Source organism: Lepidochelys kempii, chromosome 21 (assembly GCF_965140265.1).
Source record: "Lepidochelys kempii isolate rLepKem1 chromosome 21, rLepKem1.hap2, whole genome shotgun sequence".
Lineage (NCBI taxonomy): Eukaryota > Metazoa > Chordata > Testudines > Cheloniidae > Lepidochelys > Lepidochelys kempii.
Window position 1 is genome coordinate 13614070 of NC_133276.1, and position 71420 is coordinate 13685489.

At 49.7% G+C, this 71420-nt stretch overlaps 1 protein-coding gene across 3 annotated transcripts; it reads right to left on the reverse strand.

The window, feature by feature from the left end:
* Nucleotides 1-2833: 2833 nt before the first annotated feature.
* CSF1 (colony stimulating factor 1) lies at nucleotides 2834-29385 on the reverse strand. Of its 3 annotated transcripts, none has more exons than XM_073319739.1 (9): nucleotides 29157-29384; nucleotides 23157-23285; nucleotides 18649-18711; nucleotides 18039-18218; nucleotides 16703-16880; nucleotides 13065-14242; nucleotides 12289-12344; nucleotides 11932-11987; nucleotides 2834-2869 (listed from the first exon to the last, which is right to left on the reverse strand). In XM_073319739.1, the coding sequence occupies exons 1-8, from the start codon at nucleotides 29229-29231 to the stop codon at nucleotides 11933-11935; spliced, it is 1914 nt and encodes a 637-aa protein (XP_073175840.1). In that variant the 5' UTR covers nucleotides 29232-29384; the 3' UTR covers nucleotides 2834-2869; nucleotide 11932. The 3 variants fall into 3 exon arrangements, with proteins under 3 accessions (XP_073175840.1, XP_073175839.1, XP_073175841.1); XM_073319738.1 differs by lacking the exon at nucleotides 2834-2869 and adding an exon at nucleotides 7438-10714 and having other exon boundaries at nucleotides 29157-29382; XM_073319740.1 differs by lacking the exon at nucleotides 2834-2869 and adding an exon at nucleotides 7439-10714 and having other exon boundaries at nucleotides 13065-13198; nucleotides 29157-29385.
* Nucleotides 29386-71420: the final 42035 nt, after the last annotated feature.

Here is a 71420-nt window from a genome sequence, read left to right on the forward strand (position 1 = left end):
AATATAAGAGTAGTAACATAATGCCCAGTTAAGAGTTTGGGGCCACGTTCCTTTTTGGCCCTGTTTCAAGATATCTTTTCATTGTTCTCCCAAGATTTCCTGGGCTTTTATACACACTTTTCCCCAGGATAATTCTGCATGAATTTTCCTTATTTCTTTAACAATATTCAGAATACTTTTTTCCAACAATTTACTTAATTTCATCACAGACTATCCCATCTTTCGATGTATTATTTTCCCTTGTTCCCCAGTCGTGTGCTGACTGCGTCTGTTGCTTTAAAGTCTTTTTTATATTTTCCCTTAGGGTAGAGGAGCTCCATGTGTTTTTCAGTTTTGTTCCAGTGTTTAGTGTTTTCCATATGGATTTTTTTTCAAAACCGTTTCTCTTTTTTTCACATCCCAGACCCAATATATTTTATATTGTACAATTCATTTAGAACAGTTAGGGTAATGAGCGTTAATTATCCAGTCTTCAGGGAATAAGTTTGCAAAAACTTTAAATCTGGACCCATGATATATGTATCTGCGTTCGTGGTTACGGTCCAGAATTAGCCATTTTATACATTCAGGGAAACTGTTGGTTAAGATGTTCCTGGGTTACTTTGGTTAATATCTTGTATATACATATGGATATGTTGTATATTCCCTGTATATGAGGTCTGGCATTTTAAAGCACACTGATGTTCTTCAGGACATTTTTGTCTAGATACTTCCCATTTTTTAAATTGGGTGTGTAGGAGATCGCTGACTCACCGCCACGGTGCCTCCTGCTGGTCGTGCTGGGAATTAGCTCCTCAACCTCAGAGTGCCCCCTGCAGGCTGGTGTCTCGCCTGCCGCAGGCCCCGTGTCCCTCCCGGACCCTGGTATCCCTTACGTTGGGGTGCTCCCCGCAGCAGCACCCCCATGCTCTGGGTCTCCCCTCCTCAAGGGAACCCCCTCCCTCTATGCCCACCTTGCCTCAGTGGCTACTGCCAATCATCATCTAGCCCCCTTTTCCCAGGGCACACTGCAGTCTGTGATGGCCACTCATCACTGGCAAGGGGGTTGGACCAGCTACCTCTGCAGCCCCAGTACCTCCTTAGGCCTTAACAAGGCCTCACCCTGGGGAGTTGCCTGGCTGGAGTGCCCCAGCTCCCCTCGCCTTTCCCCAGCACTGCTCTGCCCCAGGTACCCTATACTCCCAGGCTGCCAGGTCCTTCCCACTCCCAGGCTGGAGTGAGCCCTTATATCAGGGCCAGCTGTGGCCTGATTGGGTGTGGCCCCAGCTGTGGCCGCTTCCCCAATCAGCCTCCCTTTTCTCCCAGGAGCGGGGTAACTGCCCCGCTACAGGGTGGTATGGTGATGTTCCTTACCATTATCCATTTATTTTTGAATTCCCATTTGAACACAGATTCACCGCCATACCCTAATGAACACGTGGTCTGGGTACACCTATTACATTCCCATTGCCATGTGTCCATATTTTCAGGGTTGTGATACAATTTTACAGTTGCTCCTCTATTTATGGACCCATTTTTAAACCAAGCTCCTTGGCTTGTACATTTTTGGGGTGCTTGGGTTGGAAGGACTTTTTCTTGGGGTACATTTGGTTTTCGGAGTTCCCCAGTTCTAGTATTAATAATTTGGGACTTGAATTCCTGACTTATGTATACGTAACCTTTGGACAATACTACAGAGGACGGCTCTGACCCATTATTCACAGTAAGGTTGGAACTGTGCCTAAATCTGTATTATTCTCAGCAGTTAGGGACCGTTTCTGAATTTGCCCTCCTGCTTTTTTTTAGTTGGCAGAGATGCTGTTATTGGGTCTGTGTCCTATACGAGGTGGAAGTAAGGTGACTGGGTGCTCATAGCGGAAATCCCACTGTATCCTCCGACACAGCTACTTCCCTTGTTCTGCAAATACCCCTTCAAATTTAAACTAGAGAGGGTTCAGAAAAAAGCCACAAGAATGATGATTAGAAAACCTGCCTTCTCGTGAGAAATTCCAGGAGCTCAATCTACTTAGCTTAACAAAGAGAAGGTTTAGGGGTGACTTGGATTCTGGTCAATAGGTATCTACAATTGGAACAAATATTTAATAACGGGCTCTTCAGTCTAGCAGAGAGCGGCAAAACATGATCCAATGGCTGGAAGTTAAAGCGAGACACATTCAGACTGGAAATAAGGTGTAAATTTTTAACAGGGAGGGTAGTTAGCCACTGGAACAATTTACCAACAGTTGTGGTGGATTCTCCACCGCTGGCAAAGTTTAAATCGAGATTGGATGTTATTCCAAAAGATCGGCTCTAGGAATTATTTGAGGACGTTCTCTGGCCGGTGCTATACAGCCGGTCACACTAGGTGATGACCGTGGTCCCGTCTGCCCTCAGAACCTATGACTCGCCACAGGAGTCAGGAGCTGGAAAGCATCTCTTCCCATTCCTGGACAAGACCAGAGCTCCCCAAACCTCCTGTAAACCTACCATGCGTTAGCTCAGAGAGGCAACTATTCCTTCCCCAGCAAATCGCACACAGGTGTCCATGCTGATGACGGGTTCTCTCGATAAAGATCCAAAGCAGAGCGGATCGACGCAGGTTCATTTTCAGCATCTGAGTCAGACGCCACCAACAGAAGGTTGATTTTCTTTTTTGGCGGTTCGGGTTCTGTCGTTTCCGCATCGGCGTGTTGCTCTTTTAAGACTTCTGCAAGCATGCTCCACACCTCGTCCCTCTCAGATTTTGGAAGGCACTTCAGATTCTTAAACCTTGGGTCGAGTGCTGTGGCTATCCTTAGAAATCTCACATTGGTGCCTTCTCTGCATTTTGTCAATTCTGCAGTGAGAGCGTTCTTAACACGGACATGTGCTGGGTCATCATCCGAGACTGCTATCACATGAAATACATGGCAGAATGTGGGTAAAACAGAGCAGGAGACGTACAATTTTCCCCCAAGGAGTTCAGTCACAAATGTAATTAACACATTATTTTTTAACAAGCATCATCAGCATGGAAGCATGTCCTCTGGAATGGTGGCCAAAGCCTGAAGGGGCATATGAATGTTTACGTGCAGGATATGCTAAATACCTTGCAACGCAAGCTACAAAAGTGCCATGCGAACACCTGTTCTCAGGTGACATTGTAAATAAGAAGCAGGCAGCATTATCTCCTGTCAATGTAAACAAACTTGTTTGTCTGAGCAATTGGCTGAACAAGAAGTAGGACTGAGTGAACTTGTAGGCTCTAAAGTTTTACATTGTTTTGTTTTTGAGTGCAGTTATGTAACAAAAAAAAAAATCTACATTTGTAAGTTGCACTTTCACAGTAAAGAGATTGCACCACAGTACTTGGATGAGGTGAATTGAAAACTACTATTTCTTTTCCTTTTCACAGTGCAAATATTTGTCATCAAAAATAATAATAGAAAGTGAGCTGTGTACACTTTGTATTCTGTGTTGTAATTGAAATCAATATATTTGAAAATGTAGAAAAACATCCACAAATATTTAATTAATTTCAGTTGGTAGTCTATTGTTTAACAGGGCGATTAATCACGATTAATTTTAATTTAATCAGTTAATTTTTTTGAGTTAATCACGTGAGTTAACTGCAATTAATCAACAGCCCTAAATTTTTTTTATTGCAAAACTAGCTGTATCATAGGAGTTGTCGCGGGGGAGGGGGCGGAAGCTGTAGGTTTCGGCAGCTGCTCAGGGGACAGTTGAGTCTTTTGCAACCAAGGACTGTGTGGGAGGTGATTTCAGTAGCTAGGAGGCAGTTGAGGTTTCTGGTATTCTGAAGGAGGCATTATCTCCAGTTCCAATACTGAAGATAGGTGTTGGGGGCTGACTATGAATTTGGAGGGGACAAAGGTTTGGATTCCTCACACGCCTAAGCTGCCATGAACAGGAGCTGGCTGGCCCATAGCATGCCACTGCAATATCTGTTACTACCATGACAGCACATTCGTTTGATATTTCTGCTAAAGAGCTCATTAGACATTATCATTAGACTTCAGGGTTAAACACTCCATTGAGGTGAACAGGAACAAGACACACTCCTGTCACAGACAGCTATCTTCTCAGGCTGCCTGCAGACTCAGGCAGTCATCATCATTTTTGTTATACTAAGGTCCCATTTTGAAGAACAGCATCCCCACCGAAAGGGCCAGAGCCCTCGTCGTGGTCAGTTTAGATTCCAGGTTACAATTCTGCTGCAATTTGTTTAAAGAAAGCCCAGCTCATAATGCACAGGAATGTCCTCACTTTTCATTAAGCCTGGGAACAGTGGGTGGAATGACTCAGCAGGAAACAAACATACAACCAGTGTAAGAGGGGGGCCGTCCCAAATCATTACCACTGCTGGCACAGTGTGGTTCTGCAAGAACCCCACCCTCAGCTCCCTCAGGGTTCAGAAATAAGACACTTGCACCCAGAGTCTTTCAACACTGTTCCCCTTCTCAGGGCTGAGGGGATTTCTGGTCAGGCTTCTCCATCCTGGCCACGGGAGGTGCACAGTCCTCCTTGCTGGAGGTGGGTTGTAATTCACAGTCTCAGTCTCTTGAACCAGGGGTCCTCAGCCCTCCTCCCAGAGCTAGGTCATCAGCTAAATCAACTCATGCTCCTCAGCTAAGGAGTCCCCAGCTCTCCTCCAGGAGCTGGATTACTCAGCTTCTCCCCATCTAGATCCATCTACTGAAGGCTTTGACCTGTCCACTTGCAGAGTTTAACAGGCACTGGCAGCAAGGACAACAGCAGCTGCCTTCCCTTAGGGGGGTGCTCCTGTTAAGCGCCTCTATGCAAATTAGCCCTGATGGCTTTGTAACAGGCCCAGGTGCTTCTTAGTCAGTTAGCTGCCTACTTGAGCTTGTTCCCTTTAAATTGGGTCCTCATGGATAGGGTGGGCCCTGACTCCCTTTGAAGGGGCCAGCAACCCCATGGCTGTCAGCAAGGTCTTTTCCTCAAGGGATCCTGTGCAATCAGCAGAACAAATCAACCTAAGCCGGGAAGGAAACGGAAAGCTCCCCAGCTTGGGGGGCAGCGCAGCCCCATGGCTCCAGGGTGTGGAGCCTCGCTGTTAGGCCTAGTGTTTTTCACACACCAGAACAATCTGAGACAAACCCCAGGGGCATGGCTGGATCTCAAATAGCCATGGTCACCAAGGACTTATTTACATAGGGAAACTGACCACAACAGCCATTGCACAAAATCTACTCTAGGAGCTAATCCAGAATAGCTTCCTGTGTGGACAAACCTTAACTATTCACACACAGAGACACCCCCCCAGAGTCTCCTCCACACACAGTCAGCACCACTAAAGGGATCCCAAACTTTAAAGGGATACTGCCCTATTCCTCCACATTACACCACCCTTCCCAAAGCCATTCATTCTGGTCCCCGACCCAGCCAGTTTCTAGCGCTATCCTATAGCCCCTGTGCAAGTGGAGGCGGAGCTCAAGGTCCCTGGGTCCTGCTCCGTCACACCAGGCTCCAAACCCAAACGCCCAGCGCAAAACACCCCGGCATGGGGGGAACGTTCTGATCGATGTGCAAACTCTGTGGAATTCGCAGGATAAAACGTCCCTCTCCCTAACCCGGTCAGCAAGAGCGGAAACTTGATTCTAAGTATGAAAACTGCTGGAGGTTGAATGAATTTTTTTTTTTTTGCTTCGTACCATAGCAACAGAACGAGCACGGAGTTGGTGGAATTCAGTCCTGTCAGACTTAGCACCGGCAAACGGAAACAGCTCTTCGAGCTGTTCATGCGAGGCATAGTGAAACTGACCTCCTTGTCACAGGAAATCATTGAGTCACTTACGGGTGAGTGGCCTTTTCTTCATGTCCCTTCAGAGCACAGCTCCTAAGGCTCCATGCTACGATAACAAAGGGAAATGGAACCTCATGCTCCAGGGCACAAGCTGGTCACCTATACAGGTTGAGGCAAGTTTTCTCCCCATCCCCTCCTGGTGATCATCATGGCCCAGTTGCTCTAAAAGGACGATCCAGCTCCCTTTGAGTTCAGTGGGAGCAGGATTGGGCACTAAATGCAGGACGGGGGCTGGCGAAGTTTACCTTCCAGTGAAGCATCAAGTACAGGCTGTGGTCCGAGCTAGGATATCAGATTTGATAGGCAAGTGGCCCAGTTTGGGAAGGCTAATCCCGGGCTCCTATGTTCAGTTTGTCGAGCTCCTGAGGCATGTAAACAGGAAGAGAGCAAAGTCAGGGGCGAACCTCTGCTCTCTCTCTTAACGGTCCATCAAAGCACTTAATCAAAGACACAACCTTTGAAGCCCCATAAAACTACCAGAGGGAAGCGCTATCAGCCCCAGGATCTGACTGGTTCTCACTCTGCTCCAGCCAGTAGCTCATGTACACTGAATTTATCCTTCCTCTCCTCTCGGGGCTGCGTCGCTAGGAAGACTGCTTTCTGGAGCTCACTCCGGTTGAACAAATTCGTAATGTACGTCCATCCTCTGAAGGCCGATGAGGCACTGCAGGTGCTGGCTGGAGAAAGGTTGCGGATCCTCCCAGAACTATGGTATCGGAGGCCCAGCTGTACCATCATTATTGTATACGGTCTCCCTCTCTCTCTCCAGACACCACATCTACCTATCTGTCAGCTCCTAGTATGATCTATCTATGTACCTATCCATCTAGATATCCTCCTAGATCTTAATATAGTGATTTGTCTGTCTATGTAGGATTCTTTGAAGGCACCCATCATAGGGGTATCTAAGCTCCTATAAGAACACAGGAATTGCCAGAGTGGATCAGACCCAAGATGCAGCTAGCCCAGTATTCTGTCTCCATGAATGTGGGTAGCATCGGCTGCTTCAGGGGAAGGTGTCAGAACCCTCCTGCAGCAGATATGGGGTAATCTGCCCTGACATTGTCTCCCCCACTCTCAAATAGTTACGAGGTTGTCTTAAATCCTGACTCCTGAATATTCTTCAGTCTTGAAGATTTCCATTGTTATTACAATTATTCAGATTGTGTTACTCACACAGGAGCCTCAGGCATGGAGTTACCGCACTGCACTGAGTGGTGCAGAAACACAGAGCGTCCCTTTGGGAGCTGGAGGTAGGTCTTTCCTAAATCTAGTCATCATGGGGATCCAAAGCCTCCCCCATTGCTGAAGACCGCTTAAAGGATGGTTTTCTCCATCAACCCCTCCAGCCCCAGCTCCCTGCCCCAATGAGCTGGCCATAGACACAAACCTAAGTTGCTCGGCTGACCTGGTAACAACATGAGCTGAATGCTTCACTCCTGAGCCAGACATACAGCCTCCCTTCATAGAAGATCAGGGTTGGAAGGGACCTCAGGAGGCCATCTAGTCCAACCCCCTGCTCAAAGCAGGACCAATCCCCAACTAAATCCAAGGCTGAGAGCAGGGTGAGTGCTTCACAATGACCAGCAAGCACAAGTCCACTACCCAAGTGTTACAAAGTGCCACACATCCGTGTTTATTATTATTATTGTTAAATACACAAGCTGGTTTCTATTTGTTTTTTTAAATAGACATTATTTATTAAATGACTTTGTATAAAATAATTCACAATTTCGAAGTATAAAAAAAAAACAGACACACAAACAACACAGTTGGGACCAAAACAATAACCCCCTTTGTTGGGAGCGACTCTCCCATCGGCTAATATATGTGGAATAACATGACATGGCAGGTGCATAGCTCTAGTAGACAGAGTCAGACCGTGGATTGTTAGCCCTAGAGTAAATTGCCAGAGATCCACAGCTTGCCATAGAGATACGCTGGCTGACGCCAACCCAAGGTCTGGCAGGCTGACGAGCAGATGGACTTTACAGGCATGATTCTGATCCTATTTACATCTGACTCCACTGAACTCAGTGGAATTACTCCTGGTTTACACAGGGGTACATGAGATCCGAATCAGACTCTCTGTGCCCTTGACACCTGAGCTGTGTGTATATCTCACCACAATCGCACGCCGTACTGGAAGTGGAATGTGCCTTTGGACTGAATAAATATACTTTAAGAAACATATTAATAATTTAAAAATACAGGGTTTAAATAGGTTTTCTCCTGCCATTTAAAAAAATAAACCATTTATCGCTGAAAGCAGAGACATCCCCGTCTTCAAGTTGGGGGCCAAACAGCAGAGTCCCATAGTTAGACTGATTTACACCTGCTGAGCATCTGGCCCTAGAATCAGATCAGATGCTGAGTATCAGCAAAGTTTGATGTCATGGGCCAGATCCTCAGCTGGTGTAAACTGCTGAAGGCAATGGGAACTCTGCCGAATTACTCCAGCAGGGGATCCGGCCCAATGTGGGCTCTTCTGCCATATGATGCAGAGCAGGCCCATAGCAGGCGCAAGACAATGGCGAGGTTGTGGGGGAGGAGGTCTGATGGAGAGAGGGGAGGGCACAGCTCAGTTGGAAGAGTAACGCCTTCTCCCCAGTGGTGGAGGGTCCTGGAGGGGGGAGCCAAGATCAGAGAGAGGCTGGAGGCAACTGTGAGGCCTGAGTGGTCCAACGGGGTTCATTTCTGAACGGGATGGGCCACCAGTGCAGGTGATGGCAGAGGGGGCTGGCATAGCCCTCCTCCCGGGGAGTGGAGGTGACCGAGGCTGTCTGGAGCCCCCTGCAGACTGGGCTGCCAAGATTTAGGAAGGGGGCATGTCAACAGCGCAATGGGAGCTCCGGTGGCCCCTTGGACCCCGGTTGAGCAGTTGGGAGTTGTGGGACCCGCTCCGGGCCCTGACGCTGACTCGCTGTGTGATCTGTCCTAAGCTCAGAATGGGCCTGAACCTCTGAGCCTCAGTGGTACCATGGGGACAGCACAGAAGGCTGGCAAAGCTCCCCAGCGTTTTAACAGCTGAGCCAGGAGGTGACTAAAGACAGGGATGAGCCGAGCTGTGATCAGCTTGAAGTCTGCCCATGTCCCACTTCCTGACCGGAGCTACGTAGACGGACCGCGCCAGCTAGCACAGGGCTGTCACTTCCAGGGGGCATTAATGATCTCCATGCAACGTAATTCGGTAAAGGAGTTCCACCCCACATGACCCTACTGAGATATACACACAGGATCAAAGGCCCGTTGGTCTGTTGCACCCATGTTACTGGATAAAAAGTCCTTGACAGAACGAGACATATTCAGTCTCTTAAAGCACAGTCATAAACATCCAGTCCGGAACACAAGGCCAGCTTGCGTTAGAAAGCCACCCACCGGCCGTGACCTACCGCCTGCAGTTCCCACCGCCGGGCACGCCCGCTCCCTCCAATAAAATACTTTACAGGAGAAGGAGATTTCTCCAATATATTAATGCATAAAGGCAGTTCTCCCAACCTGAGGCCGGCTCAGGGTCATCAGCTACATCACGACAAGCAGGATGCCTGGACAGGGGATGGGGGGGAGGAGGACGGAATGAAAGGGTAGAAGGCACAAGAAGGATGGACGGCCCGCTGAGTGTACGGGAAAGGAGCGGTAGGCACGAACCCTAACACCAGCCAGCCCCTGTTGCTCAGGGGGAAGCAGGAGAGAGTTAAAATTCACAGTGTAGAGGTTTTCTTTCCCTTTGGGGGCTGGGATCCAGGACCCCAATTTGTACCCCTATTACCCACTCTGCAGCATGTCCTGGGTATGGGAAGGAGCAGGCTCCCCTAAAATGAGGGTGCCCCTTCCTCTCTTTGCAGGGCCTCTACCTCTCACTGGAGTGCAGGGGGATGGGAGAGGGGACAGGGCCACACTTTGCAGGGGTGGGAACCCCAAAGGTCAGAGACCGATCCCAGAGTCCAATATGCTGAGCCAACAGGCTTCTAGCGAAGGGCATGGGGAGAGGAGAGAGGGCAAGCATTGCATAGTACGCTATCAGGGCTCCGGGGCCAGACAGCCAGACACAGCAGCCTCGAGGCATGGAGGGGACCGATGCTGGCTCGTGCAGGTTGTTAAAAACGACTCCTGAAAGGGGCCATCTGATGATCATTCCAAAGGCCACCGTGCTGGGGCAGACAGGGGAGAGAGAGAGGCAGACTCCGCTCGCGGCCAGGTGGCAGCCTCTCCGAAAAGCAGAGGATTCCCTCTGCCATGTCACGAGATGGAGCTGGTCTAAGAAGCGGGAAGAAAGAGACCCCAGACCGCAGTCCCCACCCCTCCTGTCCTCCTGCATCCAACTCCGACCCAGAGCATGCAGGGAGCAATGACAACCTGGCAGGCTCAGCAGAGTCCTCTCATTCCTGCCCAGGCATGCCCCTTCTCGCTGAGCCCTCCACGGCAGGCACAGCCAGCCCCTGAAGGAGCCAGCGTCACGCTATCCTAACTCTCTGTGGAGTCCACCTAACCCTTTCCAGGCTGGAGAGGATCAGACAACGCAAGTCGCAGGACTGTTTATCTCCCTTCATCAGAGCCAAACTTTGTCCATCCCGGTGCCAGGTCTGCTGGGGCGGTCCTGCAGGCTGCTCTGGCTTGCCAGTAGCTAGAGAGCAAGGGGTGGGATTGGCCGGGGCATGGGGCAGCGTGGAACCCAGGCGCCAGTGCCAAAAATAAACAGCATCCATTTCCAGATCTTTCAGTCTCTCCCGACCTTGCAGAGAGGAGCAGAGAGCGAGAGCAAGTGACAATCGTTGGCACTGGGGACGACGGAGGAGGGGTCCAGCTGCTGCAGATTCTCCTCCAGATGGGGCTGAGATCCCACACAAAAGGGAGGGTTCGGAATCCAAGCCTCAAGCCGTTGCTCTTCCTGGCACAGGAAAGGCCCAGCTGGAAAGGAGAGCGAAATCAGGGCGGTGACATCGGCTGCTGCAGGGAGACTTCCAAGGGATGGGGCACGCGTGGCTGATGCGGGGCTGAGATTCTGCTGAACGCAGGAAGCAGGAGCATGCCCAGCCAAGCTTAAATGTTTACCCAGGAGGGAGCGGTTGGGCTCACCGACATTCACTGTTTATGCCAGAGGCTCCCAGCTTCTTCCAGTTGCAGGAGTGGAGCCTTTTGGCAGGTGGGGTTGTTTACCTGGCTCACAGACACTTCATGCTGGGTTGCACTAAACTGAAACTAAAATAGCTAAAAGTATACAGCTGGGTAGGAAGAAACCAGCCTGCAGAACAAGGTGCTCAGGGGGTCAGCATCTATCAGAGGGTTACAGGCTGCTGGGTTTGTCTAAGGGGGGGGGGGATGTCAAGGGCAGTTGGCTCTGCAAAACCGGCATCACGTGGCCCTGTGTTTAGAGTCAGTCACGCCCAAACAAACCTGCCCAGTTGACAAGGAAAGAGGTGATTCCCCTCCCCTGGGATCCAAGAGTCCCGCTGGGCTCTTCTCTCCTTGCACATCACTTGTCAGAAAGGTTCTACAGGCCAAATTAGGTCACCCTTGTGCAGCCCCATTTCCAGCAGCGGGTTTGCAGCGGGGTCATGGAATGGCATTGGCACTTAATAACCAATTCTACCAATGCACAGCAAGGGACAGACTCCAGACCCTTCTCCCCTAGCCGGGCTGGCCCTGTCAGGGCTCCCAGGAGCGACCCGAGCTGGAACTCAGCACTGACTCAGATGCCCCCAGAAGCGCATTTGCGGAGTAGGTAGAGGACAATTTCAGAGCCACTTTTCAGAGCAGAACTGCCCTTTCCAGCTGAACAGATCCCTGGCTGGCAGAAGCCTGATCTACCCCTGCCAGCCCCGATCCAGGTTAATGGCCTTACGCCCAGTTCTGCCCGTACTGAATGTGGGTCCCAGACAGGAACCAGACGGTGACAATTAAATTCCCCGTTGCTAAGGGCCTTGTACAACAGCTAGGAAACCTGGAATCAATTTCCAGGTGCTTAAGCTGCCAAGCAATAAGCTGGCAGCCTTGTGCTCGGTGCCTGGCTGAATATTAACCCCAGGGTCTGCGTGAGCCATTCCGAACCCCCCGCTGTGCCAGGCTGCAGGAGTGGGGCCTGATTTAAAGGGGGGCTGTCGTCCGGATAAAGTGGAGCACCTTACCTCATAGCTCGCCCTGCGCCTGCAGCTCCAGAGGCTCCTCCGCTCCATTCAGCGGACTGCAAAGAGAAGCAATATCCAGGGGTTCAAACCAACGCCAGGGGCTGAATGCGGGAAGAAGGTTCAGCTGGTGATGCCCACCCGTGCCCCACAGGGGGGGATGCCTAGTGCCCCTTGCTGCCAGGCAGCCACTCATTGGCCATGCAGGGGCTGGGTCTGCAGCAGGCTCTTGGGCCAAGCGCTCCAAGTTGGGAGGCCAGAGGGATAGGACACTGCATGCCAGAGAAGAGGCCACAAAGCCCACTGAGACCCAGAAGAGGAGAAGCCCCAGTTTTGCAGCCCTAGGTCACAGCCTCTCACCTTCCCTCCTGCTCTTCTAGGTCATTCCCTCTCCGCTGCAGCCGTCCCTCCTGGGTCTGTGTGAGGGAAGTAGAAGGATCAGTCTTGGACTGCTTGGGAGCCTAGGTAGGGGTCTGTGCTGTCCATGAGGGGGGGAGCTCCTGAGCCCTTTCTATCCCCTTCTCCCTGCAGTGAGCAGTGCCTTGGGGGGGGGGGGGGAGGGGGTGAACAGACAGGCTCTCCTGTGGGAGGTGGCAGCCAGGGTGAATAGCTGGGACTGGAGTCTTTCCCACCCCAGACATCCCCCCCGGGCCCCACCCCCCACTGCAGTCATAGCCCCAAACACACTCCCATGGGGCAGGGGGATGGGACGTTCCTAGTTACGAGAACTGCTCTCCCCACACTCTACCCTTCCACCTGAGCCCCTCAGTGCTTTTCAGTCCCTGATGAGTGTGCCCTGCAAGGTATTTTACAGCGAGGGAAACTAAGGCAGAGAGCGATTTGGGGCGGGCGGGGGAGTGACTTGTCCAAAGCCACCTCACAGAGCTGGGAACAGAACCCAGGCCTCCTGACTCCCAGCCTCCAGCTCTAACCACTCGAGACACTGTCTCAGAGCTTGGGTGGGGTGGGGTTTTCCCCAGGTGCGCACACCTACTTGGTTGACAGGAAGGGGCTGAGAGAGGATGGGTCTTTAACCCACTAGCCGGCACTGCCCACAAGACACCCCTCTGCCTGCCCTGGGAGCAGCTGGGACCAGCCAACGTGTCCCGGTGGGGGTGGCTTGGTGAGGCGCTTACCCTGGATCGATGCTTGTAGAAGAGCAGGCCTCCGACAGCCAGCAGAATCGCCACGGTCGCCAGGACTGCTACCAGCACATAGGACATGACCTCCCGCTGGGTCTCCTTGGGCTGCGCCTCCTTCCTGCGCTGGTCTGTGTTCGGAGGAAGGATGTTAAGGTCAGGGATGGGCCCCGCCAGGCTGTCGTCGAGCTCTCTGAACCTGGGCAGCCCCCCTGTTCTCTCTCCTCGGAGCTCCGTGGTGCGCTGCACGTCTGGGGCTTTGCCTTGCCCTGCTGGGTGCAGAGGACTCCCCCCAGGGGGCGTCTCTGGGGCAGTAGGGCGGTCAGTGGTAGCAGACATCCTGGAGAACCGGTGCTGCACTACAGAGAGGGGCTCCTCGGAGCCCAGAGAGGGGATCGGCCACAGCTCACTGTGCAGGGGGGTCACTAATCGGCCACCGGGGTCTGCTCCCGAGGCCTCCGCTGCTTCGGATGTCAGGGCTGGGCTGGACCCGGCATCGGCACTGCTGGGATCTATCAGGTGGGTGCTCAGCTCTGCTGCTGAGAATGCCCAGCTGGCTTGGGTGATGTCTTCTCCTGCCCATGGCTGGGTCGGCTTGGCGCTGGGGGAGGAGTCCGGTGAACCAGGCTTGCGGAGGAACAATCTGAGCCCAGTCGGCCATGCCTGGACTTGCTCAGCCTCTGTCCTGGTGCGATGGATCTCTTCCCTCTGTAGCGTCTCTCCACCAGAGGCCGGGAGGCTGGAAGGGGAGGTGAAGACATCGTCGGTGCTAGGGGGCTCCCGGCTGGGAGGTTCGGTTAGGTCTAGGAGTGGTTCTGTGCGGACAGACGCGCTGCCAGGTCCCTGTGATGCTGATGCTAGCTCCAGGTCTGCTGGTGGTGAGGACACACTGGCAGAGATGCCAGCCCAGACCCCCTGGATCTCCAGAGCAACCAGGGCTTGGTGCGTGCTCCTGGATACCCTGGGCTTGGCGCTGCTGTCTGACTTGACTGGGCTCTGCATGGCACCAGGCTGGCTGTGGGCCAGGCGGGTGCTGGCAGCCGCCTCCTTGCTGCCCAGGCCGGGTACAGTGGAAGGGAAGGGCTTGGTGGCCAAGGCTGGGTGGGGAGAGGCTTGGGGTCCCTCACGAGGGGAGTTTGGGGATGGACAGTTGCAGTCACGGTCAGTCACCACACCTGAAAGAACCAGAGAGAGAGAGAGAGAAAGGCCATAGGGTAACCAGCCTCCAGGAAGAGCAGGGAACAGCCTTTAGGGTCAGCTCAATCCCTTTCCCCGCCCCAGGACCCAGCTTTAGCTTGGGTGGGCTGGTGTCAGAGCCACTGAAACGAGGCCGAAGTGAAACAGGAGGCAGGGAAGAGAGAGTCCGGAATGAGGGGGGGGGGGGGGGGACAGCGGCGGGCAGAGCAAAAAGAGGGAGCGGTGAGGCGAACTGAGCTGCCCAGAGAGGCTGCGAGATGCAGACCCGCGAGCAGCGCACAGAGAGCAGCCCGTGCCCTGGGGAGTGGAAGCGATTAGCGAGAAAGAAGGGGTCAAGAAGGCGCACAGCCAGCAGGCCAGGGGACAGAGGGAGAGGTGGTGGGGCAGGGCCGGCGGGAGATCGGGGCTGTGATTGTTAGTGTGCCCAAGCAAGGCAGCGTCCACATTGCGGCAGGCCCTTGTCCAGAGGCAGTGGAGGGTCTGAGGCTCGTGTCATCACCAGCAGCAGCAGCCCAAGCAACAGGATCAGTGGGAGGGGAGTGTTAGTTTCACCGAGTCCCCTCGTCTCAGTCACAAGACCCAGGACAGATCCTACTGGTGGGGAGGACGGATGGGAGCTTCTTCTTGGCGTGCATGCAAACATATCACATGTAACATGGACCCGGACACAGGCAGGCCGCAGGGACAGATAAGAGCATTGCATCTTCCACTCTGCCTTGACCAAGTGCCGCCCCCCTGATCAGAGCCAGGTAGCCGGAGGCCAGGAAAATTTTCTCCACTGTACAGATGGGGAAACCAAGGCACAAGGAGGGAACGTGACTTGGCCCGTGTGTCGGTGGCAGAGAGCAGCCAGGAGTCCTGCCTCCCAGAGCTGGGCCCGAGCCACAAGTCCGTCCTTACTCCCAGACGAGCCATTGCAGATAAAAACGACTAGGCCCCAAACCTGCAGCCCTGGCTGAGTCAGGTTTGAGGTTTTCTTGGAGCTTTTCTCACGTTGCTAATTTCTGCTCCTGCCTGCGAACTTCCTGGTTTCGGCAGAAATACCGCAAACGAGGTTGTTGTATTTGCAGTACGACAGCCAAACTCACAGCCCTAGAGAGCCATCCAGCCCGCTTCTCAGAGCGAAGAGTGAGAAAACCACTTCCAAAACAACTTCCCAATTTGGGGGCCTGTCTCTGACCCAGGGGCGCGGGAACAATTTGCACAGTGGGGGGTGCTGAGAACCACTGAACCAAACTGTAAACCCTGGATAGGATGGAAACCACTTCAAGCCAGGGGGTACGACAGCACCCCTAGCTCCAGCACCTATGCTCTGACCCGAAACTTTGGAGCTTTCTCCCTCATCAGCAGTCACACGAATGGACACACGCGCACACACAAATACATGCATGCACAGAGAAATGCAGAACACACACACAGGGAAGCACAGTCATAAAGACAGGCACATGGGTGCAATCCAGTGCGGACGCATGTGAGCATACAATATGTATACACACCCTTGTGATGCCGCAAACAATATGCACACCCATTCACAGGGTGGGACGAAGTGGGCCTGTTCTTAACGTTTCCTCCGAATATTGTGGGGGTGCCTCAGTTTCCCCTAGGCAGTTCTTAAGTATCTAGGTGGTGGGGTAAGGGTGTATGATCATTGCAGGGCCCGAGAGGGCAGGTGTGTGCAGGGGTCTGGACACAGAGAATGGCCAACACCCTGTTTCCTGGCAACTGATGGCCTGGGCCCTTCCCCCCCTGCAAGGTGAAAGCTGAAGGGTTGGAGAACAAAGGAATCAGGTGACCACCTGGCCCAGGAAAGGAACAAAGCCCAGAGGAGGAGGGGCTGGAGGGAGTTTCAGTTTGGGGCTGGCTGGGACATGGAGTGAAGTGCAGACGGGGTTGTCTGGCTCACTGCCCCCAAAATGGACCCAGCTGAGGGGTCCTGTTCTCTGCACCTGCAAGCTCTGTTTTAGACCATGTTCCTGTCGTCTAATAAACCTTCTGTTTTACTGGCTGGCTGAGAGTCACGTCTGACTGCAAAGTTGGGGTGCCGGATCCTCTGGCTTCCCCAGGAGCCCCGCCTGAGCGGACTCGCTGGGGGAAGCGCACGGAGGGGCAGAGGATGCTGAATGCTCCGAGGTCAGACCCAGGAAGGTGGAAGCTGTGTGAGCTGTGTGTCCCGAAGACAGGCTGCTCACAGAAAGGCGACTGCCCCAGAGTCCTGACTGGCTTCATGGGGAGCAGTTCCAGAGCATCGCCCAGGGACTCCGTGACACAGGGACAAACGCTCGCACGCACACAAGCATGCTCCTGTGTAAAAGCTGCAGTCTCATAATGGTATAAATCTTCGCAACGATCAGGCATGTGAATCCACTGCCCTGGCTGGTGCTAGAGGATGCTGCTCAAGAGGAGGTGGCGTGGGGAGATCAGCTGTCCTAGTTTCTTACCTGGAGACGGCAGTTCCTTTTTCGGGGCATCAGAACACTTCTGGTAGGTTTTGCTGCAATCGTGTTTGAAATCCACATCTTTGGATAAGAGGACCATAACTCGGTGAAAGAAATTCTTCACCAGCTGTAGCATCTTCTCGGGAGGCATGGAGAACTCCTTGGAGCAGGCCTGGGAGAGCTAAGCAGAGAGCAGGGATCAGCAGCTGGGAGACAACCCAGAGAGCAGAAACTGGGTCAAACTCCCCCTCGTCCTACAATTGCCAAATCGCTAGAAGCACCAGGCACCACACACGGTCTGACTCTCCCCTCGCAGCTCTATGGCAATCAGTGAAACTGCTCGGTGTAAACACGGTCTGAGGGAAAGATCAGGACCACTGAGCCTGATCCCCTTCTCATTGAAATCAATGGGAGGAGTCTTCCCATGTCCCCCCCAATGAGATCAGAATCGGGCCCATTCAGTGTGATCCTACTCCCGTTGAAATCAGTGGGAGATTGGTCACTTCTACCAGCGAGAGCTGGCTCAGGCCCATTTACACCCAGGCTGGGATTCCAGGGGCTCTTGGCAGGAGCAAACGCAGGTAGAAAAAGATTAGGGAAAAGACTGAGCTCGGATGGTGACCCAGTTGGTGCTTGGGCCCTTTGGGTGACTCTGGCCTAGAGCAGTCTACAGCCAAAGTCACGGCCTTCTGCTGGGAGCAGAGTCTGATACATCTGAGGCTGCATAGCAAAGTCCTGTAAGTCCTTGTGGTTGCGTGCATGCGGAGAATCCCGCTCCATCCCGCTCAGGATCCCACCCCCCACCCCCACCAGTGTGGCTCTGGGAGTCTCTCGAGAGCCCCTGAGGCTGCTGTTTTCACAGGGGAGGCTCCAGCAGACAGCCAGGGAGGCTGGGAATATTCCCAGCTTTGCACTTCCTGCTCTGCTCTTTCATCTGCCAGGCCGGGGACCCTCTGACCCCAGCTCCAGCTTTAATTAGCCCAGTGTGAGGTTAATGATCATTCCCAGCCATCAGCAACCACCGGTCACATATTCAGACACAGCCTGGAACGCCTTCACAGAATCAGAGAAGATCATCAGAGAAGACCTAGTCCAACCCCCTGCTCAAAGCACGACCAACCCCAACTACATCATCCACAGGGGCCACCCTCCAGAGTCCACGTGGTCACCCTCAGTGCTCTGGGAGTTAGTCTTTTCCCAATATGGACATCCACCCAGCTTCCTAGAGCAGCAGGAACCAGCCTGAACCAAACTGCTCCATTCCACTGAGGGCTGCGAGCCCTCCTCTCGTCCCTGTGCCCATTAACCTGCGGATCCGCAGCTGGTTCTCAGAATGTACCTCGCGCTCATGATCATCCTGGTCGTCAATGCACGGAACTTCATTCTCGTCGATTTTCTTGTACATGTTTTGCACATCTTTTGTCTTGTTAAAATTATCGGAGTTCTTCTTGAATTTCATTTTGTCAAGGATGTCCTCCAGCCGAGGGAAAGCCGCTTTGACAAAGCAGATGGGGTCACCCTGGGACGCAAACATGGACAGGTTATTGGCTGCAATACAGAACTGACCCTTTGTGTGTAAGTTATACTGGCTTTCCTCCCAAGGCCCCAGTTCAGAGGTGATGTGTGAGGGAAGTCAGTTACACTTCAGCAAGTGGGCCAAAGAGCTTCCTTCTTTAAGGAAGAATTACCACCGCCATTTTGCAAAAGGGAAACAGAGGCATGGAGCGATTAAATGAGTTTCCAAAAATCACATAGGGAGTCTGTGACCAAGATGGAAATCAAGCCCAGCTCTCTGAAGGCTTAGGCTACAGGCCCCTCCTTTCTCTCCAGGCTGCTGAGACTCCCCTCTGGATTTACAGCTCCTCCCATCCCTGGGACTAATGCACAAGCTGCCATCCCGAGGAATTGCTAGGCTCAGGCTAGCAGCTGATCAGACAAAGTCCACTCACCAATTGCAGCTCATCAATGAACTCAAAGGAGACGTGGCAGGACATCAGCATCTGGGAGTCAATCTGCGAAAGAGAAGCATAAAGTCACACTGCAGCCCCTTAACAGGAATCCAGCCAGGCTGCCGCTCCCCTTTAAGCAGGCACCTGATAATTGCACCAGCCCCTAGGGCCTGCAGAGAGGAGAATCTGCAGAGTGGGATGAACCCAGCTGCTCTGGATAGGATCAGTGCAGGGAACCATACAAGGGCTGAAGCCAGGGGGCTGTTAGCACCACAGGACGGGACTCCATGCACTATGTACAGGGCTCCCGAGCATTATAGGTTCACTTCCTGGGACTAGAGATCCAGCTCAGCATCTATCAATCATTTGAACACATACTAAATACACTCTTCCACTCAATCATTTTTTAAAACCAGATCCCCGCCCCTGCTCTGCAGACATGCTCATGATTACAGAGTATCTCTCGTCACAGAGGAATTTGCCCTAATGTCCTGGCCAAAATTTTCTCCCCTGTGTCACTCAGCTGCAGCTCATCACCCCATACACAGCTGCATTTTAGGAGTGGATGCAGGGGTTTTTTTTGGTAACATGCTTTGGATCCTTGTTGCTGGAAGGCACAATATAACTGTGAGATGTTATTCCATGCAGTTCACTGGAGGTCCAGAGGGTAAACAGATATAATGAAGGAACAAGCAGTTCTGTGAAGAGGCGTAGCCCTGATGAGGCTATGAGCATTCCCAATCCTCGTCCAAACAAACAAGAGGCAGTCGCCCTTCTTCATCGGGGGCCAGGATCTGCCTTGTCAGAGGAAAGCAAAAGGCCATAAAAATCAACCCCGCTGCCCCCTGGCTCTTCACATGCTGACTCAGCACTTTGCAGAATAACTTTGCAGGGGAGCCGAGTGCAACAGCGCCCACATCTGACCAAGGCCCTGAGTGACAGAGGTTTCCAATTTCAGGACGAAAAGCTCTCCTCCGGGGAGTACTCTGAGTCTGCGTTCCAGGCTGGGAAAAAACAGGGCTGCCAGGAGAGCATGTATTATTGGGAACAATTGTTTCATTATCCACTGGGCCTGCGGTGAGGCGGTTGCTAGCAAACGCTTATTAGATACAAAGTAGAGCTGGCTGAGGCGGGCCAGGGATGGGGTGCGCGGCTGTGATCGCTGCAGAAGTCCGGAGAACACAGGAGGGAAATCCTTTGATCAGCCCTGCTATCTTCGAGTTGGTTTCACGCGCCTGACTCTGACCTTTGTGCCCGAAGTAATGAGGATGGTGGCAGCCATCCAACTTAGGGAACATTCGACTTTGGACTCGGTCAGAGCTGGGACAGCAGCAACAACTGGATTAGTGACTGAATGCTGGGTTGGTGGCACACCATCTGGACTCACAGCCTGGCTCCTGGCACGGTATCTAAGCGCTTCAACGGGTAGCGCCACATCTGGATCATTAGCGCAGTATTTACAGGGCAGTGGCCTGGTTGCCCGGTCACTCGCCCCCGTGCCAACTCCGTGGGGCCTGATTCTCCTCTCACTCCCCCTGGTGTGACTCAGGACTAACCCCATGACGTTCATGAAGTGATGGCAGTGCAAGATCTGAATGGGGCCCTGGCTAATTAATAAGGCTATAGACTCATAGGGCCAGAAGGGACCTCGAGAGGTCATCTAGTCCAGTCCCCTGCACTCATGGCAGGGCTAAGTATTATCTAGACCGTCCCTTACAGGTGTTTGTCCGACCTGCTCTTAAACATCTCCAGCGATGGAGATTCCACCACCTCCCTCGGCAATTTATTCCAGGGCTTCACCACCCTGACAGGTAGGAAGTTTTTCCTAATGTCCAACCTAAACCGCCCTGGCTACAATTTAAGCCCATTGCTTCTTGTCCTAGCCTTAGGGATTAAGAAGAACAATTTTTCTCCTTCCTTGTAACAAGCTTTTATGTACTTGAAAACTGTTCTCATGTACCCTCTCAGTCTTCTCTTTGCCAGACTAAACAAACCCAATTTTTTCGATCTTCCCTCACAGGCCATGTTTTCTAGGCCTTTAATAATTTTTGTTTCTCTTCTCTGAACTCTCTCTAATTTGTCCACATCTTTCCTGAAATGTGTCCAGTTCTGGGCGTCACAATACTCCAGTTGAGGCCTAATCAGCGCAGGAGTACAGCAGAAGAATTACTTCTCTTGCTTACAACACTCCTACTAATACATCCCAGAATGAGGTTTGCTTTTTTTGCAACAGTGTCACACTGTTGACTCATATTTAGCTGGTGATCCACTATGATCCCCATATCCCTTTCCACAGTACTCCTTCCTAGGCAGTCATTGCCCATTTTGTATGTGTGCAACTGATTGTTCCTTCCTAAGTGGAGTTCTTTGCATTTGTTCTTATTGAATTTCATCCTATTTACTTCAGACCATTTCTCCAGTTTGTCCAGATCATTTTGAATTTTAATCCTATCCTCCAAAGCACTTGCAACCCCTCCCAGCTTAGTATCGTCCACAAACTTTATCAGTGTACTCTCTATGCCATTATCTAAATCATTGATGAAGATACTGAACAGAATCGGACCCAGAACCAATCCCTGCGGGACCCCACTCGTTATGCCCTTCCAGCATGACTGTGAACCACTGATAACAGCTCTCTGGGAATGGTTTTCCAACCAGTTATGCACCCACTTTATAGTAGCTCCATCTAGGTTGTATTTCCCTAGTTTGTTTATGAGAAGGTCATGCAAGGCAGTATCAAAAGCTTTACTAAAGTCGAGATAGACCACATCTACCGCTCCCCCTATGCACAAGACTTGTTACCCTGTCAAAGAAAGCTATCTGATTGGTTTGCCACAATTTGTTCTTGACAAAGCCATGCTGACTGTTACTTATCACCTTATTATCTTCTAGATGTTTGCAAATTGATTGCTTAATTATTTCCTCCATTATCTTCCCGGTTACAGAAGTTAAGCTGACTGCTCTGTAATTCCCTGGGTTGTCCTTATTTCCCTTTTTATAGATGGGCACTACGTTTGCCCTTTTCCAGTCTTCTGGAATGTTTCCCATCTTCCATGACTTTTCAAAGATAATCGCTAATGGCTCAGATATCTCCTTAGTCAGCTCCTTGAGTATTCTAGGATGCATTTCATCAGGCTCTGGTGATTGAAGACATCTAATTTGTCTAAATAATTTTAACTTAAAGGACATCCACTGCTGCAGCCAGTGAGAATCAGGAGGGAGAGCTGGAGACATCGCAGGAATTTCCTTTGATTTCTGACCCCGAATCAGCTGGATCCGCCCACAAATCATTTGTGATCCAGGGAGAAAAAAAAAAAAAACAGGCCTGCCAAACGCCAACTGGCCCTGTGTGCCCTCTTTGTACTTGCCTTCTGCCACTGATGCCCTGGCAGCATCCACCAGTATTCAGCCTTGTTAGGCTGTGCAGCAGCTGTGCAAGAAACAAGGCTGGGGAATTCCTCCCAGTACTGGAAGACCAGGAAGGTTCCTGGGTCAATCCCCTTGCAACTAATCCTGTCGGGGAACTGCCAGATTCCCAAGGTTAACCCTTCGGCAGCTGCAGATCTCGAGGGCTCCATCCTCCTCCTAAATGCTCACGAGGTTTACAATCCAGACTGAGTTCATTCTAAGGAAGGGCTAGGAAGTGCCTTCCCTATAAGTCTCCCTCTCCCTTCTGATGCAGAAGAAAGGAATGTGGGGCTGGGGCTTCAGGAGACCCCACACCTAAAAGACCAGCCTGCAATCAGCACAGCCTGGAATGCACCTGTGCACGACCCGTCACCCTGCGAACTGTGTCGGCAGGGTTTTGTCCAGGTAGAAAGGCATTCCTACCCCACTCCAGCATCTTATCTATCCGCCAGATATGACAGATGGGTAGATATCGATCTGTCTCCTGTCTATCCTTCTCTTTCCTTACTTCTGCGATCTCTCCCACATTTGCCTTCCCTTTCTCTTCCATCCTCACTCCTTCCCTGCCAATGCCTGCGGGTTCACATCCCCATCCCAGTGATCCGGCCCATCCTCTATGCTGGAGCCAATGCTCATTTACAGCAAAGCCCAATCTAGGCCGGTGAGCAGAGAGGCTGTCCAGAGGACATCTCTGCTTCCCACAGCTATCACCACTGCTCACCTCCCTCTTGTTTTGATAGGTCTCTCCCCTGGATTTTTTGCTCCGTATGGGAGCTTTGCTTCTGGATTGCCTATCATCGGTCTAATTCATGTGGGGCACAAAGACTGATCTCACCTGGGGCAGGGGCTGGTCGAACCTGCCGCCCCAGCTAATCTGGCCCCCTAGAGTCACTCTCCCATGGCATGAGTGCCTGTCTCAGGCATCAAACTCAGCAGGTACCATTCTCACCTGGCAGAGGCGTTGGTCTTGTCGAACATAGACCTGGAGCCCACCACGCACTCACCTAGCATGGACACCTGGCTAGCACCAGGCCCCAGCCTCACCCCCTAATGTTCCAGATCCCATCCCACCAGCCATGCTGGCTGGGCAGGATACTCACCAGCTCCTGCAGCTTATCCAGGTGCTTTTTGGTGATGATATTCTCACAGTAGCCTTTCTGCTCGGTTTCATGGATGCTGCAGGCGGCGAGGAGGAAGAAAGTCAGCAGGGTGCAGGAGACCGGGCATACCTGAGGAAGGGAGAAGTTGTCAGGAACCCCTGCCATCAGAGAATCCATGTCCCTGGGCTACCTGCTGCCCCCATGGCTAGCAGGCTCCAGGGCAGCATCCTAGCGCTGTTTCCTGTGGCTACCCCCTTGCCACCCCCTGGAAACAGCCTTTGCGGTGGATCTCTTTGTGCCAGTCAGTGGATGTAGCACAATGCTGCCAGCCCCCATGGAGAGCCCTATGGATTCCCCCTCTCTCTGGTACGTCTTGAGGAACTGCCTGGTTTGTCTGTCTCTCTGCCATACAATCATAGAATCATAGAATATCAGGGTTGGAAGAGACCCCAGAAGGTCATCTAGTCCAACCCCCTGCTCGAAGCAGGACCAATTCCCAGTTAAATCATCCCAGCCAGGGCTTTGTCAAGCCTGACCTTAAAAACCTCTAAGGAAGGAGATTCTACCACCTCCCTAGGTAACGCATTCCAGTGTTTCACCACCCTCTTAGTGAAAAAGTTTTTCCTAATATCCAATCTAAACCTCCCCCACCTCAACAAATCCTTCTCTCCCTCTGGAGTCAGCACCCTTCGCAATGCAGAGATGGTTAAGAGACATGTGGTGCTGGGGGGGCATGGCACGGTAGGTGGGCATCGTGTGGCACTCCACTGGAAGGGTACAAGCTGCACTGATCTGCCCGAGTTGCTGTGCCAGGAGCTCGGGCCACGAATCCTTTTTAGTGGCACCCAAGCGTTCAGTCTGTGAATGCTTCTCCCCTCCCTGCTGGCCGTCCCGTCCCCCGCTCCCTCTCCAGGTCTGCTATTCTTAGAGGAGCAGGTCAGCTGAGCAGCCCCTGCTGGGAATTCCCCAGCCCTGCTGTCCTGGGGCCAGCTGAGCTGCTCTCTCAGAGCCAGGCTGCTGACAGACGCACGTGTGTACAAGCCCCTCCGTGCAGAGCAGGAAACCACAGCTCCTGCCACCAGCGCACCACCAGTCGCTGTCTCGTCCTGTCTTCTCCACCCCATCACTCAGCCATTCATTGCTTTTTGCACCCCCTCCGTTGCTCTTCACATTCTCTTCTCACCCCCTCTCATGCGCCACCTCCCAACGCTTGCACCCCTTCTTCCTCCCTCCTCCAACCCCTCTTCTGCTCCCCCATCTGTCTCTTTCCCACCGCCCCTCCAGCTCTCACTCACCCCTGCAATCTCTCCCTTCCCTTTCTCGTCTCCTGAGAAGGAATCTTAATTCACGGACCTCCTCAAATCCATCCATCTCAGAGCCAGCTGCAAATGTGTCCTCCCTTTCCAGGACCCCTCACTGCCCCTCCATGTCGCAGCACTCCAGCCCTGAGCGTCTCTTTGCACCTCCTTTCACATTGCCCCATCACTGAGTCACGTCTCTCCATATAAGTAGTGGCGAGGTGTTAGCTCCATGAACTCTTTTACACACAATGCAGTTAGTCTGTGGAACTCATTGCCACAATGTATCAGAGAAGCCAGAATCTTAGCAGGATTCCAAAAGGGACTGGACATTTATGTGGATAATGAAACCACCCAGAGTCACAAAAGCAAATGCTAAAGAAATAACCAAGAGGCTGGGAAGGGCTACAAACCTGCCTGCTTCATGGCACAACCACCCTCGAACTCACTGGGGTTGGGAGGAAACATTCCCAGGGGAAGGTTAACCCAGGAGTGGAGGGTTTCTGGCTCCTTTCTCAGAAGCAGCTGATGCTTGTCACAGTTGGACACAGGATCCTGGGCTAGAGAGCCGTTCTTATGGCATTAGCTTAGAATTAGAATAGAATATCAGGGTTGGAAGGGACTTCAGGAGGTCATCTAGTCCAACCCCCTGCTCAAAGCAAGACCAATCCCCAATTTTTGCCCCAGATCCCTAAATGGCTCCCTCAAGGATTGAACTCACAACCCTGGGTTTAGCAGGCCAATGCTCAAACCACTGAGCTCTCTCTCCCACTGTAACCTCCCACCCTGGAACTCAAATGCTTTCAGGGAGCTGGATCCATGGATCCTTCCATTAAGTCCAGTGGGGTTTGGAACAGATGCAGAAGGGTACAGCAATGCCTTCTCTGAGCAGGGCACTCATGGGACCTCCTGCACTGTGATCCACGTGCTGTCAGGCGTGATCCTGGCAGACATAGATTCACAGATATTAAGGTCAGAAGGGACCATTATGATCATCTTGTCTGACCTCCTACACAATGCAGGCCACAGAATCTCACCCATCCACTCCTGCGATAAACCTCTCACCTATGTCTGAGCTATTGAAGTCCACAAATCATGGTTTAAAGACTTCACGGTGCAGAGAATCCTCTGTAGCATGGGTCACGCGCTGGAGGAAGGTGAAAAACCACCAGGGCTTCTTCCAATCTGCCCTGGAGGAAAATTCCTTCCCGACCCCAAATATGGCGATTAGCTGAACCCTGAGCATATGGGCAAGATTCACCAGCTAGGTACCCAGGAAAGAATTCTCTGCAGTAACTCAGATCCAACCCCATCTAACATCCCATCACAGGCCATTGGGCCCATTTACCATGAATAGTTAAAGATCAATTAATTGCCAAAATCATGTTATCCCATCATACCTTCTCCTCCATAAACATATTGGGTTTAATCTTGAAGCCAGATAGATCTTTTGCCCCCACTGCTTCCCTTGGAAGGCTATTCCAGAACTTCACTCCTCTGATGGTTAAAAACCTTCATCTAATTTCAAATCTAAACTTCCTGATGGCCAGTTTATATCCATTTGTTCTCGTGTCCACATTGGTACACAGCTTAAATAATTACTCTCCGGTATTTATCTCTCTGATATATTTATAGAGAGCAATCATATCTCCCCTCAGCCTTCTTTTGGTTAGGCTAAACAAGCCAAGCTCCTTGAGTCTCCTTTCATAAGGCAGGTTTTCCATTCCTCGGATCATTGTAGTAGCCCTTCTCTGTGCCTGTTCCAGTTTGAATTCATCCTTCTTAAACATGGGAGACCAGAACTGCACACAGTATTCCAGGTGAGGTCTCACCAGTGCCTTGTATAATGGTACTAACCCCTCCTTATCTCGACTGGAAATACCTCGCCTGATGCATCCCAAGACTACATTAGCTTTTTTCATTGCCATGTCACATTGGCGGCTCATAGTCATTCTGTGGTCAACCAATACTCCAAGGTCCTTCTCCTCCTCTGTTACTTCTAATTGATGCGTCCCCAGTTTATAACTAAAATTCTTGTTATTAATCCCTAAATGCATGACCTCACACTTCTCACTATTAAATTTCATCCTATTACTATTACTCCAGTTTACAAGGTCATCCAGATCCTCCTGTATGATTTCCCGGTCCTTCTCTGAATTGGCAATACCTCCCAGCTTTATATCCTCCGCAAACTTCATTAGCACACTCCCACTTTTTGTGCCGAGGTCAGTAATAAAAAGATTAAATAAGATGGGTCCCAAAACCGATCCTTGAGGAACTCCACTGGTAACCTCCCTCCAGCCTGACAGTTCACCTTTCAGTAGGACCCGCTGTAGTCTCCCTTTTAACCAATTCCTTATCCACCTTTCAATTTTCCTATTGATCCCCATCTTTTCCAATTTAACTAATAATTCCCCATGTGGCACCGTATCAAACGCCTTACTGAAATCTAGGTAAATTAAATCCACCATGTTTCTTTTGCTTAAAAAAATATCTGTTACTTTCTCAAAGAAGGAGATCAGGTTGGTTTGGCACGATCTACCTTTTGTAAAACCATATTGTGTTTTGTCCCATTTACCATTGACCTCAATGTCCTTAACTACTTTCTCCTTCAAATTTTTTTCCAAGACCTTGCATACTACAGATGTCAAACTAACAAGCCTGTAGTTACCCGGATCACTTTTTTCCCCCCTTTCTTAAAAATAGGAACTATGTTAGCAATTCTCCAGTCATACGGTACAACCCCCGAGTTTACAGATTCATTAAAAATTCTTGCTAATGGGCTTGCAATTTCACGTGCCAATTCCTTTAATATTCTTGGATGAAGGTTATCTGGGCCCCCTGATTTAGTTCCATTAAGTTGTTAGAGATATGGCAGAGGATCCCCAACCAGGGCACTCCAACCTCCAAGGGCTACAGGGAAAACACAGGGCAACCCTGGTGTGACTCTCTTGAAACCAGTGGGATATAAATGGATGGGTAAATGAGATAAGTAGAAAATAGATTAAATAGTTATGTACTGTATTATAATAATAATGAGAGAGAGAGAGATGCACTGTATGGGGATAGATAGAGAGATAGACCATAGTATACGGATTGATCTAAGATCGAGGTAGACAGATCAGAATACTAAGATCTATTTGTCTAGCTAACTATCCTCCTAGATCTTAGTATACCGATTAATCAATCTAGCTAGCTAACTAGCTAGATCAATATACTAAGATCTAGGAGGATGGATTGGGTAGCTAGCTAGCTAAATATATTAAGATCTAGGAAGAGAGTTAGCTAGATAGATCAATTGATCAATCAATATACTATCTTGCTAACTCTCCTACTAGATCTTAATACACTGATCTAGCTAGCTAACCGCTTATCCATTCTTATCTTAATATACTGGTCTAGCTAGCTAGATTGATCAGAATACGAAGACTTAAGAGAATGAATAGATAGATGGACAGACAGACATTTAGTATACTGTTCTAGTTAGCTACCTATCATAGAATATCAGGGTTGGAAGGGACCTCAGGAGATCATTTTCTAGTCCAACCCCCTGCTCAAAGCAGGGCCAATCCCCAACTAAATCATCCCAGCCAGGGCTTTGTCAAGCCTGACCTTAAAAATATCTAAGGAAGGAGATTCCACCACCTCCCTAGGTAACGCATTCCATTCCAGGGGCCATCAATCCTCCTAGATCTTAGTATTCTGATCTATCTCGCTAGGTCGGTCATTTGATAAATCAGTATGCTAGGACAAAAAGAAAAGGAGGACTTGTGGCACCTTAGAGACTAACCAGTTTATTTGAGCATAAGCTTCTGTGAGGTACAGAGCTCACGAAAGCTTATGCTCAAATAAATGTGTTAGTCTCTAAGGAGCCACAAGTCTTCCTTTTCCTTTTGCGAATACAGACAAACACGGCTGCTACCCTCAAACCTATCCTAGGACAGTTAGTTAGCTAGATAGACTTGTCCTTTAAGTGCCGTACTCCAACAGGGTGAGGGGATCCCAGGCAAGCAGCCCACTCAAAGGGGTCAAACAGAGTCCTCTGGGAGGAGTTCTCGCCAAACCATTCCCAAGCTCCTTGTCAGGCCCAGGCTGTGACAAGCTTCCCAGACAGGTGACAAGGCTTCCCAGCCTTGTGCATGCCTCTGCGTGCACCCGCTCCCTCTCCCCGGTATGAAGATCTCTCTCTCGGCTTAGCCCCCATTGCATTTTACAAAACAACGCACAGAGGAAAGTTCGCCCCAACTTAGCTTTAAGCCCCTGCCCTGCCAGCGCGCAGCGCGAGCAGAAGAGCGAGGGCCTGCGGGGAAAGGACCTGTTGTCTCCATCCAAAGGCACAGCCCAGCCGAGCGAAGGAGCAAGCAAAAGGAGGAGCGGCAGGCGAAGGCAGAGAGAGCCGCTCGGAGTTTGCTCCTGCAGGACTGCGCTCAGCCAGGACCGTCCTCTTCCAACACCCGATAACCCCGGGCCCGCCAATAACGACAATCGCCCCTAACGACAGCGCACGGTGAGGGGGCGCCCCAAAGGGACTTAGGCGCCTCCAGCCCTTGGCGGGCGGGAGCGAGGCGCCTAACGCCCTTGGCGCGCCCCGGGGCTTTCAGCCGAGCGCGGGCGCCGGCCGAGGGGCGCAGCCGGGGAAGCAGCGGGAGCGAAGGCAGGGCAGGGAGGTGCCGCCGCCGCCCGGATCTGCCAGCGCCCCTACCTTGGGGCCGAGCCGGGCCGCCGGGGCCGCCGCCCGCGGGCCTTCCACCTCCTGGGCGCGGAGCTGCGCAGCCATCGCGGCTGCCGCGGGGAAGGAAGCGGCACTGGGCGCGGCGCGGCGGGGAAGCGGCGGCCGTCTCCTGCCTCCCTTCTCCTGGGCTCGGCCCTTTTATTGCCTCTCCGGAGCATGTGGTTTGTGGGAAATCACCTTGGCCGCCGGCCAGCGCTGGCAGCGAGCTCGCCCGGGCCTGGGCTTTTGTTTCCGCTGGCGGGGGCCGAACTGGGAAGGGGAGGGCGAGCTGCTGCCTTTACCTTGCAGCTCTCCCCCCCACCCCGCCCCCCGACACACTGGGGAGGGGGGTTTCCCCGCAGGGCAGGAGCTCCCTGCTGCTCCCCAAAAGTTCCAAGCCTCGGAAAGGGGTTGGGGGGCCTGAAGTCAACTGAGTCCAGGCTGGATCCTGGAGTGAAATGTGCCCCAGGCGGGGCCGGCCTTAGGGGGTGGGCCGCTGGGGCGACCGCCCAGGGGGGCACCGGTGCAGAGTCGGAGACTACGCCGGGCTGGCAGGGGAGCGCTGCATGGGTGGGGAGGGGGCAGATTTCTCTCTGCCCCCTCCTGGCAGAGGAACATGGGGCAAGGGGTGATGCACAGCTACTGGTCCCCTCCTCCCCCCGCCTTCAGTGACCCTCTGTGCCCCCAGAGTGGGCTGTGATGGGGGGAGCGATGAAGTGAGCTGTAGCTCAGGAAAGCTTATGCTGGAATAAATTGGTTAGTCTCTCAGATGCCACAAGTCCTCCTGTTCTTTTTGCGGATACAGACTAACACGGCTGCTCCTCTGAAACCGAGCGCTCTGGGCATCCAGGGCACTTTCCCCACCTGGGCACAGGAAGGGCCGGGGGGGGAGCAGGGGTTAGGGGCAAAGGGGGCACAGTGCAGAGCCTCCCAGTGGAGATGGCATTTGTAGCAAATGCCGGGATCAGTATGGCCTGCACTCTACTTCCCCAAACGAAATAAGCTATCCCACACCTGGGGGCTGGAGGTGGTTCCTAACTCTGAAATGTTCGCAGCTCTGAACAAAACGTTCTGATGGTTCCTTCGAAAGTTCACAACTGAGCATTGACTTAATGCAGCTTTGAAACATCACCGTGCGAAAGCAAAAAGCTGCTGTCCCTTAATGTTTTTAGTAGTTTACATTTAACACAGGACTGTACTATATCCCCCCCCCCACCTACACTGTTTATTTCTGCTGCTGCCTGATCGCTTACTTCCGGTTCCAACTGAGGGGTTGACTGGTCAGTTCCTAACTCTGGTGTTCCTAACTCTGAGGTTCTCCTGTACGGGGGAAAGCCCTTTTATGCTGTTACAGCGGTGACTATATAAAAATGGCATCAAAACATCACACCACTGGCCAACGTTACTCTGCCAGCCAATGTTTTAAGTATAGGCCTGGTTTTATGGTGCATCTACACACTGCAAATATAAAACAAGTGCGGTTAGAGAACCTCAGCGCTCAGGTCAGCTGATTTGGGGGCTAAAAACCAGCCTGTAGATGTTCCCACACGGGCTGCAGCCTGGACTCTGAGACCCCTCACCCCTTGCTGGGTTTCAGAGCTTGGGCTCCAGCCTGCAGGAACATCTACACAGCTGTTAGCCCCCAGTGTGAGCCCGAGACAGTTGACCCGGGCCTCTGAGACTCACTGCTGGGTTTTGGATTTTTTTGCCATGTAGCCATACCCTTAGTGAGCACGGGTCAGTTTCAGTCCAAAAACACTGCATTGTCATGAGCGTGGGTATATGTCTATGAGTTTGCATGTGTCTGTCTGTGAGAGACGTGTGCATATATATATGTGTGTGTGTGTAAATGGGTGTGCAATGTGCATGTGAATGATCATGTCTGTGTGTGTGGGGGGTGAGAGCATGTGTCTGGATTGGAATGTGCCTAGGATATGTGTGAAATATGTTTGCCAATGAGCATGGATCTATGACAAAATGCACAAATATCACAGAAACCCACTGTTACAGTCCTAGGGCAGAGAATTGCTCACGTAGTAGAGGAACATTGTCACTTGTCAGATCAAATCTGGTTTAACACACAGGTGGTTAATAAGAACAAAAGAAACCATCTTTCTATTACTTTGTTCTTTAAAAAGCTTCTTGGAAACAGCTGTTTGTAAGGAAGGAAACTTTTTCGCTGACCTGCAACTCAAAGAGTCACGTACCACAAAACGGAATGGACCATAAGAATTAATGAAACTGACTTCATTGACTCTCACTCTCGGAGGTGGGAGAAATTAACTGCATTGTCCAAGATTTCCCGAAAACCACATGCTTTGAGGAGACTGTATTAGGTCGAGAACAGAGGCAGGAGTTAGTCTCAAACTGGATCTTGAAAATGACTGGAGACTTGAATAATTTAAGGTCTGATGAGTAACTTAGGTAAATTAATGTGTCTGTTTATAATATTCCCTTGTCATACCGATAATACATAAGAACGGCTATGCTGGGTCAGACCGAAGGTCCATCTAGCCCAGCATCCTCTCTTCTGACAGTGGCCAGTGCCAGGTGCCCCAGAGGGAATGAACAGAACAGGGCATCATCAAGTGATCCACCCCCTGTGGCCTATTCCCAGCTCCTGGCAAATTTGTTCAAATGCGTTTGTGTATCTACGTGCAGGTATGTCGATGGGTATGCTGATGCCTGTCTGTTAACGTCTGTACACAAGGAATGTCCGTGAATCGCCATATCTATGCGTGTGCCAGGGCATCTGCCTGTGCATTGTTCATCTGTGTTCATTTGCCTCTGTGTGCAGTAGGTTTGGGACCGTGCTTGTGTGTCTGTATTTTGTGTGCACGCACGGATAAGGCACGCAAAGCTGCGAGTGTGTCAGTGTGATAATGTATACGCCTGTGCTTCTGTGTGTACAATGTTTGTGCATCTGCATCAGTGTGCATGCATCCACATCCATATACATTATACGTGCATGTCTTATTCCAAAGTGTCGTTTAGTTCCCAGGGCTAGAATTGGAAGGCAGAACTGTGGGAGACTTGGGGTGTGTTTGGGTTGGTTCCATGACCCCCCAACACTTGGCATGAGCACTGGTTTTAACAGCTGCCCCAGGTTGAGTCAGAGAGATTTTGGATAAATTCATCTTCGGGGCTCAGTGTCATTATATTAAAAATAGGAACTATGGGGGGGGGGGGGGAAAACCCAAACCAGAAGGTCAAGATTTTCCATTCAGTAATCTGATCACATCTGTTTTCTTTGATTCACAGGGTAACATCACAGAGACACAACTCAGCTGACACCAAGGGAGTGGCAGAGTGGTAGTGGGAGGGATGGAGTCCAAAGGCAAGAGAAAGGGAACCATTTGTATAGCCTAGGGACCAGATCCTCAGCTGGGGTCATGCAGTATAGCCCCACTGAAGTCAATGACTCATAGAATCACAGAAATATTGGGCTGAGGGCTGGAAGGGCCTCGAGAGGTCACTTACTCCAACCCCCTGTGCTGAGGCAGCCCCAAGCAAACCTAGAACGGCCCTGATAGGTATTTGTCAAACCTGTTCTTCGAAACCTCCAATGACCCGGACTCTCCAACCTTGAGTGGCAGCCTATTCCAGTGCTGAACTATCCTTATAGTTAGAAAGTTTTCCCTCCCATCTAATTTAACACTCCCTTGCTGCAGATTAAGCCCATTACTTCTTGTCCTACCTTCAGGAGAACAATTGATCTCTGTCCTCTTTACAACAGCCCTTAGTCCCCCTTCAGACTTCTTTTCTCAGTGCGGAACATGCCCAGGTTATTTTTAGCCCTTCCTCATAAGTCAGGTTTTCTAACATGTTTATCTTGTTGCTCTCCTCTGGTCTCTCTCCCGTGTGTCTACATCTTTCTTAAAGTCTGGTGCCCGGAACTACACACAACACTCCAGCTGAGACCTCACTATTGCCAAGTAGAGCTGGACAATAATCTCCTGTGTTTTACATACAACACTCCTGTTAACACACACTGGGATAGCAGCCTTTCTTGCAACTGCATCACATTGTTGATTCTTTCAATTAGTGACCTACAGTAACCCCCAGATCCTTTTCTGCAATACTGCTGCCTAGCCCCTTATTCCCCGTTTTACATTTGTGCATTTGATTTTTTTTCATCCTGAGTGCAATACATTTCACTTGTTTTTATTGACTTTCATCTTGTCGATTTCAGATCAGTTCTCAAATTTGTCAAGGTTTTGTTTCGAATTCTAACCCTCTCCTCCAAAGTGCTAATAAACCTTCTCATCTGCAAATTTTATAAGTATGCTCTTCTCTCCAGTACTGGAATCATTAATGAAAATATTGAATAATTCCAGACCCAGGGCAGACTCCTGAGAAACTCTTCAGGATACATCCTCCCAGTTTGACAGCAAACCCATTGATAACTACTCTTTGAGTACAGTCTTACAATCAGTTTTGCACCCGTGCCTGATAGTAATTTAATCTAGACTACATTTCCCTAGTTTGCTTATGAGACCATCATGTCAAAAACCTTACTAAAAGCAAGATACATCACATCTACTGCTTCCCCCCATCCACGAGGCCAGTAACCCTAGGTTGGTTTGACATGATTTGTTCTTGACAAATCCATGTTGGCTAGTACTTACAACCCTGTGATCCTCTAGGTGCTTACAAATTGATTGTTTAACAATTCGTTTCAATATCTTTCCAGGTATCAAAGCTAGGCTGATTAATTCCCTAGGTCCGCTTTGTTCCCCTTTTTAAAGATAGGTTCTATGTTTGCCCTTCTCCGGTTCTCTGGGACCTCTTCCATCCCTCATAAGTTCTCGCAGACAATCGCTAGCAGTTCTGAGATTGCTTCAGCTATTTCCTCGAGGAGGAATTTTATCAGGCCCTGCCACTTTCAAATATCTCACTTATCTAAATATTGCATTCCTTCCCCCTTGTATATATTAATTGTGTTACGTATCTGGTCAGTGAAGACAAACAAAATAGGCATTAAACATCTCAGCCTTCTTGATGTCATCTGTTATTAGAATCATAGAATCATAGAATATCAGGGTTGGAAGGGACCCCAGAAGGTCATCTAGTCCAACCCCCTGCTCGAAGCAGGACCAATTCCCAGTTAAATCATCCCAGCCAGGGCTTTGTCAAGCCTGACCTTAAAAACCTCTAAGGAAGGAGATTCTACCACCTCCCTAGGTAACGCATTCCAGTGTTTCACCACCCTCTTAGTGAAAAAGTTTTTCCTAATATCCAATCTAAACCTCCCCCACTGCAACTTGAGACCATTACTCCTCGTTCTGTCATCTGCTACCATTGAGAACAGTCTAGAGCCATCCTCTTTGGAACCCTCTTTCAGGTAGTTGAAAGCAGCTATCAAATCCCCCCTCATTCTTCTCTTCTGCAGACTAAATAATCCCAGTTCCCTCAGCCTCTCCTCATGAGTCATGTGTTCTAGACCCCTAATAATTTTTGTTGCCCTTCGCTGGACTCTCTCCAATTTATCCACATCCTTCTTGTAGTGTGGGGCCCAAAACTGGACACAGTACTCCAGATGAGGCCTCACCAATGTCGAATAGAGGGGAACGATCACATCCCTCGATCTGCTCGCTATGCCCCTACTTATACATCCCAAAATGCCATTGGCCTTCTTGGCAACAAGGGCACACTGCTGACTCATATCCAGCTTCTCGTCCACTGTCACCCCTAGGTCCTTTTCCGCAGAACTGCTGCCTAGCCATTCGGTCCCTAGTCTGTAGCAGTGCATTGGGTTCTTCCATCCTAAGTGCAGGACCCTTCACTTATCCTTATTGAACCTCATCAGATTTCTTTTGGCCCAATCCTCCAATTTGTCTAGGTCCTTCTGTATCCTATCCCTCCCCTCCAGCGTATCTACCACTCCTCCCAGTTTAGTATCATCCGCAAATTTGCTGAGAGTGCAATCCACACCATCCTCCAGATCATTTATGAAGATATTGAACAAAACCGGCCCCAGGACCGACCCTTGGGGCACTCCACTTGATACCGGCTGCCAACTAGACATGGAGCCATTGATCACTACCCGTTGAGCCCGACAATCTAGCCAGCTTTCTACCCACCTTATAGTGCATTCATCCAGCCCATACTTCCTTAACTTGCTGACAAGAATACTATTAGCTCTCCTTCTCTGCTAAGTAGAGGGTCTATACTTTCTTTCATCATTTTCTTGTTCTTACTGTATTTATATAATGTCTTCTGATTGCCTTTTACGCCCCTTGCTAGGGGTAACTCATTTTGTGCCTTGGCCTTTCTCATTTTGTCCCTACATGCTTATGCTAGTCTTGTGTACTCATTTTCCCGTGTTTCCACCGAATCAAGCTGACCTTTCCCAAGGATCTGGCCCTATTTCTTTAATTTCTCCAAGTTGTTTCCTTTTAAGTGGCTGGAAGACTGTCATGGCCAAAGTCATGTGGTGAGCTACCTGTTGTGTATTCATTGTGCTGCAGGCTAGTTAGGGCAAAGTGGAGGAAATCCCTGCACTGATCATCTACCTGTGGGATCATAGCACTCACTGAAGAGAAGCCAATGCTGTTCTTTTGGCTGGCACTTCTGGGTTTGCTCCAGGATCTGCAAACCTGCACAAACCGACTCCTGATCGTCTCCTCCCATCCACATCAGACGTAAAAATGTCAACACATTAACCTCTTCAGGAAGGCCCAGGGAAGCAGCTGATGGAGAAGCAGCTGAGTACTGGGTACCAAATGCTCCTGAGTTATTACTAGTGATCATAAAATTGACATTCGTAGGAGGAGCTCACCTTGAGCCGCAGGGCAGACTGGGATTTGAACTTCCCTAAATTTTGTGGTGAGGGGAAGTGACCAGCCACAAAGTTCATTTCCAGATCAGAATCTGGATCCAAACCTGGGATTTAGGCTCCTTTCTATAAATACCTCTCCCTTTGTATTTGCATATATGTGTGTACTTTCTCTCTGACTGGTGGTGAGAATATTAGCACAAAATTAGCCTCCCTGACCATGTGCAGGAACCCTGAGGAGAGGAAATGAAACTAGTAGCCATAAAAATGTGGTTTGTGTCTATGACATGTCAGTGCTCTGAAGTAACTCAAGTCCATGGGCCACGGGGATGCCTTACAATAGGGTGGCATCTTCACAGCGTGAATGGCGTAGGCCAGCTCAAACTCAGTCATCTGAAATGCAGAAGGAGCCTCATTCACATTTCTAGGAATCAGCATGGTCTAATGTTAGAACATAAGACCTTGGGTCTCATCTGACCTCTGACTCACTGGGGGGGTCCTTAGGCAAGGGCCTGTGCGCTGCTTTCCTCATCTGTAAAACAGGGCTGATGATAATCCTTACCTCCCTCACTGGCAGTCTGTGAGTGTCTTGCGTTGCTTTACTGTACGCGACTATTTGCTGGACGCTTGCCGCTGAGCGTTTGCAGTTATAGACTCTGTGTGGGCAGCTTATTGTGAGCATTCAAGCACCAACCGCTGATCACAGTGTGGCACTGCGGGAGGGGCAGCAGTGGCCCTTTCAACTGCTGAGCTACCATCACCCTGCTGAGCATGGTGCATCTGGCCGCACCTGGACCAGCTGCCCCAGTCAGGGTCTGGGCTTGGTGTTTGCCCCTAATGGAAGGGGGAGAACTACAGCTGTGATCACTGGGGAGTTCGGGCACATTTCTTGTCTCTCTCCAGGCTGCGTTGCAGTTAGCAGGGCAGCGGGGGGTGGGGGAAACACTCCAGTTCACGGCTCCAGTTCACATGTTTCGGCACACAGGATTTCACCTCGCTGTGCTTTGTACGATTTCCAGTGCCCCTTGTTTACAGTGTGGCAGGCAGCAAAAACCAGGAGCACAATCCCACCAGGGCATTGCCTCATCTTCCCGCTGCGTCCCTACCTTGGCATGCTCCCACACTGGCTATGTTTACTCTGACATTCCTGGTGCTCCTCATTGCCTGCCCTCCATTGTCTAGGCCAGGGCCCTTCGCCAGTTCTGCATCTCCCTCTCCCGCGACTGTCCAAAGGATGTGGGGTTTGTTTTGTCTGCCCGGCTTTCTTTCTGTCAGCACTGAGGTTGGAGCTGATGGCTTCGCAACTGAGCTCTGGGCATTCCTCTTCAACCCTTCCATCTCCTCCCAGAATTGAGCACCATCTGAACACGTAACTTCACACTGTAGCTGGGCCTTTAGTATGATTCAGTTTGCCAGCACAGTTCTCCATCCGTTAGCTTTCCTGGGGCGGCAACAGTGAAGCTGGGAGAAAGACTGAGTTCTCTCTAAGTCCATACGCATGAGATATGGACCTTACCCTATGCTGTGCTCACACAAGGCCTGATCCAAAGCCCAAAGCCCTTTGAAGTCAGTAGTCTTCAGGCACATAGCACCTTCTGGTTTTCAAATGAACTCTTTCCCATCCTCTTCCATCCATCACTTCTTTGACATCCTCTGGCAGGAAACGGAGTTAGAGCTCCCATGGAAATCCATGCACAGCTGGTGCCGGCTTACCTGTCCCTTCCAAGGGTCAGAGGGCCCCAGGGAATAGATTTAACCAGTGCATAGTCATGGAGCTGGGTGTGCAAAGGCGTGTGTGCAGAATGGTAGATCTCTGTTAGATGTGCAATGTGAGCATCAGGTTCATTCCCTCTGATGCACCTGGCATTGGCCGCTGTCAGAAGACAGGATACTGGGCTAGATGGACCTTTGGTCTGACCCAGTGTGGCCATTCTTATGACTTGCCCCAGGTCAGAGGGAGAGCCAGGAATAGAACTCATGTCTCCTATCTCACAAGCTAGTGCCCTAACCACTAATCACACTGCCTCCCATTGGTCAGCCATTCACTTCAGATGGCTTTGGTCCAAGCCCTGAGTGGCTTGATTTTCAGAGGTGCTCAGCACCCTCAGTTCCCATTGACTCCAGTGCAGATACACTCCACATTTACACCAATGTGAATGCAGCCAGAGGTTGGTCCAGCTCCAGGGTCAATTGCACACCTTTCTCTGTAGTTACATTAGAACAGCTTCAGTCTTTTGGGGAGCATTATGTGCAGCATTGAAATAACCTGACAGGGTGGATTCTTGGTGGAAAGCTGCAAGCAGATCCACATTGGAGAAGGGTCAAGACAATCGGATGCAGAATGAGACGGGGGAAGAGATTCCAGTTTCTCTCCAGGATAGGTGTGGTGCCAGATACCTTCTGGTTGGCCAGCCATTGCATTGTCTCTGACCGGCAACAATCAGCATCAAACCTCATCTCAGGAATTCATATCCCTGAAAACCCAGCCCAGCATTTCTCAGAGGAGGTTATTTTTCCAGAGAGAAAGTGTCTGAGATCTTAGTTAATTTCCTTCCTCGATGATTCATTACAGCGGGGGCAAAAGAGGGACATTGTTTGAAACCAGACAAGTCAGCCTTTTTTATCTCTCAGATCTGTCAGTCCCGGCATCTCTGCTCTAAATAGAACAGCTGGTGACAAATCAATACATTCCCAAAACCAGGGAAGGGGTAAGCATGCTCAAGCTAGAAGAGGGAGAGGAGTTTGTGTGTGTGTCCCCCGGGGAGAGGAGTTTGTGTGTGTCTCTCTCCTGAGCTGGGAGAAAGTAGATTATGTATTCATGGGATAGCAAACCCTTGATGAGAGGTGACTGAGCAAGAGGGAAGCTGGTAAAAAGAGGCCTCCAGAAGCGAGATGGGTGGAGGTAACCCCTACAGCCCACTGAATAGTCACACGTGAAACAAGCAGGGAGAACTGGAAGTCCTGGCACAGTCAAGGAATTATGATGTGATTGGAATAACAGAGACTTGGTGGGATAACTCACATGACTGGAGTACTGCCATGGATGGATAGAAACTGTTCTGCAAGGATAGGCAGGGCAGAAAAGGTGGGGGAGTTGCACTGTATGTAAGAGAGCAGTATGACTCAGTATGCTCAGAGCTCCGGTATGAAACTGCAGAAAAATCTGAGAGTCTCTGGATTAAGTTTAGAAGTGTGAGCAACAAGGGTGATGTCGTGGTGGGAGTCTGCTATAGACCACCGGACCAGGGGGATGAGGTGGACAAGGCTTTCTTCCGGCAACTCATGGAAGTCACTAGATCACAGGCCCTGGTTCTCATGGGAGACTTCAATCACCCTGATATCTGCTGGGAGAGCAATACAGCGGTGCACAGACAATCCAGGAAGTTTTTGGAAAGGGTAGGGGACAATTTCCTGGTGCAAGTGCTGGAGGAACCAACTAGGGGCAGAGCTCTTCTTGACCTGCTGCTCACAAACCGGGAAGAATTAGTAGGGGAAGCTAAAGTGGATGGGAACCTGGGAGGCAGTGACCATGAGATGGTCGAGTTCAGGATCCTGACACAGGGAAGAAAGGCGAGCAGCAGAATACGGACCCTGGACTTCAGAAAAACAGACTTTGACTCCCCCTGGGAACTGATGGGCAGGATCCCCTGGGAGAATAACATGAGGGGGAAAGGAGTCCAGGAGAGCTGGCTGTATTTTAAAGAATCGTTATTGAGGTTACAGGGACAAACCATCCCGATGTGTAGAAAGAATAGTAAATATGGCAGGCGACCAGCTTGGCTTAACAGTGAAATCCTTGCTGATATTAAACACAAAAAAGAAGCTTACAAGAAGTGGAAGATTGGACAAATGACCAGGGAGGAGTATAAAAATATTGCTCGGGGATGCAGGAGTGAAATCAGGAAGGCCAAATCATACTTGGAGTTGCAGCTAGCAAGAGATGTTAAGAGTAACAAGAAGGGTTTCTACAGGTATGTTAGCAACAAGAAGAACGTCAAGAAAAGTGTGGGCCCCTTACTGAATGGGGGAGGCAACCTAGTGACAGAGGAAATGGAAAAAGCTAATGTACTCAAAATGCTTTTTTCACCTCTGTCTTCATGAACCAAGGTCAGCTCCCAGACTACGGCACTGGGCAGCACAGCATGGGGAGGAGGTGACCAGCCCCCTGTGGAGAAAGAAGTGGTTCGGGACAATTTAGAAAAGCTGGATGAGCACAAGTCCATGGGGCCGGACACGCTGCATCCGAGGATACTAAAGGGGTTGGCGGATGTGATTGCAGAGCCATTGGCCATTATCTTTGAAAACTCATGGCGATCGGGGGAGGTCCCAGATGACTGGAAAAAGGCTAATGTAGTGCCCATCTTTAAAAAAGGGAAGAAGGAGGATCTGGGGAACTACAGGCAAGCATTACCTCAGTCCCTGGAAAAATCATGGAGCAGGTCCACAAGGAATCAATCTTGAAGCACTTTGAGGAGAGGAAAGTGATCAGGAACAGTCAGCATGTATTCACCAAGGGCAAGTCATGCTGACTAACCTAATTGCCTTCTATGATGAGATAACTGGCTCTGTGGATGAGGGAAAAGCAGTGGACATGTTATTCCTTGACTTTAGCAAAGCTTTTGACACGGTCTCCCACAGTATTCTTGCCAGCAAGTTAAAGAAGTATGGGCTGGATGAATGGACGATAAGGTGGATAGAAAGCCGGTTAGATCATCGGGCTCAATGGGTAGTGATCAATGGCTCCATGTCTAGTTGGCAGCCGGTATCAAGCGGAGTGTCCCAAGGGTCGGTTCTGGGGCCGGTTTTGTTCAATATCTTCATTAATGATCTGGAGGATGGCGTGGATTGCACCCTCAGCAAGTTTGCAGATGACACTAAACTGGGAGGAGAGGTAGATATGCTGGAGGATAGGGATAGGATACAGAGGGACCTAGACAAATTAGAGGAATGGGCCAAAGGAAATATGATGAGGTTCAACAAGGACAAGTGCAGAGTCCTGCACTTAGGACGGAAGAATCCCATGCACCGCTACAGACTAAGGACCGAGTGGCTAGGCAGCAGTTCTGCAGAAAAGGACCTAGGGGTTACAGTGAACGAGAAGCTGGGTATGAGTCAACAGTGTGCCCTTGTTGCCAAGAAGGCTAATGGCATTATGGCTGTATAAGTAGGGGCATTGCCAGCAGATCGAGGGACGTGATCGTTCCCCTCTATTCGGCATTGGTGAGGCCTCATCTGGAGTACTGTGTCCAGTTTTGGGCCCCACACTACAAGAAGGATGTGGAAAAATTTGAAAGAGTCCAGCGGAGGGCAACAAAAATTATTAGGGGACTGGAACACATGACTTATGAGGAGAGGCTGAGGGAACTGGGATTATTTAGTCTGCAGAAGAGAAGAATGAGGGGGGATTTGATAGCTGCTTTCAACTACCTGAAAGGGGGTTCCAAAGAGGATGGATCTAGATTGTTCTCAGTGGTAGCAGATGATAGGACAAGGAGTAATGGTCTCAAGTTGCAGTGGGGAAGGTTTAGGTTGGATATTAAGAAAAACTTTTTCACTAGGAGGGTGGTGAAGCACTGGAATGGGTTACCTAGGGAGGTGGTTCGGGTGACCAGAAAGCAAGTGTGAAAAATTGGGACGGAGGTAGTAATAGGTTCCTATATCAGACAAAGCCCCAAATATCGGGACTGTCCCTATAAAATTGGGACATCTGGTCACACTAGAGGTGGTGGAATCTCCTTCCTTAGAGGTTTTTAAGGTCAGGCTTGACAAAGCCCTTGCTGGGATGATTTAGTTGGGGTTGGTCCTGCTTTGAGCAGGGGGTTGGACTAGATGACCTCCTGAGGTCCCTTCCAACCCTGATATTCTATGATTCTATGATACTTGCCACCAGCTGGAAATTCCCTCCTAGAACGCTAAGAGCCCGATCATAGAGGGATGAAGTCGTGTCTTGGTACTGCAGGTTCCTGTCTGTTGTATCTCGATGACAGCAGTCCCTTGGTACTGTGCTGTGTAGCAGAGGGGAAGGTGGCTTATGCTGGAAAATACCTCCCCAGAATCCCTCTTCCTCCAGGGCTCAGTGGAGGCTTTGATGTGCTGTACGAAGGCCTCTCTGCTCCTCATGGATCCAGGTTAATCAGGATTAGACCTGAGTTTATTAATGGCAATGGCTAACGAATCCACTGAACATAGCTTCTTTCCTCTCTGGCAGGATATTCATGGTCTGGCTGCAAAATTCACTCACGACTGCAATTTAACGCATGGCTGCCTTCTCAAATCTTTATTCCATGGATCCGATCACCAATAGTCAAGCTCTGTTGTTCTGCAGACATTGGCCAGCTAAATCACATGATTTTACTTCTTCTCCCTGATTGGATGAGTGTAGCTGGCAGGGCTCCCCGTGCTGGTGCATACAGATCAGTCAAACCTTCCCGGATAGCAGAAGTCGATGACTCAGATACTCATGGAACAGTGAAGCAGGCATGAGTGTGGAATTTTCTGCAGGTCCGAGTGGCTATTCATGGGGAGTGGTTTGCATTACTCACCTGGGGATTCAGACTGCAAATGCCAATAGCCCAGCTCCTGTGGTTTCCTCTGTCTAAGCTCATTGCACACAGCCCTGCATTCGATTTCATGCTCATGCCTGCTTCACCATTCCGTGAGCATCTGAGCCACCGGCTTCTGCTGGCGGGAACATTTGCACCAGACTGATATGAATCCATCAACGCGGGGATAGGGTGACCAGACTGCAAGTGTGAAAAATCAGGACAGGGGATGCGGGGTAATAGGCTTGTATATAAGAAAAAGCCTCAAATATCGGGACTGTCCCTATAAAATCAGGACATCTGGTTACCCTGCACGGGGAGCCCTGCCAGCTGCCTGTTCCAAGGCAGAACATCGTGCAGCAGCAGGCAGGGTACCTAAGAGATGAGCTGGTTAACAGGGCACAGCAAGGGCCTCCCGACCTTTCCTTCTGGCGTCCTTCCCCACTGCCAAGCATGCAAGGTGGCACAGCAGAGAGCCTTCATCTGGGGAGGAGTTCCCAATGCAGAGAGCACCCAGAAAAGTGGGAACTCACTGGTACCGCACAACAACGCCCTCCCCCTGCTCGAGAGCCACAGGGAATTCCCCACGGCATGGCTGATCAGCAGGGGGAGTGCCAGCTCTGGAGAACTATAAATAGGGACACACCTCACGGCAGATCAGAGCCAGATCCAAACCTTTGGGGTGTCCAGGTGTCTTTGGATCCAGGGGTCTGGTTCTGCCCGTTTGAGACAAAGGGTCAGTGGAGATGTTTGGAAAGGGGCTCAGATCTGAGCCGTCATTTGGTTCGGGGCCAAGGGTTTGCAATAGGAACTCACGATTTAAAGACATTTTCAGGGGGCGTTCTGAAAACCAGGCCCCTTTGGGGTGTCTCAAGGTGCCCCCCCCCCAGAATGGAAGCACCCACAGTCATTCGTGGCTCAGGACTCAGGCCTATAGTATAGTCACCATGCACCTCCCAGAGCTGCTGAGCCCAGATCAGGATTTAGGGAGGCCTGGTGTGGTTACACTAGGCAGCACAGGCTGGCAGCTCGTGGGAACCACAGGTTCTGTCTGAGTCCAGCAGCCCCAATAGGGAGTGTCCTTTATAGCCAGTGTAGCCCAATCCTGTCTCCCCTCTAACACAGGTACTCTCTCGGGAACCACCCCCAGTGTGCTGGGAGAGATTGTTGTGGCTGGACAGAGCGATGGGGCAAGAGGATAAATATTTGGCTTATCAAACAGAGAAAGCCACCTCCTAAGCTGGCATCCGGCAGGAGGCTCCTAATGTCGTCTGCTGCTGGGGTGTCCCTCCCCCTTTCCCCCAGAGGGTGTCCCAAACTTGGCAGGGACCAGGTGTCCTCCCCAGGCAACAGGGACCCAGCACTCTCCCTCAGCCCCGGCTGCAGACTGATGACAGTGCGGCAATCAAGGGACTGTGCAGAGGGTCTCTGCAAAGCCTGCACACTCTCATGCCTCCAGCCATTCTGCAAAGGCGTTACCCCTGAGTCACGCTTGGCTGCTGGCTGGCCGGCCTGGCTGTAAGGGATGGACCCTCCCACGGGCAGGCAGCCCTGACAAGGCTGCGGAATGCACTCCTTCCGCCAGCCCCTCGCTGGGCCCAGCGACCGGGGATCAGCTGCAGAGTCACAGGGAAGCCCACCACTGGTGTGCAAGGGATAACGGCCACCCCATCGCGGCCACAGGATCGATCCCAATAGGTGGGGTGCAGCTCCTGACTCATGGTCTGGCTAGACCCTAGAATCATAGGACTGGAAGGGACCTCGAGGGGGCATCTAGTCCAGTCCCCTGCACTCACAGCAGGACTAAGTATTATCTAGACCGTCCCTGACAGGTGTTTGTCCAACCTGCTCTTAAAAATCCCCAGTGATGGAGATTCCACAACCTCCCTCCGCAATTTATTCCAGTGCTTAACCACCCTGCCAGGAAGTTTTTCGTAATGTCTTCATTCCAGCTGGATGGGCAGCAGCTCCCTGCTCAGAGCCTGGGTGGATCCTGCAGACCCAAGAGGAGGGGGACAGTTCCCCCATCATGGAAACACAAGATCCCTCAGTCCTAATAGTTTGGGGCAGAGCTCCCCCATTTTTGCCCAGATCACTCAGACCCAGTAGGTCAGTGTGTGACCAAAGCTGGTCCCACAGAAGGCACCGCACTGTCACTCCCTGCCCCCAGCCTGCTGCCAGGGCTCCATAGGTCCAAATTCTAGACTGTTCTCAACGATGCTGGACCAATGCAGCCTACATTGTGCTCTCCATCAGCAGGAGGAAAGGCAAGCTTGGCTGCCCTTAGGAAATACTCTGTGGGACTGTGACAAGGGGCCAAACATTTAAGAAGTTGCCCAGATCCTAACAGAGGTCAGGGGCCAAGTCTCACTGTGGTGAAAGCAGATGGATCTCTGTTTGAGCCCAGGGAGTTGCTCTTGTTTACACAAGGGTCAGATTTGGCTCTTAGGTTTTGGATGCTGCGAGATGTAGCTGAGCTGCGCTCCTGTTCAGGCAAACTGTTTGTCAGTGCACGGCCTTGTTTACAAAGGGATACAGGCCTATCAGACAAAACGTTCACCTGAGGAACTAACTGCCACAAGATATCGATGTGGCCAAAAACTTAGCAGGATTCCAAAAAGGACTGGACATTTCTGTGAATATCATGAACATCCAGAGTCACAACAGTAAATTTTCAGTAATAACCTAGAGGCTGGGAAGGGCAATAAACTCACCTGCTTTAGGGCCCACCCAATGTGTAACTGACTGGGGGCAGTACAGAGGTGCGCGCACTTAATCTGAGGATAGCATTTTTTGGTCTGTCGAGGCAGCATCTTCCACCAGCATCCCAGCCACTAATGGGATCAAAGCAGGACTAGGCTGTGTTTTGGGGGACAGGTGGCAGCTGTGCGCAATCCTGGGGAATGAGGGGAAGGAGGGATCATGGGCAGGCTAGGAGTAGGTGCAGCACTGCATAGTCCAGCATGTGCAGTATTGTGAGGGGGACTGAAGGGTGGGGGAAGACGTGAATGGCGAAGCATGACTGTGCATCAAGGGGAACCCGCAGAGGCGTCGGAAACGTGGGGGAGCAAAGCTGGATGCTCTCCAGGAAACCATGACATCGGCAGAAAGGGTCTTGCCTTCTAAGGACTCTGACTGATTCTTCCCCCTGGGGAACCCTCGCTGACCTCACGAAGCAGCAGGAATGCGAGCAGAGTTCGCCGGGCGGAGCGTCACGGCAGCCGGCGCAGCTGCTTGGGGGTGGGATGCGTTTCACCGTGCAGCGCTGGAAACGCACCAGCAACAATGGGTGGAACCCACCGGACGGGCCCGAGGGGATCCTGATCCAAACTCTGCCCAGCTTCAGTCCTGCTCAGCTCTCGGCCCCATCTCTGGTAAAACTAGAGCCCAGCAAACCTTGGATGCAAAGAGCAGCTGAGCGAGGGTCCAGAAAACTCAGCAGGGGGCAAGGGGGTTGCTCTGTTGCTGGAAAGCTCACAAGGCTCCCGGTTGGAGCCCTCCCTGTTGTAGAACAAAGATCACACACAGATGGTGCATGTGGACATCAGGCAGGGAGGCTCTCCATGGGTTAAATCCCCACCAGGGTTTGGCTGCTAGCTGGCAGATGTGGAGAAAGCTGATACCCACTTATTCACCTGAGCACAGCCCACTGGATCCCTCTTGACCAGTGGGGTTCTCTGCTCACCCTTCCCCGCCTTGTGTGCATTTAACCCTGCCGACAACTCCAGCCCCTTTGCCCTCCATGAACCCCATTTCCCAGCTGGTCCCTCCAGTCTGATTCCAGCTGTTTGCCCCAAGGTTGGGCCTCATGGTTAACAGGCTGGGACTATGGGTGGAGGCCCAAAGCAGGCTCCTGTGGCAGGGATAGGATGAAGCCGGTTCAGAGAACAGCACAAAGAGGCGCTGTTTCTCCTCGTCCTCCACGGGCTGGGTGTTTATCTGCAAAGAAGGCTGTTTACATCAGCCACCTGCAGCCTGCCAGCCGCCAGCCTCCTGCTCCCAGCGCCATGAACCGAGCAGTGATTATGGAGCTTGGCACAGGCCCGTCCCCTCCGCCCCCCAGCCCCCAGTCTGGGCCGCAAACTGGGCCACGGGGACCCTTCACCCCCCAGGGTCCGGTTGGGAGGCTCCTGTTGTGCCCGGCAACCCAAGACGGGCCCAGATCTGGATTCTGCACTGCCCCGCCCCTCATGCTTCAGGGGCATCCGTGCAACACGCCTGTCACGTGGGAGTCATGTCCACGTCTAGTGACTGACCCACGTAGAGGATTCGTCGATTCTAGAACCAGGAGGGACCATTGTGACCATCTAGTCTGATCTCCTCTAACACAGGCTGGAAAACCTCACCCAGGGATTCCTGCACCAGGTCCTGTAACTTCTGCTCGTGTTAGAGAAAAGTCTCCATGCTGTCTTGATAAGACCTTGCCCTTCTATCGTGCTTGCCAGCCAGAGGTCTCACTGGGCTTTGTGGAAGTGGGTATCATTATCCCTGTGGAACCAATGGGGAAACCAAGGCACAGATAGGGGAAAGGGGCTTGTGCCAGGTCACAAGGCAAGTCAGTGGCAGAGCTGAATTCAAGTCTGTAGGATAACAGCTACTACTGTTAATCCTTTAGTAAAGGGAGTCATTCCTTTAGCTCAGAGACGTCTGAGCTGCCGTTCTTCAGGTCCTGGGTTCCCACACTGCTTTCAACCTGCCCCGGGGGCGGGGAGGCGTTACACTGGTACACCCAGCTTTGGATTGTCTCCTTAGCGTGAGGAGATCCGGGGTTGATTCCTGACTCCACCGCTGACTCATTGTGGGACCTTGCTCAGCGTGGCACAAAGGAGCAGGTTATGATGTCAGTTACTCCAAGACAGCTCTAGTAGAACTCCACTCCTGTCAACATAACCCGTATGACGGATCTGAGATTATCTGTCCTGTCATCCCGCAAAGAGGACGGCGCTCAGCTGGTCTCAGTGGTGGCAGATGACAGAACGAGGAGCCATGGTCTCAAGCTGCAGTGCGTGAGGTCTAGGTTGGATATTAGGAAACACTACTTCACGAGGAGGGCGGTGAAGCACTGGAATGGGTTCCCTAGGGAAGTGGTGGAATCTCCATCCTTAGAGGTTTTTAAGGCCCAGCTTGACAAAGCCCTGGCTGGAATGATTTAGTTGGTGTTGGTCCTGCTTTGAGCAGATGACCTCCTGAGATCTCTTCCAACCCTAATCTTCTATGATTTTATTATTCTATTCTATGTGCCTCAGTTTCCCTACCTTCAACATAGGATGAATAATATCAAACCTCCTTTGTAAAGGGCTTTAAGATCCTTCAATGAAGAGTGCTACATAAGTGCTAAGTATTAGTATTCTCTGTCACCTGGGATTTCTCCTCTAGCATTCAGACCTCACTCCACTCCCTTTGCAGGCCTGAAATTTTACAATACAGGGCTATTCCAGCCTTTTTGGGAGAGCTCAGAGCGGTCCTCTCTGCCTTAGGTGCCCTGCCCACACACTAGTTGACAGCATTTTCAGCTGGAGTTCATGTCTCTCATTGACTCTTCTTCACCACATCTCGTACCATAGTACTGGGGCCCATACCAATATCTACACTCGATCAGTCTATCAAGGGGTGTGCATGACCATAGACAGATGCTGGCCTTGGCAAAAAGCGCACAGGGAATAACAGCTAGACATCAATACTTGTTTGAAACAAGTTTTAAGCAGGGAACAGTAGAAATCCACCAATTTCTACATGAACAGATGCTGAGGATTTGGGGGGTCACCCAATGGGTCCATAGAGATTTTGATTGCTTCTGACTCAACGCCGGAGGATTTAAAACAAAGTTGCGTGGGCTACAAAGTGCTGCTCATTCTGACTGCAGGGACTTGCACAAACAGCTACAAAAAGCCCCTGTCGTTTGGCTTGATTAGTAGTTTAACCAAAGCACCTAGGAGCCCCAGTCACGCAGCAGCAGCGTAGGGGGAGTGACGCTCAGAACCCAGGGCAGCGGGCCTGGCTGCAATCTTGTCCCCTGCCCTATCTAGAGTAGTTATCTGCCCCCCAGCCTGGAGTATCCAAGCATCTCAGTCTTTACCATGTTTATCCTTCCGCACAGCTCCAGGCAGTGGGGTAGTTGTCTTAGCCCCATTGTACAGAGGGGGAACTGAGGTCCAGGAGGCTGAAGGACTTGCCCAAGATCACACAGGAGGGCTGTAGCAGAGCAGCGAACTGAACTAGATGCTCCTGAGCTAACATCCTATCCACAAGACCATCCTTCACCCTTGTAAGCTAGAATGCTGGCGTTTGCAGGCTAGGAGGGCGCAGAGGTGCCTAAGCAGCCCCTTTGGACAGGCCCACCACAAGGCTTAAAGGGCCAGGAGAGCCTTATGTAGCTCCTCCACACCAGGGTGAAGTGCACTCCCTGTGGGAAAACCGTCCTCCGGGGATAGCAGGGAAGAAGGTGGACAGACCTTTCTAGTGCTCAGATTGTGGGGGAAAAAAACAAACAAAACCCCCCCACCTCTGGTTAGGGTGAAGCTGGATGAAAAAAGTCCCCCCATGAGACGTCTCCCATCTGGTTCCTCTAAAAGCCCCCTGCCCGGAGCAAGGGGGGGCCCTGGGAAAGCCCCAAACAAAAAACAACCCATGCTGCAGAGATTGCAGAAAAAAAAATCCCTGATTCCTCCCCTCCCCAGCAGCCCTGCCTGGCTGGCGCTGAAATGAAATGAATGCTTGCCTGGAATTCAAAGCATTGCTCAAGCTGCTGCAAGGGCCAGAGCAGCCTGCTCTGTCTGGAGGAGCCTGGTGTTCATCAGAGGCAGCGGTTATCATGGGAGGCCCATCTCCTCCCTCAGCAACCAGAAGCTCCGGAGAGATCCCTCGCCTGCTCCGAGCAGCAGAGAGCGTATGCAGCAGCGAGCCTATTGTGGCGGACGGTTCGCCTAGTGCTGGGTTATTGCTACGTGTTCTTGTCTGAGACAGACTCAGGAGGGAGTGTTAGGACTCCCATCCTGAGTCTGGTAGGACCTCAGAAGGGTAGAGACACACCAGGGCCCTGTTCCTAAAAGGGTATTAGGCAGGCTGGGATCTGGGTCCTAGCTTCACTACAGAGACACACGGATTACACTCAGCCCAACGTGGGTGAGCAGCTGCAAGTGCGTTAGTCACCTCCGTGCCGATCTGCTCAGATGTGTGAATGCACAGAGCCAGCAGACTTGCTGGTTCTAGCCCTGCTCTTAGGTGCGTGACCTGCAAGGCTTTCTGGGCAAGCCTCCCAGACCCTGGCATCCTGGATCTTAGCACATGGCCTTCTGGGGACTCAGTACAGTCTTTTGAGGATCTGGGCCAAAGTGTTGAGTTGTGCGCGTCATCCACTTATCCTCCCTTAACGCCACCCTGGGGAAAATCCCCTGGTTCCCCACTAAGGGAAAGTGACCGGCTCTGTGCCATCTTTACGTACCTCCCTCTTTTCACAGCACAGAGCTGGCCCCACTCCTGGACTTGTTCTAAGCCAATGCACTCTCTTGGCAAAGGATTGCGCTACAGGTGGGCCTGGCCAATCCAGCACAGTCACATCCCCTTGGCCCCAGGCTCTTTCTTTACTGTAAATTTCCCACGCTGACAGACACTTTCTCTTTCCTTTTCTCGTCTCCGGACACCAACCTATCCCCTCGTTGTTCCTCTAAAGGATCGATTCTAGAAGAGCCTTCCCAGCCCCAACACGCCCCTCGCTCCGCTTGCCCAGGTTTAAACAGCTGCCGGGCTGGGAAAAGGACCAGAGCAAGGAAGGGAAGGATTTTGCTCAGTGGGCCACGCACAGAGAAAGGGCCTTAGTGGGGAGTCCAGCTGGAGATACATGAGAGACTCAATAGCCTGAACAAGACTTTCTGGTTTCACTCCAGTAAAAGGCAGCAGCCAATAAAGAACCCCCCGCCACCCCCCCGGCTGTAATCCTTGCCGCACAGTCACACACTGCCAGGACACAATTCCAATGCTCCTGGTTCTCTTCCATGGGCATGTTCCTGATTTACACAGTGTCACTGAGAGCTCACTTTGGCCCATGCCGCAAGGATCACAAAATCCAGGTGAAACAGAGAAATATCCTCTCTATTTTACAGCTGGAGACAGTGAGGCAGGGGACTGATTTATCCAAGGTCCTGCAGCGAGGCAGTCGCACCACCAAGAACCATAACTAGCTTGGCTCCTGCTGTCCTCCTGTAACCACGAGACAAGAGGCACGCGTGGAAAGAAGAATCACATGTCCATTTAAATAGAGACCATTACGGTGAACATGGACTATTCCCCACCATTCATAACTCCCATACGTGGGATGATAAATTGCAGAAGGAGAGCAAGCTAACCTTGCTGTTCCTTGTTTAACTAGATCATTTAAAAGGCTAACTCTGTTCTAATATGGCTGTGATCAGAGATCCCATTTCTTTATGACTCAACTTTTATATCTTGCTGCCCAGTGTCTGGAATCCCTGATAGCAGATTTGTTAGACTGAAGGACCAGTGAACGAACCTCTTTAAAAATATTATTTTACGTAACACTTGGTCTAGATTCACCTCACAAAACTAGCAGCGTGCTGGCTCTGCCCCAGTGGATTTCATGTTTTGCAGTTAATTGCATGATGAAGAGAGATCCCTTTGGAATGGCTCTGGCTAAGGGGAGAGTTGCAAGATTTTGTCCATTCACTAGTGAAACCATTTATGATTCCTGAAGCCAAGCCAATCCAACCTATCTAAGGCACCTCTCATTGGAATAGCTAAGGGCTTCATCCAAAACCTAGTGACATCCAAGGAGAGACTTCCATGGGCTTTGGATCAGGGTCTTAGTACACTGAGCATCCACAGAGGGCCGTGTGGGCTCAGCCTCTTTCCATTCTTGGAAGGCAATTTTGGTTTCCATCCTCAGCACCCTCCTCCTCTCTGCTTTTCTCCACGCTGGGTTGGCCCTGGGGGAACGTAAGCTGGGTAACACCACTGGGATGTATGGAAAGTCATAGTTGGGATGTACGGGCAGTTACTGTGATGGCCGGAGGAGCATGACGTTTAGCAGAGAGGATGTACTACTGCAAAGCCTGATCCAGAGCCCACTGAAGTTGGGGCAAGTCCCTCCATTGGCTTCAAGGGGTAGGACTTCAAAAAACACCTAAGTGACTTAGGAGCACAAATCCCATTAAAAAAAAATAGTCAACGGACCATGTGCACCAAAGCCACGTTGGCTCTTTTGAAGATCCCACCTTACAGACCTAACTTCTGGTAAGCAAACTCTGCCTGTGTGCCCAGGCCCAGGGATGTACACCTAAGCCAAGTGCATGATATCACCTCCCAGTAACAGCAATTCAAAGACCAGACACTATCCATCAAAACACCGGATCAGTCTCTACAAGTACATAAAGATCTCCACCCATCGTAAAGCTGCATGGGACAGTCCTCGTTGTCATGACTCTACTTTGTATTTCCCCCCAAACTGATCTTGCAGGGCTGTTAATGACTCTTGGACTTATTCTGGGCCTTGAGCTATTGTAAGGTAGGCTCAGGAGGCGGTCTGACACCAGGAGGAGTGGCTTCATGTCATGCTAGTCATTACTTGAGGATGATGTAGTATCACCACACAGTACTCCGTTACCTGCCACAGGGATTGGTGCTACATAATCCATAACGAGGCTAGGGCGTGGCTACGGGGATGAGATCTAGATACGATGAGATTCATGCTGCATCACAGCAACATAATTTCCGCACTCGTCAAGGCAATGTCATAGTTTGAAGTACCACAATGCTGCAACACAGTGAAACTCATTTGTCATCTATGACCCTGTTGCTGTCCTGCTCAGATTTCTAAATGGGCACTGTGCAATAAACATCCGGTCATGAGGGTTCCTCTTTGTGTGGGTCTCCATGGTGACCCTGAGGGAGTCAGTACAAGGAGGGGAAGAAAGCCTCCCCCTCATGTGATGACAGCAGCGATAAGGGAGAGGAAATCTGGACTTGCATTGGTGCACAATCTAGCTGCACCAGATAGGAGCTCAAAAGGAACCTGATGCAGAACCAGAATCCTTCTCTGCCAGGGCCTGGAACAAATTTAAGTCAGAGACTCCATTACAGCCCTCAAAAGGAGACGCCAACAACTGAGGGTCAGGGCTATTGTCCAGGTCAGGCAGCACCAGGGACTCTTCCAGCATCTGCCCGCTGCCCAGAGCGTAGCAAAGGGGTTTGGTGTCCTGGCATTTCTCTACAGAATAAATGGTTCCTTCCATGGTGCAGCTGGAGCTGGCTTTGCTCTGTTGTGTTGTCAGACCATTCTGCAAACACCATTTCCTTGACCATGCAAGGTCTAATGTTGGGTATTGGCATTTTACAGGTCCATGTGCTTGCAGCCGATTCCCACACTGGTGTAACGGGTTGGAGACAGAATTTGACTAGGGGGGTAACTGAGAAGACAGACCATGTTACAGCAAGAAGTGCAGATTATATACGCTTAGGCCAAATTCTCTTCCCGTTTATAACAGTGGAGTTGCACCGGCATCACACAGAGCAGAATTTGGCCTCTCTCTGTCAAGAGGCAACACATGCGAATGATTTAAGCATGGAACTGAGAGCCAGGAGGATCAGAGGTTTCATTCTAGTTCTGCCACCGACTTCCTCTGTCACCTACTTAGATTGTAAGCTCTTTGGGGCAGGGTCTTCTTGTTTGGTGTTTGTACAGCACCTGGCAGAGTGGGGTCCTGCTCTCTGGCTGGAGCTGCTAAGCACTACTGCAATACAAATAAATCATAAGGCTTGGGACAGGTCATTTACAGCCCAATCCAATTGCCGTTCGAGGCAATGGAAAGACTCCCAAAGCAGTTGGATAAGGCCCCATTCCTCTGCAGGACTGTTTCCCCCTCTGCGAAATGGGATAATGATACTTTATTGCCTGTGGGGGGTGAGGGGGAGTGAAGACAAATTAATGTTTTTAAGAGCCCTGAAGATGTAATTGCTAAGTATTATTTATCTGCCCATCACCATAGCAACTAGGCAGCCCCTACTCCACTTCATAGGTATTTCTTCCTTTCCTGGAAGATTTCTCGCCATTGTTCTCCACTCTCTTTTGTTAGCCCTTTGCCAGATCTCACAAGAGCATCCAGCTAGACAGCCCCATTCAGCTCCTACCCAGGCATCCCCAATTAGAACAGAAGGCCATGGAAAATGCTGCCTTGCTCTTAATTTATTGCCACGAAAGCCTAAGAAACATGAGCAATAGTTATTTATCTGAGGCTCTTTCCTGTTACTCTAGGACAGGCTTCCAAGGATGGTAGTTACAAATGCGAGTTTTAGAAAATTCAATTTTACTAGGAAAACAGTGGCTTAAATTTGAGGAACAATGCCTTGTGAAACTAAAATCAGGTTGCACATTGTATTAAGATTCTAGTTATAAGTCTTTTTAATTGTTATAAGTATCAACCCATGGGACTCTGACAATCTGGAAGCCCTTCCAACATGCTTAAAGCCATCTATACATTCTGGTCATATCTGTTAATCATATGTTAATGAATAAGCTACTGTTACCCCTTCTTCGGGCATCAGAGTCAGCCCTCTGCCAAAACAATAGACAAATTCTGGAGCCTTACAGGTCAGCTTCCCAATGGAGAACAAATCAGTGATTCAGAGTCCAGGTGTAGTCAAAGTAACTTGTTTTATTTCCATATATGCCAGTCCTGAGACAGACATGGTCAAACAGCACGTAGGACGATTTCTTCTCCCAGAAATCTCAGCGCAACACCAATGCCAAGATCCCAGGAAACAACTCTTCATCAAAAACCAAGGCACAGAATAAAGTCACCAGAAGCATTTTCTCCAGACAGAAACCTTGTTCGCATGCTAAGAGAGAACTGGGAAGACTGTGTAACAGTGCCATCTGCCAGAACGCTGTTTATAAGTGGAATCTTAATGTAACACAAGACCCGAAAGGGTCTTGTTCAACCAAAAACTTGAAGAGATTGGGCAAGATCCTCAGCATAGATCTATAGGATTCACTAAACCTTCAGACATTGTAAGGTTTGCCCATCAGTCAGAGTTTGCAAAGTCAAAGCCAAAACCAGATCCATGTCCTACTTTCTATCCAGTCCAATCCCACCCTCGCTATTGTGGCATCTAAGCATCTTGTTTCTGAACCCTTGAAGTATGCAGGAGAAATTATTCTTGTTATGGCCAATCTCCAGTGTCTAGTACTCAGACTGCTGCTCCTGGCTGTGGTTGGTCAGGGGAGATGGAAGGGATGTGCCTCCGAGAGCTCCCACAGGAACATCACTAAGTTGTGATAGAGATAAAGAATTCTCAGCTAACTGGACCATCTGTGTCTGATGAACAGACCAGCCAAGAATGGCTGGGGATTTAGTTGCTAGAACCTCTAGGCATACTCAGACCCGTGCTTTATCTGTTATGAAAGAGGTAGCAGTGCTCAAACAATATTTTTTACTTTCATAGCTGACACGGCAAGCCCAGAGGTGCTGGGGCTATGAACTGCCAAGCCTAGTGGTGCCAGGGCTTAGCCCTGGCAAACCCCTGGCACAATTTAAGCACTGGTCCAGACCTCTGATTAAATGGTGCACTGGGGACCTCATCAGCAATAGTAAAGAATATAATTCAGAAGCTAAAACCTGTAGAATATCAAAAAGGGAAGTAAAGGGACACAAGGAGAAATCTAAGGCCAGCAGAGTTAAGGACAATAAGGAGGGTTTAAAAAAAAGTATAAGGAATAAAAAGAATCCTAACAATGATATTGGGCCATTAGTGTATGGACATGTTATAATTATCAGTAATAATGCAGAACAGGCAGAAACATTCAACAAATATTTCTGTTCTGAATTTGGAGAAAAATAGTTATATCATATATCTAATGATAATACTCTTTCCATTCCACTAGTAGCTTGGGAGGATGTTAAATACCAGTTACTAAAGTTAGACATTTTAAAAATCAGCCGATCTTGATAATTTGCATCCAAGAGTTTTAAAAGAGTTGGCTGGGGAGCTCACTGGACTGTTAGTGTTGATGGTCAGCAAGTCTTGGAACACTGGGTAAGTTCCAGGAAACTGTAAGAAAGGTAATAGTGTGCCAATATTTTTGAAAGATAAATGAGATGTTCCAGGTAATTATAGGCCTGTCAGTCTGACATGACTTCTGGGCAAGATAATGGAAGGGCTGATATGGGACTTGATTAATAAAGAATTAAAGGAGGGCAATGTAATCAATGCAAACCAACAGGGATTTGTGGAAAATAGATTTAATATTTTTATGAGATTACAAGTTCAGTTGAAAAAGGCAATAGTACTGATGTAATATATTTAGACTTCCGTATGGTGTTTGACTCGGTACTACATGACTTTTTGATTACAAATGAGGATGATACAAAATTAACATGGCACATATTAAGTGGATTAAAAATGGGCTAATAGGTCTTGAAATGTAATTGTAAAACAGGGAATCATCATCATCATCGAGTGGGGGTGTTTCCAGTGGGGTCCTGCAATGATTGTCTCTCTGTCCTATGCTATTTAACATTAGGTTAGGAAAGATCATCACTTATAAAGTTTGCAGAAGACACAAACTGGGGGAGTGGTAAATAATGAAAAGGACAGGTCAGGATCACTTGGGAAATCAGCCACAAGCAAACAATATGCTTTTCAGTCCAGCTAAATGTAAATGTAGACATAGAATCATAGAATCATAGAATATCAGGGTTGGAAGGGACCCCAGAAGGTCATCTAGTCCAACCCCCTGCTCAAAGCAGGACCAATTCCCAGTTAAATCATCCCAGCCAGGGCTTTGTCAAGCCTGACCTTAAAAACCTCTAAGGAAGGAGATTCTACCACCTCCCTAGGTAACGCATTCCAGTGTTTCACCACCCTCTTAGTGAAAAAGTTTTTCCTAATATCCAATCTAAACCTCCCCCACTGCAACTTGAGACCATTACTCCTCATTCTGTCATCTGCTACCATTGAGAACAGTCTAGAGCCATCCTCTTTGGAACCCCCTTTCAGGTAGTTGAAAGCAGCTATCAAATCCCCCCTCATTCTTCTCTTCTGCAGGCTAAACAATCCCAGCTCCCTCAGCCTCTCCTCATAACTCATGTGTTCCAGTCCCCTAATCATTTTTGTTGCCCTTCGCTGGACTCTCTCCAATTTATCCACATCCTTCTTGAAGTGTGGGGCCCAAAACTGGACACAGTACTCCAGATGAGGCCTCACCAATGTCGAATAGAGGGGAACGATCACGTCCCTCGATCTGCTCGCTATGCCCCTACTTATACATCCCAAAATGCCATTGGCCTTCTTGGCAACAAGGGCACACTGCTGACTCATATCCAGCTTCTCGTCCACTGTCACCCCTAGGTCCTTTTCCGCAGAACTGCTGCCTAGCCATTCGGTCCCTAGTCTGTAGCTGTGCATTGGGTTCTTCCATCCTAAGTGCAGGACCCTGCACTTATCCTTATTGAACCTCATCAGATTTCTTTTGGCCCAATCCTCCAATTGGTCTAGGTCCTTCTGTATCCTATCCCTCCCCTCCAGCGTATCTACCACTCCTCCCAGTTTAGTATCATCCGCAAATTTGCTGAGAGTGCAATCCACACCATCCTCCAGATCATTTATGAAGATATTGAATAAAACCGGCCCCAGGACCGACCCTTGGGGCACTCCACTTGATACCGGCTGCCAACTAGACATGGAGCCATTGATCACTACCCGTTGAGCCCGACAATCTAGCCAGCTTTCTACCCACCTTATAGTGCATTCATCCAGCCCATACTTCCTTAACTTGGTGACAAGAATACTATGGGAGACCGTGTCAAAAGCTTTGCTAAAGTCAAGAAACAATACATCCACTGCTTTCCCTTCATCCACAGAACCAGTAATCTCATCATAAAAGGTGATTAGATTAGTCAGGCATGACCTTCCCTTGGTGAATCCATGCTGGCTGTTCCTGATCACTTTCCTCTCATGCAAGTGCTTCAGGATTGATTCTTTGAGGACCTGCTCCATGATTTTTCCAGGAACTGAGGTGAGGCTGACTGGCCTGTAGTTCCCAGGATCTTCCTTCTTCCCTTTTTTAAAGATTGGCACTACATCTAGGAACAAAGAATGTAGGCCATAGATACAGGGTGCGGGGACTCCATCTTGGGAAGCAGTGACTCTAGAAAAAAAAAATTGGGGGTTATGGTGGATAATCAGCTGAACTGTGACCTTCCAATGTGATGCTTTGGCCAAAAGGGCTAACACAGTCCTTGGGTACATAATCAGGGGAATCTCGAGTGGGAGCAGGGAGGTTATTTTTCCTCTGTATTTGGCACTGATGTGACCACTGCTGGAATCCTGTGTCCAGGTCTGGTGCCCACAATTCAAGAAGGCTGTTGATAAATTGGAGCGGGGTCAGAGAAGAGCCACAAGAATGATTAAAAACATTTCTTATAGTGATAGACTCAAGGAGGTCAACCTGTTTCGCTTAACAAAGAGACAGTTAAAGGGTGATTTGTTTACAGTCTACAAGCACCTACCTGGGGAACAAATATTTAATAACGGGCTCTTCAGAGACAAGTGTTACTTGACCCAATGGCTAGAAGTTGAAGCTAAACAAACTCGGACTGAAAATAAAGGTGTAAATTTTTAACAGTGAGAGTAATTAACTGTTCAAAACAATTTACCAAGGGCTGCAGTAAATTCTCCATCACTGACAATTTTTAAATAAAGGCCAGTATAGCCACCGTGGGTGCTCTGGGGCTGGAGCACCCACAGGGAAAAAGTTAGTGGGTGCTCTGCACCCACCAGCAGCCAAGCTCCTCTCTTCCTCCTTCCCCCCCCACCCCTGAGTGCAATGAGTCCCCACTCCTACCTCCCGGTGCTTGCTGCCCCCAACAGCTGTTTGGTCAAGCACCCATCGGTGCCAACAGAAGTCTGCGCCTATGAAGGCCAGATATTTTCCCAAAAGCTCAGCTCTGGGAATTATTTTGGGGAAGTTTATGCCCTGTGCTATACAGGAGGTCAAACTAGATGATCACACTGGTCCCTTCTGGCCTTGGATTCTACTGATCACATGCACCAAACTAGAAAGGAATAGGGAAATTATGTAAAAATAGTTCTCAGTAGCCAAAATGGGAGCTCTCTCCCAGGGTCTAATGACACATGACACAAGATTAGTCACTTCCTCCAGGGTGGCAGTAAATCCCCCAATGCCTTGCACCAAGGTGATTGTTGCTCAAGTAGGGGGAAGAAGCAGGGCTTGAAGGTTTAATTTGGGAGAAATGACTTCAGTCTTTTCTTCCATCAGGCTTGGAATCCCACCCCCAACACAAGGGAGGAACCAAAGCCTGAGTTCTTATTTGGGCAAAACCAGGGCTGAGGTCATCAGGAGGCATTACTGAGTAAGGACTGCATGATGATAGGCATCTTGGTCATTGGCAGGGATTGAACTCTGGACCTCCAAAGATAAAAGCGTGAGCTGCTACAGCACCAGCTGCCCTCTAGTCAGTAGCAAAGAGGGGCCACACCACACACACTATCGAACCCCAACCGTCTCCTCTTCCCCTGCTTCGTCTTTGCATTGAGCCCCTCGGTGCATGTCCAGGTGCTTTTGTGACAACTCAGGGGGGATATGTTAAAGGTCTATAAAATTAGGACTAGTGTGGAGAACGTGACTAGTGAAGGGTTATTTACTCCATTGAGTAACACAAGAACTAGGGGGTCTCCCTGACAAAATTAACAGGCAGCAATACAAGGAAGTACTTCACACAGCACAGTCATCCTGTGGAGCTTGTTGCCAGGAGATGTTGTGAAGGCCAAAATTATAACTGGGTTTAAAAACAAAAAGGTAGATAAGTTCATCAGTGGCTATTAGCCAAGATGGGCAGGGATGCAACCCCATGATCTTGGTGTCCTTAAGCCTCTGACTACCAGCAGCTGGGAGTAGACGACTGGGGACAGATCACTGGAGGATTGCTCTGTTCTGTTGGTACCGGATGCTTCAAAGGGAGTGAAGACAGGATACTGGGCTAGATAGGCCACTGGTCTGACCCAGCAGGGCTGTTCTCATGTGGAAGCCTTCACATCATAGAATCATAGGGTTAGAAGGGACTGCCAGGGCCATCTAGTCTAACCCCTTGCCAACGTGTATCTAAACCACCCAAGACAGATGGTTATCCAGCCTTCTCTAAGTTAGATCAGGTAACGGGATTGTCTCTCTCCTCACACATTAGTTTCCCTCTCTCCTTGGCCCCCAGCACCTGGCCCCTACCTGCAATCTGTAAACACCTGTGCCATGGTGGCAAGCAAGGCCCCTTCCCCCCCCAGTCATGGTCTAACACCAGCCAATAGAAGCAATGGCTGCACCCCACGTGGTTGGCCAGCCACGCCCTGCCTGTGGCTTCAGAGTTACAAATCCTGGTAGGAACCTGCTCCCGATTAATGCAAATACATCCCGTCTCCATGCACAACCATCTTCAGCAAACCCTTGGATAAAACAGTTCCGGAGCCATTCCCTGCCAACCTACTTCCTGTAGCTGGCCCCTCAACGGAGATCTTTCAGCCTTTATAAGAATCAGAGGCTCACCTGAACCCTTCCCAGCTGGGTCTGATCATCCCCTCTATCAGGCCATGTCACCTGTTCCTAAAGGGGCTTGGTTTCAGAACAGGGCTGGCCAGCCCCAGGCCCCCTGACCTTGAAGTGGTCGACCCCCTCCTTGTCACACCATGCAGCATTCATAGCCCTGGTATCCTCCTTGACCCCACCCCAAGGCCTCCCATTAACCAGCCCCAAGAATCAGCAACAGACCTTGCAATCACAGAGACTCAGCAGTTGGTCGTGACAACCAGAAAACAGAAGCCCTGTCACATGTGCCAGGTTAATAAAACTCTATAGAAACTGCCTGTGGTTTCCTTTCCAGCTGCTTCCTCTCCCTACGATGGTACTGGAGAAAGCAAGCTTCCTCCTTGGTAGGTTCCCTGAAGGCTCAGCTCAGGGCATGAGATTCCCTGAGTGAATCAAACATGTGTGTGATCTGTACCAGAGACATGCCTGCTGTGGATCCCACTCCTGCCACCCCCAGCCAGGGAGCTGTGTAGAGGGGCCGCTCCTTGTAAAAGCAGCATACACCATGGTCTAGGACAGTGGTCTCCAAACTTTTTGGCTCGCACACCCCCAAGGTGAAGACTGGAAGACCTGCCACAGACACGCCGACGACAGAAGACTTACTGCAGGGGGGCCGCCGGAGGGGAACATCAGCTGTGGATGTGCAGAGCTGCCGCCAAAGAAAAAAAAATGGCGGAGTGCCATCCGGCAGCACTCCTGGTGCCGTGCACCCCTGGGATCATCTCGCGCACCCCAGTTTGGAGACCACTGGTCTAGAAGAAAGCAGCGACACCCCATATATCACCATTGCAGGTGATGTAATAGAATATCCTGTTACCCAGCCACACCTGTCACAGGAAAGGGGTAAGCAAGAGAAGCGGAAGGCCAATGCTGTCCCACAGCATCCTAGCCCAGTGGTTCTCAACCAGTGGTCATGTACCCCTGGGGGTACACAGGTCTTCTGGGGGGGTACATCAGCTCATCTAGATATTTGCCTAGTTTTACAACAGGCTACATAAAAAACACTAGCAAACAGTCCATACAAACAACGTGAGAAAGGAAGCAGTTTTAGTAATAGAAGGCTATGACACTTGTATTTTTGTGTCCGATTTTGTAAGGTGAAAACTGGGGGTACGCAAGACAAATCAGACTCCTGAAAGGGGTACAGTAGTCTAACGTTTGAGAACTACTGTCCTAGCCCCTTCCCAAGCCATCTTATCCCGACCTCCCCTGAGCATTCCCCTCATTCCTGTCCTGGATTCACCTTGCCTGGCCATTCCCCACCCCTGAGCCTTCTCTAGAATTCCACTCGGATTCTTGCTTTGATGGGCTGGCATAAGCAAAGCACTGGTCTGAGTGTCTGATTCTGAAGCTCAAGGGAATGTTTGGTAGGTGGCATCTCTTCTCGTTCCAGATTCTGCCTCTATCCCATTGCAGTGGCCACCACACTGCAGAGCCCAGACCAGAAAACATTTGTTTGGTTGCATTCTACCCAAAAGCTCCTTACTGTGGGTCCGACCCCTGCATTCTGCACGCTAGAACCAGGTCAAAGAGCCCGACCAGGTATTCATAATGCAGCATGTGTCCCCAGGTTTCAGAGTAACAGCCGTGTTAGTCTGTATTCGCAAAAAGAAAAGGAGTACTTGTGGCACCTTAGAGACTAACCAATTTATTTGAGCATGAGCTTTCATGAGCTACAGCTCACTTCATCGGATGCATGCCGTGGAAACTGCAGCAGACTTTATTTATACACAGAGAATATGAAAAAATACCTCCTCCCACCCCACTGTCCTGCTGGTAATAGCTTATCTAAAGTGATCATCAGGTGGGCCATTTCCAGCACAAATCCAGGTTTTCTCACCCTCCACCCCCCCACACAAATTCACTCTCCTGCTGGTGATAGCCCATCCAAAGTGACAACTCTTTACACAATGTGCATGATAATAAAGTTGGGCCATTTCCTGCACAAATCCAGGTTCTCTCACCTGGTCCCCAGTAACTCAGAGCTCCCTCCTGCCTCTGAGGAGCAGGGGCTGGGGTGGGAGGGGAGTGAACGACAACTATGCTGTAAAAGCAGATTGACAGACTCATGGGATGGGCACCGCACATGTGCAACAGGAGTCATGCGCACAGGTGTACAGATTGTGCATGTGGTCACAGCCACACTGACACACACAAATATATACACACAGAATGAAAACCACACACCCACACTCAGGCATACAGTCTATCCCTTGAGCAACATACAAACCTCCACTGACTCAGGATAAAAGTGTGATCTTTCCCAAGGCCAGGACTCGACATATTCTACATTCCCAGTCAAATGAATCACCACACTGTCACACGCTGGACCCACAAGCAAGGCTGCGTCCTGTAGTTAAATTTCACTTCCATGGAAAAGTGTAACAGCTGTGCACGGGCCAAAAGGAGGAGTAAAATTATGCATTTCCAAGCCATAAGCATATCCAAAGCCTAGAGGCACAACGTTTAACAAGGAGCATGGTTAACTACTGGAACTACTTAGACAGACAGGTGTTGGACTAGCCATCACTTGAAGTTGTTACATGGAGCCTAGATCCCTTTCTAAAAGATCTGTTCTAGTTCTAGGCTCAGTACAGGAATCACTGCACGAAGTGCTCTGGTTTAAAAAAAAAAAAGAAATCAAATCTATGGACCTATTAATCCAGCTGCCATCCCCAAAGCTTGGGCTTTGCACACAGCACTCCCAGTGGTAGGGCATCAGATGTCATAGGCTCATGCCTGGCATATTCCAGCCAAGGCACAGTGAGTTCTGCCGCATTTGTGGCAATAATATGTATGGTATAGTCCCATCTAAACCTCTCTCTCTGGGAAGAACCCTGCAGATAGCCAGGGGAATCGAAGATTAAATGGGATCTCATTGTTGCACACAATGTGTGTTGTCCGTAGGCCCGGGGTGAATTTCAGTCTCGAAGCAAAATTCAGCCCTGGGGTAAATCCACTGAATTCAATTAACCCTCTCTGTTTACATCCATTGCAAGCCAATCAGCTAGACAGTTTCAGAAACTTTTGCATAAGCATGGGAGTTACATGTGGCAAAAGCAGATGTTCAGGACAACTAACCATGATTTGATTAGTAGGTTCAGTTAACCAGGATTTGCTAGAATGCTCAGAGCTGGCCACAAAATTTGACGGAAAATGCAAATTTAGTTGAAAATGAGACATTTCATGTGTCCATTTTAACCAAATTTGATGGGGAAAAATCTAAATGAATCATTATGATTCTATTGTTTTGGTAATAGTGAAGTGTTTTGTTTCAACAAGGTAAAATGTTTTGTTTTGACATTGTTTTGATTTGTTTCTTATTGACTTTAAAATTATCAAATTTTAATATTGTAATGTGAAAGTGCGTACAGATACATTTTTCTGATATATAAAATAAATCATTGTTATTTTATAATTATTGTAGTACTCAGGAGCACTGATCATTACAGGGTTTTGATATTATGCAAACAAAGCATTTTTAGGTTTCAGAGTAGCAGCCGTGTCAGTCTGTATCTGCAAAAAACAGGAGGACTTGTGGCACCTTAGAGACGAACCAATTTATTTGAGCATCAGCTTTCGTGAGCTACAGCTCACTTCATCGGATGCATTTTTACCTTATCAAAACTAAAATGTTTTGACATTATCTAAACATTGATAGTCCCAAATTGAAACTTGTTTTGGAATTTTCATTGCACAAGAAATTGAGGATCTTTGCTGTTTTGTTCAAAGTGTTGCCATTTCTTGTGGAACAGAAAATTCCATTTTCTGATGAGCTCTAACAGGAGTACGTGCAGGTGCGGTTAATCTACACATGTTGTAGAAATGATATCCATATAAGCGCCTGCCTTTATCATCCATCTTTAGCAACTTCACCTATACTCTGCCCACCATCCTCTCTGCTGGGCCTACCTCCAACATTCCAAACCTCTCAGCAAACCTACTTCCCTCCCCACAAAAGTGTGCGGTTTCCCCCCAAAGTTTCACTGGTCTGAGGTTCATTATAAGTAATATTCAGCCCTGGAACTGCAACCAGATTATGGCTTAAAAATCTGGCAACCCATCAGGGCTAAAGAAAGGGAGCTGAATGTCAGCTTGCATACGTTGGCACGGGTACACTGAAGTTAATGGAGCTAGGTCAGTCTGTGCTAGCTGAGGATCCAGCCCATGGTACTCAGGGAAACTGGTTTTACAGGAGGAGGAAGATGAAAAATAATGCCAGTAAGATATTTTAAACCATTTCTAAAATAGTTTCTCTGTCACACGTTGTATAAACCAGCCACATGACAGTGTAATATCAAGGTATCTGTGATGCTAATACAAGTCATTGGTCAATCCTCAGACCCACATGCTGATAGAACCTCTCTCCCATATTCTCAGTTTATGAATGCAAACAGCTGGGAGACAGAGCTGTTATCACACAGCTGGGCTATAAATATCACATCTGTATTTTCCAAGCTACCTAAAGAGGATATTGCGTGACAACCCAGTGACCATATGACTCTTCTGTCTAGTTTCCTGTGATGTACTGTCCATGCATAATTCATCTAGTGCTTTACAAAGGAGGGGAGTGGCATTATCCCCATTTTACATATGGGGAAACCGAGGCATGCAGCAGGAAAATGACTTGGACAAGGTCACCCAGCAGAGCAGGGAATAGAAGACTTGGATTCTAAGTTCCAGTCCAGTGCTCTGGTCACTAGGTCACACAGCTAGGTGAGAAATGGTTTTCCCATGAAAATGTTCCTGTTTCACAGTGGGATGAAACAGACTTTTTGAGGTTATTTTTTGGTGGTGGGGGGGGGAGGGAACCACACAGCTAACCCCTGAACAGCTAATTGCCCAGTGGTTAGAGCACTCACTTGGGAGATAGGAAACCCAGGTTCAAATCCCTGCTCTGCCAGAATTGAAGCAGGGCCTTGAATCTGTGCATTCCAGGTAAGCACCCCCAATGACACCATGCTATAGGGGGTGAGGCTCACTCAAACTCTCCTGTTGGAGCTGTTCTACTTGGTGTAGAAAAAAAAGTTAAATATTCACAAGTGCAGGAATTTAACGTTCTTCTCCTAGATGAGCCTCCTAGCCATTTGGACACACACAGATGGGTGGGTTCACTGTCTGCCCAGAAATGCCAGACTGAAGCTTTGGAACTTTTCCCATCAAAATTGATACAATTCCTGTGAAAAATTGTCAGTTCCTTGAAACTGAAATGTGATAACAAAAAGTGTTTTTTTAATTTTTTTTTTAAATTCCTGACCAGCTGCTGTACTAAAAGCTTCTTACAAACATGGCTCAGTTTCAAGGACTGTTGTGGTTTCTCGTCACCCACAAAGCTTTTAATGCTTTAGAGTTTTCAAGAGGTGAAGGGTCAGTTTCAGTGTGGGTTTCTGGGTCTGCGCTGCCTGGGCTTCAAATCCCTAAACTAGAGCTGGTCAAAAACGGTCCATCCAAGCCTATTGTTATTACTCTTTGGTCAAAACGGCATTTTTTGGAAGTATTTACATGAAAAACTTTGATCAAAATGAGAATTTTCTATTTTTTAATGACAAAGTTTCAGGATGAAACAAATATTCCTGTCCCCTCAGCTTTTCAGAGTTGTTTTCTTATTAGTATGTGTGTTTACTCTCCCCCCGCCCCGAAAAGAAAAAGGCAGAAGGTGGGAGAAAAAAAAAGGGAGAAAAAAAAATCAGAGTGAACGTTTTCACTCAAAAAAAGAATTTTAGATATTTTGCATAAAAAAATAAAATTTATAAAAGTGTCTTTTCAGAATGATCCGTGAAATATACTTTTCATTTTTGACTGGCTCCACTCTAATCCCCTTGTTGGTCAGAATGGCCATGTTTCACAGAAGGGCAGTAATTTCCAACTATTTATCTCTAACATGGACAGAGTCAAAGCCCAGATCTGAACTCGGGATCCAAACCCCAAATAGCACATCTAAATCCAAACCTCATCTCTTCAGAACACGCAGAACTGAAATCCGCCATCTACACTTCACATCTCTATAATGGGCACCGCCACTGGATGCGAACTATGGATCCAGATCCAAATCTTGGGTCTTGAATAGGCAGAACCAAGAGCATCAGATCCCAACTTCACATCCCCACAATAGCCAGACCCACAAGCAAGTCCACGCTATCCCAAATTTCAGGGCGTTTGGCCCATGATGAGCTGTGTATTTGGGATCAAACCTGGCTCTGCAGGCTTGGTGTCAGTCCATGTAATGACACAGCAGAGACAAGGCACCACCAGGCAGGATAGTTTGTTCAGCAGGAGAGAATGGCTATATACACAAAGCTGAAAAGGCTAGACTGTAAACTCCTGGGGGCCAGGACCGTGTTTTTGTTCTGTGTTTGTACAACACCTAGCACAGTGGAGTCTTGGCCCATGACTCCGTCTCCTAGGCACTACTGCCATACAACTAGTAAATAATAAAAATCAGCAAATGTAGGAACAGATAAGGATTACCCCAGCAGCTCCCCGAGTCTGGGTAAGGAACCTGCAGTCCCGGGGCATCCTCCCATACCATCTCTCCAGCAGCCCTTCCTCTGATCACTTGTGCAAGGAGAAGGGCCAGTCGAGCGGCAGTTAACCCCTTGTATACTGAGGGCTTCCCCTATGGGCCCGAGGACAGAATAGGCCCACTGCTCCTCCTGCATGTTGTAAGAGGGGACTAAAAGGGGGCTGCCTGGAGCGGGATGGGCTCCGCCAGGTTAGAAATTTGCCCAAGACACACCATATAACAAGCAAGTCAACGATCGCCATACTGGATCGCAGCCCGGGTTAATAATGACCAGGCCATCCGTCTCCTATCAGGTCAGAAGCAACAAATATGCTAACGGTGTAACCCCAATGAAGAGGATCCGTGGAAGAGACGACATCACCATAGCCACATGGAAGGCGAGAGCATTGAGACAAAATCAGGAGGTTGAAAGAACTCATGTACGAAATGGAACAATACACCTGGCACCTCCTAGGAATCTCTGCAGTCAGATGGAAGAACCATGGAGAAGTACTAACGTAAGAAGGCCATGTACTCTATTACAGGGGAGAGAACAAACGTGTCAACCGCATAAGATTTCTTGTGCATAAGGATATCAAGAATTCAGTATTAGGATGCTGCCTGATGTCCAGCAGGCTTATTTCCATCTGTCTATAGGCAGTACTGTTTAATATCATGGTGGTACAAGTCTCTGCCCCTACAACAGACTATGACGATGAGCAAATTGAAGATTTCTGCAAACAGCTCCAAGACATCATTGATAAGTTACACAAGAAAGATATCCTGATTGTACAGGGAGATTGGAATGCTAAAGTGGGTACTGACGTACAGGCAAATTGGTGAGATTATTGTGTCTTTTTCTGTAATGCGGTAACCGATGAGAGAGGATTGAGACTCTTGGAGTTTGCCAGCTATAAGAATCTGGTTCTTACAAACACATTAGGAGCACAGAAAGCATCCAGATGATCAACATGGCACACATCACAGCCAGATTGTTTTGCACCATGATGTAGTCAAATTTCATTCTGGGATTAACAGAGCTAAAACAAGGAGCTTCCCTGGTGCTGATACTGGAAGTGATCATGACCTTGTGATGCTAAATTTTTGGCTGCAGCTAAGGAAAATCGTCAGGCCAAAGTTCACCAGAACCAAGTTTGACTCTGCAATGCTTCAGCCTCCAAGTCTTTGAGTCATTCCGAGCAACAATAGGTGGAAAATTTGCCCTGCTGCTTGCTCTAGAGGAAGATGTAGAAACAAGGATCAACAATTTCAGCGCTGTAATGAATGAGGCAGCAATGGACATCCTTGGGAAACATCATAAGATGACAAAAACCATGGGTCCCAAATGAAATGCTACAAAATGTGTGACATGAGAGGAGGACTTGAGAGACAAGAACAGCACTGCGGGAGTGGATAAATTCAGAACGATTGGCAGAAAGATCTAGAAAGGAATGAAGGTGGCCAAGGAGATATGGACTAAAAAACAATGCTCTAAAATTGGAGTGTATATTGATAATAAAGATAGCAAACGAGCCTTCCCGGTTGTAAAAGATCTGACAAAGGAAAGATGGACCAAAGCTAACACAATTCAAGCCAAAGAGGGGAACAGTCTTACAGAAGAAAGGGACACCATCAATAGGTGGACAAACTACTGCTCTGATCTATACAACCACCAGACAAATGGAGATCCTAGAATCTTAGACAGCCCAGATTCAGAGGAGGATGACTTTCCAATATTACGTGAAGAAGGGGAGATAGCTGTGAAGTCACTCCCGAATGGAAAGGCTACAGGTATTGACAACATCCCAGCTCAACTGATGAAATGCAGAGGAGAAAATCATAGAAGATTAAGGTTGGAAGATTAACCAACTAGATGACCTCCTGAGGTCATCTAGTCCAATCCCCTGCTCAAGGCAGGGCCAACCCCAACTAAATCATCCCAGCCAGGGCTTTGTCAAGCCGGACCTTAAAAACCTCTAAGGATGGAGGTTCCACCACCTCCCTAGGGAACCCATTCCAATGCTTCATCACCCTCCTTGTGAAATAGTGTTTCCTAATACCCAACGTAGACCTCCCCCACTGCAACTTGAGACCATGGCTCCTTGTTCAGTCGTCTGCCACCACTGAGAAGAGCCGAGCTCCATCCTCTTTGGAACCCCTCCTTTCAGGTAATTGAAGGCTGCTATCAAATCCCCCCTCATTCTTCTCCTCTGCAGATTTAACAAGCCCAATTACCTCAGCCTCTCCTGGTAAGTCATGTGCCCCAGCCCCCTAATCATTTTTGTTGCCCTCTGCTGGACTCTCTCCAATTTGTCCACATCCTTTCTGTATTGGGGGGCCCAAAACTGGACACAATACTCCAGATGTGACCTCAGTGCCAAATATAGAGGAATAATTACTTCCCTCGATCTGCTGGCAATGATCCTACTAATGCAACCCAATAGGCCATTAGTTTTCTTGGCAACAAGGGCACACTGCTGACTCATATCCAGCTTCTCGTCCACTGTAACCCCAGGTCCTTTTCTTCAGAACTGCTGCTTAGCCAGTAATAGATGTACTCACCAAGATCATCCAAGATCTGCAACAAGATCTGGCAGATTGGCGAGTGGCCCACCACATGAACAGTCACTAATCACTCTGCCAAAGAAAGGCAACCTGCAATGAGGTCAAAATTACTGAACCATAAGCTTAATTAGCCATCCCAGCAAAGTGGTGTTGAAAGTCATATTGAACAGATTGAAGCCACAAGCGAAGAATATCTTTGCTGAAGAACAGGCTGGCTTTTGTGCTGGAAGAAGTATTTGCACAGAACAGATTTTCAACCTTCGTGTTCTACATGAGGAGTAATTACAACACCAGCAGGACATCTACCATGCCGTTGTTGATTTTAAGAAGGCGTTTGACAGACAATGGCACGAAGCTCTCTGGGCAACCATGAAGTACAATGTTGGTCGTAAGCTTATTCTTACCATTAAACAACTGTATGCGGAGGCCAGCAGTGCAGTTCTCATCAACCACCCTTGGAGTCCGGCAGGGTTGCCTTCTTTTGCCCACACTGTTCAACATCTACTTGGAGCGCATAATGACTGATGCCCTAGAAGATCACATATGCACAGTCAGCACTGGGGGAGCAAACAATCTCAAATCTTCGGTTCGCTGATGACATTGACGGCCTGGCAGGCAGCAAAGATGAAATTGTGAAACCTCCACATGGAGATCAGTGCAAAGAAAACCAAGCTCAAGACAAACAAACATGACAGGATCACCTTGGATCACTGTCAGTGGGCAAGAGCTGGAGACCGTGAAACAGGTCAAGTATTTGGGAGCAATGATCACTGATGAAGGATCCAAGGCAGAAATTCGGCCAAGAACTGTGCAGACAGCAGCAGCAAAGCTAAGAACATCTCCCTGGAATCTAAACTGAAACTATTGCACGCATTGGTCATCTCCATTTTTCTGTATGCCTGTGAGACGTGGATCCTTACAGCAGAACTTGAACGGAAAAATATAGATAGTAGAGATGAGATACTTCCGTAAAATCCTGGGCATCTCCTACTTCAACCACATCACTAATGAAGAGGTCCGCAACATCATCTCGCAATGCACTGGCTCATATGAAGACCTCCTGATGACTGAAGAAGAGCAAGCTGAAGTGGTGAGGCCATGAAACAAGATCTGGCCTAACCAAGATCATCCTCCAAGGGACAGTACAGGGGAAGAGAAGAAGAAGAGATGGACTGACAACATAAAAAAGTAGACACAAATGGACTTCGCAGAGACTCAAGTACTGACACACAATCATCAGGGGTGAAGACAATTGGTTGATTGCTCATCAGTGACGGTGCCCCAATGACCAATGATGATACTGAGGGCTAGCTAGCCCCTCTACGCCCCATGGCAATAGGTCTCTAGCGAGACCAGGTTTTCCCATGTGATTTCCAATATTCCCGGGTGGGGTTTGGGCCAGCAGCAGAACAGGCCTCACTCCTGGTATTTCACCTGGATCCAGGTGCCACAGGCCATCGTTGAAGGGAGCTGGCAGGAAGGTTTGCACTTGGTTCAGAAGGGCACTGGTACACCCCCCCCCCCAGCTGGTTATCCTGTTCTTGTGTGCCAGTCAGAGGGTTAGACACCAAGAGGGGCCAGAACTGTTCACAATAGCTACACCTTCTCTCTGTGGCCACGGGAGGTTCTGCACATCCCCACAGAGCACTTGTGCTGTAAATGCAATCCAGACATAGCAACACTGGTCCTGATGGACATGCATCATTGCCCTCTTGGGGCAGGGTGGAGCCTACGCATACAGGCATGTAGGCAAAAGGGGAATTTTGTCAGTGGCAAGCATGTGAGAAGCAGGGGGATGTGAGATCAGCCTTTGGATGCAACAGCAGCCGTCTCCAGAAGAGAGGCATGTTACCTCTACCCATCACATTCTCCTTGGCTCTGTGTGGGGCTGTACAGTCTTGGGAAGATGTACTGTCTTCAGTGGTTAGAGTAGGGGACTGGGAACCAGGACTTCTGGGTTCGCTCCCTGGTTCTGCCACCGATTCCCTGGTTAATCTTGGGCAAGTCGGGTCACCTCCATGTGCCTCAGTTTCCCCATCTGTGAAACACAGATAAGAGCACCCTGCCCTGCTGGGAGAGGCATCATGGGTTAATTAATCTTGCTTGTGGAATACTTTAGCCCAGATCCTCAAAAGTATTTAGGTGCCTAAATACCTTCCAGGACCTCAGCCTTTGCAGTCCCCAAGCAGTCTTTGGCTCCAAGCACGAGTGGGTTGTTTTGTTTAATGAAGGAGCCCATAGAGCGGGGAAAGCCAATGCTCAC

Bases quoted from the DNA above. Each gene is read 5' to 3' on its own strand.
- CSF1 (XM_073319739.1), bottom strand. From the start codon at position 29,231: ATGGCTGCGCAGCTCCGCGCCCAGGAGGTGGAAGGCCCGCGGGCGGCG. The intron at 18,712-23,156 runs GTGAGTATCCTG...TCTCTTTCGCAG, and splicing joins TGGATAAGCTGCAGGAGCTG to ATTGACTCCCAGATGCTGAT. The intron at 16,881-18,038 runs GTACATTCTGAG...CTCTCTGCTTAG, and splicing joins AGGATGATCATGAGCGCGAG to CTCTCCCAGGCCTGCTCCAA.